The following is a 72,089-nucleotide window of genomic DNA, read 5'->3' on the forward strand; positions in this document are numbered from 1 at the left end:
AGTCTTCAAGCAATTCAATTAATTCGATGTCACACCAACTTATGGTTGAAGATGCTGAATACTGCAAAAGCTAAAGGGCCCTGATAGCTTTCAAACAGTTGTATGAAAGATTATTCGCACCAATATAAAGTACAGCTACAACACTACTATAATGATAAGTGTGTCCCATCAACAAGACACACTGCAATGCCTTTGAAACTGGCAATCTCAACCACCTTGAAGTACAAGGCATCAGATGCATGGGAACATCACCACCGACCAGTCCCCTCCCACTTAGACAAAATCTGCAACTTCCTTCCTAACAACACTGTGGATACACCTATCCATAATAGAGTGTAGTATTCTCGAAGGCAGCTCACAATCACCTTCTTAAAGACATTTTAGGATGGGCAATAAATGTTCACCTGTCCTGTGAAAGAATATGAAACGGACATTTACTTGTGGAGTTAAAATATCAAATCAATTCCCAATGGTTATAAACTTGACAAAAAAGGCACAAATGCAGATTACCAAAAACTTATGCAGTTAGAGCTTAAGAAAAATGTCAGCAAGATCCTTCAAAAAGGACAGGTAGTGAGTGAACACCGAGCCAGAAAAACATGCTCACAAACTTAACAAATAAGTAAGGGAAAGAAGGAGAAGGAGCAACATGCCATCCAAGACTTAAACTCCAGAAGCAGCCTGGAAACAAAGAATAATTGACTTGCATAACGGAAAGGTGGACTTGGATGTTAATGGTAAAAAGTGAACCCTTATCTGCAGATAAGGTCATTGAGGAGCTGTAGAGAAGTGAGGAAGGGATCAAAACTGATTCATTGGGACATCCAGGTGTTATCTGGAGAAGGCACAGAGGCTAAAGATATTAGAAAAGAAGAAACTCAAGGCCTGACAGGGTACAGGGACAGTAGTGTGATGGGCGCAGAGTATGGGAATTAATTGGACACATGGATGAACAAAATCTAAAAGGGCACCTTAAATAAAGACAGAATTAAATTAGGAAAGGGATTCATCAAGATGGTTTGTCAAACAAGGTCGATATTGACAGGTTGAGCAATTAAATGTTATAATGGTGTTAGTCACAGTTAATCACTTCACAAAGTTTAGTTTTTTTTTTATCCTTAGGAAAGCATCTCTGTTTTATGTTAACGTGGCAGTTAATCAACATAAAGTTGCTCAGCCATATAGATCTCATCTCAAGCATGTACTGCTTTGGTCATCCACTCAGACTCTTCCTTTAGTCCCCTTGAACAATCGACATCCTCCACTCTTATTAATCTTAACATTGAACCGGAGTAGCATATGCGACAAAGAACCAGCTTGCCATTGGAGCAGTTCCTCATTGACTGTCAGTTTTACATATTTTTATCCAATAGTCTCCCTATGAATGAATTTTGCCAGGCATTTTGGGGATTTCAGGAGCAAATTTCCCTGCGCCCACGTATTTAATATTGCATTCCTGAGATCCAAGTGCATCTAAGCTGGCGCTTTGTTTGCATTATCGAGGGAGAGTAGTGTATTTGAGTGGTTATATTTTGAGCAGTTATATTTTGAGCGGTTAGATATGGCCCTGGGTGCCCATTCCCATGACAACATGTCCTCCATCTGAATCGCAGAATCCTGGCCAACTATCATCTTTCAATCATCATCACACTGCTATTTGCTCTCAGTGGGATCTTGTAGTAGCCAATTTACATATTTCCTAAATGACAAAGTGAGTCCATTTAAAATACTCGACTTTTGTGTTTTGCGGAACGCTCTGGAACAGCCCAAGGTTCTACAAAACACTACACAAATGCAGTCATTGCCCGAGATGTCCCATTAAAGTTAGATGAGGTTGAGAGGGACACATCTTCACTACTGCCACTGGAAGGTGTTCATCAGAACAGCATCCAGATCAGTTAGAATGAACTCTGTGCCAAAGCAAGACAGCCAACATCAAGAATACAGGCACTTTGAAAACATCATCTTGAAATATATTACAATGACTCTGATGTCAACTATTGGACCGTTGTTTTTGTGTCACTGCATGTGTCAAAATCTACAACCATTCTAATCTTCTCATGTCAGAAGCAAAGGTTCATGAAAATTTTCCCATTTTGTTTCACAAATTCAACAGAAAAGATTTCTGCTTAAACTTCACTTTTTACACCCACATCATGTACATAAATATCAAATTATTCACCATAGCAGGAAGACCAAAATTGAACGCAGTACTCTGAAAACAGCCTAACCAATGTGCTGTACAGCAGCAACGTAACACCCCAACTCCTGTACTAAATGCACCAAACAATGATGGCAAGCATGCCAAACATCACATTCTCCACCCATTCGACCCTCAACTCCACTTTCAAGGAATTACGTACCAACACCCCAAGGTCTCTGTTTGAAAACACTCCCAGGACCCTACAATTAACTTTATAAGTTCTGCCCTGATGTTTTCCCACCTCATATTTATGGACATTAAACTTCACTAGCCGCTTCTCAGCGCATTAACATAGATCAAGGTCCCATTGTACTCATAACCTGCTTGTCCACTCCACCAGCAATTTTGGTGTCATCTGTAAAAGGATGGACAGTGGTTAGCACTGTTGCAGGGACCCGGGTTTGATCCCGGCTTTGGAGAACAATCAGTGTCGAGTTTGCACCTTCTCCTCATGTCTGCATAGGTTTCCACCGGGCACTCCAGTTTCGCCCCACTGTCCAAAGTTGTGCAGGTTCGGTGGATTGGCCATGGTAAATTATCCATAGTGTCCAAGGGTGTATAGGCAGGTGGATTAGCCAGGCAAATGCAGGGTTAAGTGAATAGGCAAGGGGCCTGAGAACTGGGTGGGGTGCTCTTCAGAGGGTTGGTGCTGACCTGATAGGCCAAGTGGCCTCTTTCTGCACTGTAATGGTTCAAGATCATACCTCCTATATTCATATCCAAATAATTTATGTAAATAACGAAAAGCAGTGGACCCAAAACTGATCCTTGTGGCATACCACTATGCCAAAGTTCCAATTTCTCTCCTGCAAGTTCAGTAGCAGCTGTTGCTTTCTTCTGTGACATATTGTAAAAGGTGGTAAAACTGCCACTTGACAACCAACCGAGTTTCTATTTGAATTTCTTTCCCATCACAATCAAAGACCACATGGACATTTCTCCAAACTGAGGTGACAGTGTCATACAGCACAAAGACAGGCCCTTTGGCACAAGCTGGTCCATGCCAACCAAAATGTTTGTCCACTCTAACCCCATTTCCCTGCACTTGGCCCATATCCTTTTAATCCTGTCCAATCCATGTATTTGTCCAAATGCCTTTTAAATGTTGATAAAGTACCTGCATAAACTACTTCCACTGGCAGTTCATTCCATATGCGTAACATTCTCTGTAAAAATAAAGTTGTCCCTCAGGTTCTCTTTTATTCTTTCCCCTCTAGCCTTAAACTGATGCCCTCTAGTCTGTGATTCTCCAACTCTGGGGAAAATACTGAGTGCATTCACCCTCTCAATGCCTCTCATGATCTTATACACCCTTATAAAAGGTTCCCCGAAGTCTCCTATATTCTAAAGAAAAAAAAAGTTCATCTTGTCCAACCTCTCCCTGTAACTCAGACCAGTGGGTTCAGGAAACATCCTCAGAAATGTCTTCTACACTCTTTCCAGTTTAATAACATCCTTTCTCTAACAAGGTGACCAAAACTGAACACATGCAGTCTCATCAACATCCTGTATAATTGCAACATAACTTCCCAAATTCTATACTCAATGCCCTGACTGAAGGCCAGTGTGCCAAAAGCCTTCTTCACTGCCCTATCTACCTGTGACTCCACTTTTAGAGAACTGTGAATCTGAACTCCAAGATCCCTCTGTCCACTACACTCCTTGATAATCAGGAAACTACCATCTCGCTTTTTAAGAGTGAATTATTTGAATTTAAATTTAAGAGGACAACTTGAAACAATCATCTTGTAAAGTTCAAGGCAAGAGATTTAGAATACAGGGTAGGAGAAATTTCAGAACAGGATCTAAACCAGATGGGCTGAGGAGTGGCAGATGGAATTTAATTTAGATAAATGCAAGGTGCTGCATTTTGGAAAAGCAAATCAGAGCAGGAATTATACACTTTAAGGTCCTAGGGACTGTTACTCAACAAAGAGACCTTGGAGTGCAAGTTCATAGTTCCTTGAAAGTGGAGTCGCACGTAGATAGAATGGTGAAGGTGGCTTGGTATGCTTTCCTTTATTGGTCAGAGCACTGAGTATATGAGTTGGGAGGTCACGTTACGGTTGCACAGGACATTGGTTAGGTCACTTTTGGAATACTGCGTGCAATTCTGGTCTCCATCCTATCGGAAGGATGTTGTGAAACTTGAAAGGGTTCAGAAAAGATTTACAAGTGTGTTTCCAGAATTTGACATGAGGGAGAGGCTAAATAGGCTGGGGTTGTTTTCCCTAGAGTGTCAGAGGCTGAGGAGTGACCTTATAGAGCTTTATAAAATCATGAGGGGTATGTATAGGATAAACAGAGAAGGTCTTTTCTCTGGGGTGGGGGAGTCCAGAACTAAGGGGCATAGGTTAGGGTGAGAGGGGAAAGATTTAAAAAGGGACATAAGGGACAACATTTTCACGTATATGGAATGAGCTGCCAGAGGAAGTGTGCAGGCTGCTACAATTGCAACATTTAAAAGGCATATGGATGGTATATGAATAGGAAAGGTTTAGAATATATAGAATATAGAACAATACAGCGCAGAACAGGCCCTTCAGCCCTCTATGTTGTGCCGACCTGTGAACTATTCTCAGCTCGTCCCCTTACATTATCCCAAAATCATCCATGTGCTTATCTAAGGAGTGTTTAAATCTCCCTAATGTGGCTGAGTTGATGTTTTAAAAAATTCTCAAGGTCAGGTTCGTAGGAGAGTAGTCTGACACAGAACAAACGACCAAGAGGCGAGTCTGCTAGAATATGAGCATTTTATTCCCCGCAGCGTCGCCACAACCAGGTCTCATACTTACAACGGGTCTGGCTTATACTCACTCTACATGTTACCGGAACTGGGAGCCGTCAGTTCTCGTAGAGCGGTTGCCAACAACCCACGCTCGGCGGTTAAACGTAACCCCGGAGCAGACTCACCGAACTGGAGACTTTTCCAGCTGATATACTCTTTTCCAGATATAAACATTCATGTGAACAGCAGAGCAAGGCTAAAAAACACATTCCATTCTGGTTACATACAGATAAGAAGATTCACACGGGGAGGTGTGTAATAAGATTCACACGGGACTAAGCAACACCTCCATTCCGGTTAGATTCACACATGTATTGGGACATAATTTTTAACCGTTTCACCACATTCCACTGCTTGGCCCAATACATGTGTTACATTATGATTCACACATGTATTGGGACATAATTTTACACCACAGTTGACTACATTAGCAGGTAGGGCATTCCACGCCCTTACCACTCTCTGCGTAAAGAACCTGCCTCTGACATCTGTCTTAAATCTGTCACCTCTCAATTTGTAGTTATGCCCCCTCGTACACACTGACGTCATCATCCTAGGAAAAAGACTTGCACTGTCCACCCTATCTAATCCTCTCATTATCTTGTATGTCTGTTTAGAGGAATATGGGCCAAGTGCTGGCAAATGGGACTAGATTAGGTTAGGATAAATGGTTAGCATGGACGAGTTGGACCGAAGGATCTGTTTCTGTGTAATGCATCTCTAGACAATGGAATTACTTTGAGGGTTAATGATGAAATAGCAAACTCAGTTTGGACAGCTGTGCAAAAGGAACATGGGAACAAGGCAAGTAAATGTGAATAGAACTATTTGACTGCTTAGCAGACACTGGTTGGGCTGAACAGCCTAATTTTAATTGGTGGCCATGCTTGCGCCTGCCAAGGCGCCGAGATCCAAAATCGCCCATGTATTGCTGTTCAACAGCATGAGATAGCCCATTCTTTAAACAGAGAAAGGTGGACTTTTAAAGAATCAAAATTTTGCAAACAATGTAAGTTTGTACTGCAACAAAATATTAGTCCTGGTTGAAGGAACTGAAGCATTCCTTTGGAAAACAGGTATAGGCACAATCAGCTGATGTCAAGATTAGAGTGGTGCGAGAAAAGCACAGGTCAGGCAGCATCCAAGGAGCAGGAAAATTGACATTTCGGGTAAACCCTTCATCAGGAATGAGGCTTCATTCCTGATGAAGAGCTCCTGTCCGAAATGTCGATTTTCCTGCCCCTCGGATGCTGCCTGACCTGCTGTGCTTTTCCAGCACCATTCTAATCTTGACTCTGATCTCAGCATCTGCGGTCCTTACTTTTGCCTACAATCAGCTGATGTCCTGCTTCTGTATTCTAACAATTTTGTTAGATGTATTTATTGTTCGATGGTATATTGCATGTATAAATTAAAGCAGAACTATTCACAGTTGTTTTAAAAACTTTCTTAATAAATCATCACAATGACATACTGTAGGCCAGAGTACAAATTCAGTCGCACACAATACTTAGATGGCAGTTCAATATAAAAATCAATTTTTGCTATCAAAAAAATAGACCAAATCAAATCAAAATCACTCGTGTCACTACATAAATAATGAACCAAAAGGAATTAAATTGGAATAAAAACATATATGGAACAGGTCCACAGAGTTTGATACAATCCTTTAATAAATTAAAATAATTTGTTGCCGATAAAAAGATTCGGGTTTAAGCAAGTCAAGACATTTTACCATGAAAAATGAGCAATGTGCCATCCCACAGTTCACCCCTTCCAAACTTCGGATCATCCAAAATAAATGACCAAGCCCTTGTTCATTCACTGACTGGCTCCCAGTTAGAAATTCCTTAATTTTACAATTCTCATTCATTATTTGAGTTCATTCCACGATCTTACCGTCTCCCATCACTGCCATCTCCTCCAATCCCACCACCCTGCAATACCTGTCCTCTTCTAATTCTGGTCACTAAAGCAATCCCAATTTTAACTGTTCTGCCATTTGGAAGCTATAACTTTAGCTGCCTAGTTTCCAGAAATTCTTCTTGAACCTTTTTCCTCCTTAAGGCATTGCCGAAAATCTACCTATTGGACCAAGCTTTTTGCCATTTGCCTGAAAAATCAAATGTAGCTCAGTGTCAAATTTTGCTTTCCACACCCCCTTTGGGCACTGTGATACATTAAAATCGTTGTACAAATATAAATTTTGTTGGTGGTATATGTGAAGGTAAACATTCTGAACTTTGAGTGTCCCATCCTTTCTTTAAACATAATGCTCTGCAAAAATTAATTTCCAGTAGCTTTTTCCACAAAAATGAGCAGAGACCCTATTCCACAGTAATTAGCAGAAAGCTTATAAATAAAACTTGAAACTGATTAAATGTAAAACTTTTTTTGAACTGATACTTTACAGCAAAACAGAATGGCATATGCTAGCCATTATAAAATGTCTGACCTATTTAAAACATTCAACTCAATTCCCGTTAACATTTATAAAATTTTTCAAGGGTGATATTTTCAAAGGTTTGGTCTGAAATTAGTTATTTAGATAGTCTAGTTTGACAGAAGGTTTTGTCAGCATAACCTAACATGTCACTGCAAAGGATCCAAATAATATTTCAAATAAGTTCAATCATCTCAAAATTTGCTAACATTTCAAATATATTCAAAAGGTATTTAGTTTGTGCTTGTCACAAATAGTTTGCAAATAAATCACAATTTCAATAGCCATGACTCTTTAAATGGATGTGAAGCAATTTAGGACATCCTGAGATTATGAAAAACACAATATAAATTTCCTTGCTACATATTTCCAGAATGGATTACTCCAGCTAAGCTCTGAAGCACTATGTGAGTCGTGAATGCATGACATCTCACCAAAGAAACCCTTGAAGGTTTACATCAGTTTACGAATTTATATTTGATTAACATCTATCAGACTCCATGAATGTTAAAACTTTGAACTTCAGAAAAAAAAACACCATTTCAAATTCTAATTTATACAGCTAGGGTGCAGTCTCCATTGCTAAAATAATTACCTATAAAAAACATTACAATTAAAATATGATGACTTCATTAAACTTAAGCATCAACATTCAAAAAATGTCAAAAGCTCCAAATGCAATATACATTTATATTGCACTATCACACAGGAAATGTAACATGAGAATTAAAGAGGCACAAGGAAAGAAACTACAGCAAAAACGAGAAAATAGCTGTCATGGCTAAATACAATAAAGAGAACCACACATGAAAAGAACTACTGCAATCCCTTTATGTCAATGTTGCTCAGGGAAAGAAAATCTGACTATAACCTCTCTGATCTCTCACCACATGGTATAGAACTAACTGCATTGAAAAGTGATGATATATAGGCAAACTGTTAATTTTGATATTTCTTTTAACAGAAAATGTTAAGAAGCCTAAAGTTTAAAGAAGTCTTACAAAACAATAAATTCTCAACTACAAATAATTTACAAACAAGAATTCCTCCCACAAACTAAAAAATGTATACACGTAACTCTGAAAATATCAGCCTGATACCAGGCAAACAAAAAGATACTGAAACCAAAACTATATACGTTCTACATCTCAAGTTTCATCTGTGATCAAAAACTATACGTACATTGCCAAACATTTAGTCACGTTGAAACAAAACAACTCCCATATCTCAACGTCTAGCCTTGAAAGTTTGCCACTGCAAGCTTACCTCTATTCAGTCTATATCAAAGGTCGCTGCGAATTAAGTAATGAATAATTTTAAGCAATGTTAGGTTCGTTATCTTTAGATATCGTACGGTTTCGCATCGAAGTAACTACATTTCCAGAATTTACGAATCCGCTCTCCCAGGACTCGTGCATTGAAATACAACCCCAAGAACATGGGGACTTAAGGAAGATGTGAACTCCAGTCTCCACACGAACCAACATTCAAAACAAATATACAATATAGTGAGTCTCCCGCTCAGTCCGCGGCCCACTGTATATAGCTGTGACAGGAGTGAGTTATCCTCAACTACAAACGTTGCCCGCCAAAACAAACACCCACAGCCTTCGGCGACAGGAACACAACAACCGAGGGAGCGAATTCGGATTCATCTCCCCATTCTCCGAAAACACCATCCGCCAAAAAGCAACACCCATTCGACTCACTCGTCTCCGTCCGGGCAGATTCCGGTTGTCTCGTCGTATTTGGTGCAGTAGACGTCCGGGCTGTAGTTGAAGGTGCCGTCCCGCCGCCTGATGGGCCTCCGCCGCCGCTGATTGAGGAAATGCCAGTGGAAGCAGGTGAAGGGCCTATGCTGGGCGCACTTGTGCTGCAGGAAAAGTGGGCATTGCTCGGTCCGGAACTCCTTCAAATACCTGAGGGGGAAAAAATCCCCGAGATTAGCAGCTGTCGGTTGGGCCGGACAGGGGATCTGGGCCTGATGGGCCCGGGGCCTGGGCTCCGCTCCGTGCGGGGGAGGGTCGCTGCTCCGGGGCTAAATTAAATGGTGGGGGCGGGGGGGGGGGTGGTGGTAAGGGTGGTTGGTGCACTTTTTTGCCGTTATCTTTTTAGCATCGGGCAAGTATTGGCTTGCGCTGCATGCAGTGGCGGTGAAACTGCTGCGGGCGGGATCGGTACTTACGTGTAATGAGACGGTTTCTCCGTCTGAGGAGAAGCGCTCGTCGCAGCTTTCGAAACCGACGGCATTTTTAGTCAAAACAATGGACTGCGCATGCGCAGCACGGTGCGCACTGGGTAATTGGCGGGACGGTTCAAATGTTTGTTCAGGGACATGTGGTTGTACTGTAAATATTTTCGAATGGACCTGTGTCGAAGTGTTCTTTTGGAATACAGCTTTGAAGCAAGTGGCATTTGAACCCCGACCTTCTCGTCCAGAGATAGTTACACTATAACTGGAGCACAAGAGCCCTGACGTTTTGGATCATCTAACAACCAACAAAAGACCCTTTTTCGGGGGGAGAATTTAATACTTTCACTTAGTTTTTTTTTAACGTGAAGAATCCATGGATTCGCCAGGATCCATGAATAGCATTTATTTAATTTTAAGGTTAACTACTCTATGAATAGGAAGGGTTTAGAGGGATATGGGCCGGGTGCTGGCAGGTGGGACGAGACTGGGTTGGGATAGATATTTGGACGGGTTGGACGGAAGGGTCTGTTTCAATGCTGTACATCTCTCTGACTCCTCGTCCCTTTTTTGTAAATCTACTCCGTATAATCACAGATTCAAACTGAAGGCAAATTTAGAATTGATGCTCACATGAAGTATTCCTTACATTAAAATAGAGACTAACATCTAAAGTACATGTGCTGCAAGAAGTCCTGAGGGTATGAATCACGCTGCAGAAATGCAAGTCTTGTAACAATGATTCCGTTTTTGGAATGCACTTCCGTGCCGCTCAGAGGTGGCAAATTTCAGTGTCGAGTGACAGTGTCCGTTATTTCTAAATGAATTAACAAATTGAACAAATAGCTTACCGCAACAAAAATCAGCTTTATATGCCCTCGGACCTATCGAAATCTCAGTCCCGACTTTCAAAAAGAAGTTACTCCAGCAAAATTGCGTCTGTGTTGTGTGGTCAGCTTCAGGAAAATGTAAGTGACATTATTAATCCACTGTTCTGTTTCGACCGCAGCCTTTGTTGACATATAATAAACCTAATTTAACCAGTGAATTGCGGCTGCGTTCAAAGTGGCACATCCCACTCCTTCGATGAGTCAGTAGGTTGTCATCCAATGGCTAACTGCAAATAAAATCCTACGATGCAATAATATTGCAAACCTCTTCAGACAATACTTAGAAATGAGGTGGTGTTTGTTATTCGATAAACCATTTCACTACTATTGAAGTACTAAAAATGTCAAAAGGGTAAATAAGCAGGGAAAACGGTTTTGTTGATTTCGCTGAGGGAAGAATATTTCGAATTCCAGGAGAATTCTATGATCTTCGAACAATACAATGGGCTGACGCTTTAAATGTCTAGATTAGAATTGGTGCTGGAAAAGCAGGAATGTCGCCGAGGCACCGTATCCTGAACAGCAATTACGGCTGTGAAAAAAATTGTTGCTGTCCAACCCAGATTCCGAATTTAGTCACTCCAAACCCCGAACTTGGACTGAATGTGTTTATGTACAAGCGAACAAATCAGCGAACCTACGCGTTTCAAAATCGTACATTAAACCCCACACCTGTCTGTTATCAAGAAAACCAAGTATAAACTGTCGGACATTCGTAGACTACTGCAAAACTCCGGCGTCCACAGGGTTTAATTTACAATTTTAACCGAATTGTATCTTTGGCAAATCAGTCTGCTCTTATCTCTGGGTCCTCAACAGTATGCACCTCAACTGTAGATTCTTTACCTTGAAAAATTACCAATAAATACTTCCATAAGGACCAAGCACATACTGGCACTCCCCCAGTGCAACTCAAAACTGTAGTCAACATTTCTGGAAATGCTTCAGCCACTTTGCATGGCTGTATACGCAACAGTGTTTCTTACCGATTCCACGAGAAATCTGATGGCGGAGTCACCTATTTAACGGATGTTTGTGAGGGCCGAAGCAGGTACCCTGAAGTTTTTATGTATTCCACAATTCCAAACAAACCCTGATATCTCAATTCGAACACTGAAAGTCCTGGATGAAACAATCCTTACTCGTGAACCAGAGACACGGCCCAAAATTTTGTGACATATATTTCCCGCTGATGCCGACCCTTTTCGGGGCTTTTCTTACCTTTGAATCCCGAGATCACCGCGATGCTGATCTTAGGTCACCGTTTATAAATATTTTAATTCCTCCAACAGGATTTGATTTTAGCTTGAGTTCCCGAACAAACAGCAACTCCACTTTCGGGAAATATTCTAAATGTCAATATATAATAGAATATTTTCATAGATTACAACCCATTTTAACATGTGGAGCTAAAATTACTTTTGAAAGTTCACATCTCTGTCTGGATGAGTCAACAAGTAGCAAAATAATAATAACATTATGATACAATAATGTTTCAAATCACTTCACGCGTCTTTACCGTTTGTTTTAGCGATTTGGTGGCCTTCCCATTCCAATTCACAACTCCAAAGCCTGGTTTAGAAAAATGAATATGAACACTTTGGTGACAGTGACCACAACTGCCTCACATTTACCATAACCTTGGTTAGGCAAAGGAGCAGTTACCGAGGGAAGATATTTAATTGTGGGAAAGGGAATTATGACGCTATTAGACGGGAGTTGGAAAGTACAGATTTGGAGCAATTGTTTCACAGAAAGGGCACAACAGACATATGGAGACTTTTAAGGAGCAATTGTTGGAGTGGTGCACAAATTCGTTCCTCTGAGACAGGTAAGAAGAAGTAAGATTAAAGAGCCTTGGATGACAAGAACAGAGGAGCTTCTAGTCAAAAGGAAGAAGGCAGCTTACATCAAGTGGAGGAAGCAAGGATCTAGCACAGCTTTGGAGGATTACAGGCTTACTAGAAAGGAGCTCAGTAGTGGATTGAGGAGAGCCAGCAGGGGGCACGTGAAAGGTTTGGCAAGAAGGATTAGGGAGAACCCAAAGGCATTTTACTCATACATGAGGGATAAGAGCACGATCAGAGAGATGGTAGAGCCAATCAAGGATAGCGTAGGGCACTTGTGCATGGAGTTTGAGCAGTTAGGGGAAGCCCTAAACAGGTTTTTTGCTTCGGTTTTCGTTAAGGAAAGGGACCTTGTGAATGAGAACTTCGAGGAGCTGGGAAACAGCCTTGAACAAATCAAAATTGATTTATCCTTGGTTGCTCCAGGAAATGAGAAATGAGGTTGCTAAGCCACTGGCAAAGATCTTTGCTTCCTCACTCTCCACGGAGTCGAACCAGAGAATTGGAGGGAGGCAAATGTTGTTCCTCTTTTCAAAAGGGGGAATAGGGAAATCCCTGGCAATTACAGAGCAGTCAGTCTTACATCTGTGGTCAGCAAGGTTTTGGAAAGAATTCTGAGGGATAGGATTATGACTATTTGGAAAAGCATAGAGTGATTAAAGGCAGTCAGCATGGCTTTGTGATGGGCATATCGTGCCTCACAAATCTTATTGAGTTCTTTGAGGAGGTTATGAGACAAATCGACAAAGTTCGAGCAGTGGATACGGTATATATGGACTTCAACAAGGCATTTGATAAGGATTCCCATGGTAGGCTCATTCATAAAGTCAGGAGGTATGGGATACAGGGAGATTTTCCTGTCTGAACTCAGAATTGATTGGCTGACAGAAGGCAGAGAGTGGTTGTAGATGGAAAGTATTCCGCCTGGAGGTCAGTGTTGAGTGGGGTTCCGCAGTGCTCTGTTCTTTAGCCTCTGCTCTTTGTAGTTTTTGGATGAGGAGATTAAGAGGTGGGTTAGTAAAGTTTCCGCTGACACAAAGGTTGGAGGTGCTGTTGATAGTATTGAAGGCTATTGCAGGCTGCAGCGCGACATAGACATGATGCAGAGCTGGGCTGAGAAATGGCAGATGGAGTTCAACCTGGATAAATGCAAAGTCATGCATTTTGGAAGGTCGAACACGAATGCTGAATATAGGATTAAAGACAGGATTCTTGGCAGTGTGGAGGAACAGAGGGATCTTGATGTTCAAGTGCATAGATCCCTCAAAGTTGCCACCCATGTGGATAGGGTTGTTAAGAAAGCAAAAGATGTTTTGGCCTTCATTAACAGGGGGATCAAGTGTAAGAGCTGCAAGTCCCTGGTGAGACCACACTTGGAATATTGTGTCCAGTTCTGGTCGCTCTATTATAGGAAAGATATGGAGGCTTTGGAGAGGGTGAAAAGAAGGTTTACCAGGATGTTGCCTGGATTTGGAGGGCTTGTCTTATGAAGAGCGGTTGACTAAGCTCGGACTTTTCTCTCCGGAGAAAAGGACAAAGAGATGTGACCTGATTGAGATATACAAGGTAATGAGAGGCTTGGATAGAGTCAATAGCCAGAGATTTTTCCCCAGGGCAGGATTGACTGGCATGAGGGGTCACCATTTTAAGATACTAGGAGGAAGATGTAGAGGGGACATCAGAGGTCCGTTCCTTCTGCAGAGAGTTGTGAATGCTTGAAATACATTGCCAGCAGTGGTGGTGGAAGCAGAGTCATTAGGGACATTTAAGCGACTGCTGGACATGCACATGGACAGCAGTGACTTGAGGGGTGCGTAGGTTAGGTTACTTTATTTAAGATTAGGAATAATCCTAGGCACAATATTATGGGCCAAAAGACCTATTCTGTGCTGTACTTTTCTATGTTCTATCCCACTAACCAAAGGATTCCTCCTGATTCTTCTGAAACATATCAAATAGACCATCTATTAAGTCTCTAATTTTTCTTACTTCTGATGAAAGTTTACAGACCTGAAATGTTAAGTCCATTTAGTTCCACACAGATTCTCCCATAACCTGCTCAGCATTTCTAGCCTTTCCTTTGTTTTTATTAACATTAAACAGACAAAATTTCAAATATGTAGTAAATGTATTAAATGAATGTGAACAAATATTTTCATTTAAATGTCCTTTTAGCAAATTTCTTAAAAAGGTAAAGAAACAGATTACAAATCTTAAGCATTAACCTCTGTGGATATCTTCTGAAGAGACAGGACTTCTCTTTTACCAGACCTGCCAAGCTGTTTCTGCTGAGTTTGTCAAATAGACTCGAGGTATTTTTAACTGGTCAGAAATTCTTTTGCTGCTCCCTATTGCTCAGAAAGGAATTGCTGGATACCCTTAATGTTGGTGTTCATGATTTGACTTTTCAAATTAAAAAAAAAGGAGTTGCCACCCAGTTACAAACTAAACAAGTTATCAGCTTTGTATATAGAGTCATAGAGATGTACAGCACAGAAACAAACCCTTTGATCCAACTTGTCCATGCCGACCAGATATCCCAACTCAATCAAGTCCCACTTGTCAGCACCCGGCCCATATCCCTCCAAAGCCTTCCTATTCATATACCCATCCGGATGCCTTTTAAATATTGCAATTGTACTAGCCTCCACCACTTCTTCTGGCAGCTCATTCCATACACGTACCACCCTCTGCATGAAAAAGCTGCCCCTTAGGTCTCTTTTATATCTTTCCCCTCTCACCCTAAACCTATACCCTCTAGTTTTGGACTCCCCCACCCCAGGGAAAAGACATATTTATCCTATCCGTGCCCCTCATGATTTTATAAACTCAATAAGGTCACCCCTCAGCCTCCGACGCTCCAGGAAAAACAGCACCAGCCTATTCAAACTGTATCTATAGCTCAAATCTTCCCACCCTGGCAACATCCTTATAAATTTTTTGAAGTTTCAAACATCCTTCTGATAGGAAGGAGACCAGAATTGTTGTTCAAATATTGTGTTCAACTTCGTCAGGAATTCACTTCTGTGGAGATCACAGCAACAAATGTAGATCTGATAACACCCGGTTCATTTTGGATAATCTTCAGACCTCTGTTCAATCACTCAGCTTCAAAGGGACATCACAAAATTAGAAATTTAAAAAGTGCATATTTTTGCCACAATCTTGCTAAGTTACACGTTTTGATCAAAATTTGGAGTTAAAGTTGAAAAGGAGCATGGGATTGGTCTAATGCTGGTTGGCCCTACCTCTGGATCTTGAAGAGAAGTAAAGTGCTATTGCCCTGACTCTCCTCTCTCTTGATTATTCACTTTTATTTTTCAGTCTTCTGCTCCATACAATGGAGGAAACACCTTTTGCACATTGGAATTATGCTCTTGCTCTGAAGGGCTCAGTGGTTGATGAGGCTAACTTAAGCAAGTATATGCAGAAAAGAAAAAAAAGCTTGAATCTGTGCCAAATAAAATGTTTGAAAAACCTTATTTGTAAACACATTTATGATGTGTCCAGTATTAAATATTAGACCTCCCAGCTCCTGGATCAAAGTTTTGTCCTCGAATTTTCCACAGAAAAATGACAATATTAAAATCTTTGTTGATTTAAAGATGTACCCTGCCTATCGAAAACATCAAAGTGAAATAGAAGATACAATTTTCTTGTAAAGTTGCACTCAATTTTGTGAAATCCTGATTATTGGCATAGTTTGCAAATTCTTCTCAATCATTTGAAGTTGAGGTGACTGTGGAAAAACAAAACAATTCACTTTCTAAACCATTTTTATCCAATCCCTTGATTAAATGATTTAACAGCTACTGAAGTAACTTGTTAGTCGCAAGATGCTGGATGATTTTAGAAGGAGTCAGTATGGAGTCAGTTGGCCAAATTGGCCTCCTGTGTTGCTATTAGTATCTATAATAAGTATCGATATCAAAGTGAACTTTCCTTGGTGAACTGTTCACTGGGGTTAAATTCTCATGGTTTATCCTGTAATCTCTAGCTGGAACCTGTCATTCTTATTAATGATACATTTGGTTACTGGTGCCTATGGAACCTGTATACATCAGTGCCATGACTCAGTTGAGGTATAGTAGCTTCATCTGCATGCTTATATTCTGGTTAAGATCCTGACATCAGTAGTCGATTTGTCATTAAAAATAGTTTTAATCCGGGTTTGTTGCCCTTCCTTATGTAAAGTAACTAAAATATTGTGAACAATTTACAAGACTTTATTGTTAGAAGGATATAGTATTACTGGAAAGGATGCATTGCAGATGCATTGGGATGCCATCAGAATTCAAGTTTACAATTATAAAAGAGAAGAAATTAGTTTATTTTTTTCTACTGAAGCTAATGAGGTTAAAAGGGTCAGAACTAATTAGTGATGTTTTGTTTTCATGCATCAGTAACTAGGTAACTAGAAGAACAAGTTTAGAGTGCACTTTCAGGGAAATCACAATACTGTACGTGTACAACAGATTTTCTGAATACATGGAGGGACATAGAAGAGGAAGATGGAGATAAATTGATGATAATTGCAAAACCACTATGGCAGTAATAAAAAGATATTGTTTCAACACCGAGGCAGAGAGTCAATTCAAATCAACCTCCCTCTCCCTTTACTTGCAAAACATAAAACAAAAACACTCAATGATCCTCAAAGTTGCCCCAATGGTTTCTACCCGGACTTTGTGAATAACTGACACTTGATGCAAAGTTTATTGCTTAAACAAAAGAATTAACAATTTATTAGTAATACAGTAGCTTTAGCAAAAAACAAAGTTAGATAACAAGGTAATCTAATAAATGTCTGACTTAAATGCAATCTTTGATTGTAGGCCCCACTTACGCATATATAAAGAGACACAATTAAGAGATAAATTAAAGAAAAATAAAGGAAATGTAACTAGCCAGTTCACTTAAGCAGTTTTCACAATCTGTAATATCACAGGCACATGGGATTTCATCTTATTTGGTGAACAAAGACATTGGTCAATCCAAATAATTTCCAGTAGACTCTGAAGAATATTGCTTAATACATAACTGAGATTCTATTCTCTGAACTTTCCATAAGTTGATAGTGAGAGGATAATCGGGGAGCAACTAAACTTCCATCCTGTAACTTTGGCAGTCATAATCCTTCTGACAAAATGCACAACTAGTTCGAACTTCAGTTTCTCTTTGTTTGACTGGTTGACACTGGTCTCCCTCTGAGATAAAAATGTGTTGCTGGAACAGCGCAGCAGGTCAGGCAGCATCCAGGGAACAGGAGAATCGACGTTTCGGGCATAAGCCCTTCTTCAGGAATGGCCGAAACGTCAATTCTCCTGTTCCCTGGATGCTGCCTGACCTGCTGCGCTTTTCCAGCAACACATTTTCAGCTCTGATTTCCAGCATCTGCAGACCTCACTTTCTCCTTAACCCTCTGTGCTCCACTAAAAAGAGTCCCAGCCATATCAGTCTATTTTTATATCTCAAACTCTCCATTCCTGGCATCATCCTGGTAAATCATTTCTGAACCCTCTCCAGTTTAATAATACCCTTCCTTTAACGGGGTGGCAGAAAACGGTTAATGTTTCAAGTCCAGTGACCCTTCATCACGAGTGGAGATAGCTGGAGAGGGGTGGAATATATGGGCGAAGTGAGATGTGAGAAAACAGGTGAGGCCAGTGGCAGATGTGAGTGGAGAGAGCGAGGTAAATGAAGAGCTGATGATAAGCTGAGGGACAGAGATAGGGTGCTAACAAGAAGTCTAAATGTTTGAAAATGGATTGGCTGTGCTAGGATCAGCCCATACAGGACACGACCTAGGGCTGTGATTGCGGTTGTAGTGTTCGGGGTTGTTTTGATGTACAAATGACCAACAAAGGACAAAGTGTTCATATTCTAAAATTGTTAAATTCAGCCTAATGATGTTGTGCCTAGCTGGAGGTTCTTCCAGCTTATGTTCAGGAAGAAGGGCTTATGCCCGAAACGTCGATTCTCCTGTTCCCTGGATGCTGCCTGACCTGCTGCGCTGTTCCAGCAACACATTTTCAGCTCTGATCTCCAGCATCTGCAGACCTCACTTTCTCCTCTTCCTCTGAGACCCCTGTTAACATTAAAATATTTGTCATCTATTTGAGCATAATTCATCTTTGAAACTGGTATGTCGACAGTATTCATCAAGCATTAACTTGCAATTAACTTCCAGACCTGACCTCATTAAAAAAGTCTGTTTCTTGGTTCTCTTCTTATTTAAAAAAAAGTTGCTGCTCGCACTCCAAAGGTCACTTTCAGCTCTCAACACACAATCGACAGCACCGAACCAAAACTGATAAGCATGAGAACTAAAATAATAAAGATTTCAATAGCATGTCAATTACCCTAATATTAATTGGGTTGATATCACTATAAAAGTTTCAGAATTCTAAATTAATGCATTAAATGGAACTTTGGTTTGTTAGTCTATAACAAGTTCAACATGAAAATGGGCAGCTGTCATTGGGTTGTAGAGATGAAGCTGGACACATAAAGGGATAGCAGCATTAGAGCATTTGATAGTCATGATCATAACTCAGTTCTATTTAACATAGTTGGGGAATAGGACAAAGGTGAATCAAGACTTTACTTTTTCATTCGAGGAAAGAGTCAATTTTACTAAGTTGAGGGTTGATTTAGAAAACATAGACTGGAAACAACCACTTGCAGATAGACTGGTGTCAGAGCAGTGAAAACTGTTTAAAGAGGTTTCAGAACAAATACATTCCTACAAGTGCAGGTTGGAATCACATATCTAGATGATCCTGGACATCAAAGAGCATACAGAGTACAGAGGATAAGGCAAAAAATGGAAGCCAAAAGGAATATAGAAATTGTCAAGGTGACAATTGACAGGGGTGGTACAGTAGCTGGGTAGTTAGCACTGATGCCTCACAGTGCCAGGGACCCAGAGATTCCAGCCTTGGGCGACTGTCTGTTGGAGTTTGCACATTCTCCTCATATCTGCGCAAGTTTCCTCCAGGCCTGGTTTCCTCCCACCGTCCAAAGATGTGGGGGTTAGTTGAATTAGCTATGCTAAATTGCCCATAGTGTTCTGGGATGTGTAGATTAGGTGCATTAGTCAGTGTAAATATAGGGTCAGGGGAAAGAGGCTGGTTGGGTTACTCTTTTTGGAGGGTTGGTGTGGACTTGTTGGGCTGAAGGGCCTGTTTCCACATTCTAGGGATTCTATGATTCTATGACATTAAAGAGAGAATTCAGAGGACAAAGAATTTGGCAAGTAAAATTAGGCAAAACCCAAAAATGATTCATAAATGGATAAAAGGCAAGAAAATAATTTTAAAAGAAATATAGCCTATTGGGATCAAAAAAGGAACCAGTATATGAAGGCATGGTGTGGGCATGATTCTTAAGGAATTGTCTTCACATAAAATGGAGACAATTGTATTTAAAAAGAAAGAGTATAAAATATTTGATGACATAACCATTGAGATGGAGGAAATATTAAGATTTTGACATTATGAATAAATGACCAGACATGCATGAAATGTGTCACAAGTCACCGGGAGAAAATAGCATAAGCTCTGACCATAATTTTCCAATCATCTCTGGCTACAGGCATGGTGCCATAATGCTGCTAACATTTTATCACTGCTAAAGCAGGACCAATGAAGAGAGTAAGTAATTATAGGCCGATCAGCCTAACCTTGATGGACGACAAAATTGATGAGATGTAATCCATGCAGATTAAGGCTTTTAACGAAGTCTGCTGTGCAAAAAGTAAAGGTCCCGGGAATCCAACAGAAAGTGGAAAGGTGAATTTCAAATTGACTTAATGGCAAGAACCAAAGTGCAAAGGCCGAAGACTGCTTTTAGCCACTGGGTTCAGAACTAGATTGTTAGGTTTCTATTGTATCAATGATTTTGACTTACATACCCCCTACATTTATCGAAGTTTGGAGCTGATTCACATAGTTGACAGTGAGAAATACATCTGTGGACTGTAGTATGTGAGCAAAAAATTGGTTAGTTGAGCAAAATAGTAGCAAATGAACTCCATCCAGTGAAATGAGAGGTAATGCATTTGTGAAGGGCAAACAAGGCAAGGGAGCATAGGTACACAATAAATGAGAAAAAGGAACAGAGGGATTTGGATCCTGACTGTAACAGGCCAGATAACACAGCATACATGATCCTGACCATTAGTAATTGAGGCATAGAAGGGCAAACAGGTTATGTTATCACTAGCTGTGACTTAACTTGTGTTTTTATCAGTGATTGTACATTATAGAAATATGAAGACTTTACCACAATTAAAATTTTAATTTCAGGAAGATTAGTTTTAACCTGGTTTGGAGTATTCTCACTATTAGCAACTTAACTGGAGTTATCTCTATGATTGCGTGAAGGGTAATAATATAATCAAACAGGAACCAGGACAGTTTGGTGTGAATGAAGCTATAGGCTGTTTCTTTAAATCTGCCTTCAAAGTTTGGACTGCTTTTTCCAGCAGATCATTGGATGAAGAATGGTATGGAGCTGTCCTTTCATGCCATTTGACTTCATGAAATATTTTAATTCCTTACTAGTAAATGATGGCCGGTTGTCTGTGACCAACACTTTGGGGAGCTAGTGTATTGCAAAAGATATTCACAACTTTTCAATCATCATTCCCATGTTTGACGAATGAACTCTATACATGTCCAATCACTTTGTGTGAGAGTCTGCATGACTAAAAACATACAGCCCATGAAAGGACCTGCATTGTCGATGTGTAACCATGTCCAGGGTTTACCTGGCTATTCCCACAAATGTGGGAGGAGCTGCTGGTGGTGGTAATTTTTGTCCTTGTTGGCACTCTGGGTACTGCCCCATCAATGTGACTATGTTGGCATCCAATCCTGGCCACCAGACATAATTTCTCAACAACATTTAATTTTTGAAACACCTAAATGGCCCTGGTGGAGTTCAGCCAGTTGCTAGCAGCAACCTTTGCTCGGGACAATCGCTCTTACTTCCCCATACTAATGTGCTGTCATCTATGGTGATCTAGTCTCACTGGGTCCAGAAAGGTTGTGATAACCTTTTGCTTCCTCATCACACCAGCTGTTTTAGTTTTGCCAGGATGGGATATTTTTGAGTCCACAGTCTGATATTGTCAGCAGTGACCGGAAGGGTGTCCAGAAAGTTTAACACCAGAATGGACATTTCTCATGATGGCAGCACCGGTGCTATATCCACAAGTGGTAGGCAGTTCAATGCATCCGCATTTGCCACTTGGCAAATTGGACAGTGTTCTAACTTGTAATTGTGAACACTCAAAATGAGAGCCCACTATTGAATTCAACCTGAAGCTATGGCGGCACGATCTTGTCCTTTTTGAGTAGCCCTAGCAGGAGTTTGTGGTCTGCTATTATTACAAATTTACATCCATAAAGATATTGGTGGAACTTTGTCACATCAAAGATGACTGCCAAACCTTTCTTCTTTATCTGGACATATCTTCGATAGGCATCAATGAAAATCTGGGAAGCATGTTCTATCAGGCTTTCCTCTCTGCTAGGCCATCTGTGAGCCAACAGTACCCTGAACCCGTAGGGGGAGACATTGCTTGTCAGCATCACATCTCGCTTGGAATTGTAGTGTGCCAACACCTCTGACAACTGCTTCTTCACTTCCCTAAAGGCTACATTTTGGCTGCAAGACCATTTCCAAAGCTAACCTTTTTCAACAGCAGATATACAGGTGCCAAGATGGAGGCCAGGTTACACATGAATTTTCTGTAATAATTCATATACCCAAGGAAAGACCTAAGCTGGGAACGGACATGGTAACCAAAGCACCTTTGATCACCCTCACTTTTCCTTCCAATGAGTGTAACCTTGTCTTGTCGATTCTGTAGCCAAAATAGGTCACTTGGAGTCCCTGGAGCACACATTGTTCCTTCTAAAGGTGTACATCTGCCTTGGAGAAACATCTAAACACTTTGTCCAAGTTTTCTAAATGCTCTTTATTGGTCTTCCTGATTATTAGCATGCCATCCAGATAAATGCGACCTGGTTAGACCTTGTAAAATATTCTCCATTGTCTGCTGGAAAATGGCACAGGCTGATAATACCCCAAAAGACAATCTCGTATATTGATACAAACCCTAATGGGTGTTAATTGTAGCATACATTTGGTAATTCTGATCTGATCACAATTGCAGATATGCATGGCTCATGCCAATTTTGTGTATAAGTCCTCTATGCAAGGGATTGCTGGGTATTTATCCAGCTGTGAAAAGTGGTCAACTATTTGTTTAAAATCCCCACAAAGACAAACTGCCACATTGGGCTCCATAATCGGTACGACCGGTGCTGCCCATTCTGCAAACTGTACTGCTTTAATGATTCCTTTGCTTTCCAACCTCCTGATTTCTGCCTCTACTTTTGCAGCTAAGGCAAATGTAACTGGGTGGGCCTTGTAGGACTTTGTAGACCATTTAACCAAATGTTTATTTTGATTGGTTCTGATTTGGATGTTGCTAAGCAAGTTAACTGTTCCAAGCCAGATATTGGTGGGCTTTCCAGGGTGTGCACTCTCCTGGATTCTGGCCTATGACTTCATTTACTCAGTTCAGGTCCAGTGGGACTCTTTTGCTGTCTCAAGTCTGGATATTGGCAGCAACTATAATGGCCTGCCAGCCTGAATCCTCAAGAAAATCTTAACCATTTAGCCGAGGCTTGGCTTTGTTTTGGGGTTTTGCTGTGGGTTGCCTCGAGAGTTCCTCTATTCAGGATATGTCCTGAGTGAGGCTATGCAGTTGCCTTCACTCAAGTGGTGTTCCCCCAAGCTCAGTTGGTCTGACGAGGCTGTACACTTCCATTGGCATACCTTGTCATTCGTATGCTCCACTTGTCACATTTTCTAATGACAAAACCAGTTGTAGTGCCTGTTTGAAGTCCAGTTGGGCTTCAGCTAGTAGGTGTGTTTGCTTGATTATTAATACCACATACCAAACGATCTCTCAGCATCTCACTGAGGGTTAAACCAAAATTACATGCCTCTGTCTTAACCTGATACAGATTCCCCTGGATCACGAACTGACCAATAAAACCAATAGTGTCTCAGAATTAGAGGAGGCTTGGGGTTGTAATATTCCTTAACTAAATCCGTCCCTTCTTGAAAGGTTTTAGTATCTGGTACCTCAGGGAAAGTTAGGCTTCTAATAAACAAAAAAGCCATGAGTCCACAAGCTGTCAGGAGAATTACTCATTGTTTTTCGTCTGCCCCATGTTATTTGTCCAGAAAGATTATCTCTACATTCTGGACCTATCTTTTGACAGCAGAATTGAATGAGTCAAGCCTTCCAAATAGCAGCATGATGCCAGAAATTCTTGCCCTAACTCAAAAACAACTGTTGCAACTGAATTTCTTCAGGAGTGATCCCACTCTCATTGACACAGAATTAATCCACGAAAGCTGGTATCCCATCTCTAAGTCGTCCTTTATTTATATGTGCACAGTAGATGACACTAAGTTAGCTCAGAGCTGGCTCCTAAAGTGAGCAGAACTCTGACACTTCTGTTTGTACCTGTCAGCCAGGACTCCCTGATTGGACCAGGTTGACAGCTCCAATCAGGGAACTCGTATTCTTCGTGATCCACCTGGCTGACCTTGTTCCAATCACTATTGCCCCATTCCCCTTTATTGAGCCTCCTGCTGTTGTATAATTCTATAATTTAATGATTCTATTGATCTCATATCAGTAGCCCCTCATTCTGCATCCTCATATATTCTGTTTGTATTGACTGAAACCTATTGTCTCTGAATGCAGCAGGTGTTTCCTTCCAGTCCCAGACTTTCCTTCAGGGCAGCTCCCTCTTTTGGTGCAAACGTGCAATTACATTGTGCTTTGTGACATTAACAACAGTGAAGACAATGTCTCAAACCATTTAATGCAAATTTGATTTTTAAATGCTGTCACAATTATTGAAGTGAAAGCACACATAAAGTATTCACCAATAAGTATATGATAAATGACTTGTTAATCTGCTTTGTTGATCTTCAATGAATGCGAAATGTTGGCTCAAGACATGAGGAGAATTTCTCAGCTCTTCAAGCATCATTCATTTGACCTGCCAGATGGGGCATCAGTTAAATGTCCAATTTATTTCTACAATTCCAATAAAGTGAAGTCAGACGCAGAGGGAATCGGAGAAACACTCAGGATTCAGGGAAAAGATAAAGGAGCTGTGACCTGAGAGAGAGAGCTTTAATGTGGCAGTGTACGAGCATCAGCCTGTATCAAACAACTTCTTTCAGTCACCAAATTGTATTTAATGTACCATTTTGAATATTGATCACTTTTAACAAGCTTGTTTCAACTTCTTTGTCACATTAACAAGATATTGAAATTTCTTTTTGAAGGCATGTATTAGACTCGACAGGAATCCCACTGTTAGGGAGCTAGAGCTAAAATTGCACTTTCCAACTTATTCTCCATTCTGTACCTCCTGGGCCTAATTTAGACCACAGTTCCGATTGACTGTAAAATACTTATTTTCCACACCCACACCTTGCCTCCTCATCCACTTCCCCTTCCTGCTCCTGTCAGTATTTTCCCCTGCTCCATTTCACTCCCCAAATTAATCTGTAATTTAGCTCAGTTGGCTAGGTAACTACAGTAGTTCAGAATAATGCTAACAATGTGGATTCAATCCCCACGCTGGCTGTGGTATTTCATGGAGGCCCTTCCTCCTCAATTTGTCCCACAGTTGTGGCGCCCCCCCAACCTACTTATGACCAGTTTTCTTTCTCTAATGGATAGAGATGCCAATGGTTCTTTGTTAACTATGGCTAATTATCTTACCCAAATCCATCAGTAAAAACACTCTGATAGTCCTGTTGTCACTGTTGCAATGTAGGAAACAAGGCATCCCCTGACACATAGCAAAGCTTTTACAACCAACAATGAGATTATGATCAGATAATCTGTTTAGTGATGCTGGATCATGGAATTATCGTCGAGAGTGTCAATTGCTTCTCTGTTTTTCAAAGTAGTGATATGGGATCTTTTGCATCAACCTGAAGGCAAAAGTGGACTTTCTATATAATGTTTCGTCTAAATGATGGCATCTCGGCCAGTGCAACTCTCCTTAATGGCTGAACACAATTTTTAATAAAGGAAACAAAAATACAGGAGGCAAGTCATAACCAGGAGCTAACAGGGAAAAGAATAGTTTTAATCTGGTAGCAGAGAAATAGTTTGGGAAATTTATTAAAGGTGCAAGATTTTCCTGATCCCTCACAATTAACCAAACTAAGCTAACATATTCTGATGCAATTCATAGACAAACAAGTTATGATTGCATGTGCTGATAGTTCCTTTCTTGGCCCAGCAAGCAATTTCTTTTCAAAAAAACCCAAAGAACTGAGGATGCTAAAAATCAGAAACGGCTCTGGGTCACTAAACCTGACAAGCTAACTATGTTTTCTGTCCATAGATGCTGCCAGACTTACTGAGTTTTTCCAGCAATTTATTATTTTGTTTTTAAGTATTTTCTTTTCTTAGCTCTCGATTACGTTTTCCAGATCTTATTATATTGTCAAAGTCATTACATAAATGAAGTTGTCAGAATTAATCTCAGTAACGAATTATAGCAAATGCACTAAGGTGGCGTGAATAAAAATGTTATGTGTCAAACAGCAGAATATCAAGTGAGATCCAAGCAGAAAAAAATCCAATGTGCTGTTTTGCTCCAACACCCCTTTTGGAAGCTAATTAAAAAGCTGCATAGGCTGAACATTAAGATCAAATCACTTGCTATGTAGTTTCAAGAAAAAAAACATTTAAAATGAGGGAATACAATGTCATAAGCGTAGACAGTAACTTTCAAAGAAAATAAATTATTTCCATACCAGAAGAAGCCTGCAAAACATGTAATTTGTGTCTTTATTGCAACCATAGTACTTTAAATTATTACCCCATGCTATTCCCGTCATGCCACACCCATCCCATTCCTTTCATCCCTTTGCATTTCATTCCTATCCTTCTTCAATGTCATCCTCATCCCTCATTTTGTGACACTTATGCCATTTCCAATTTGTCCCTTTTTGAGCTGTATCATTTCTCCGACCCCAATTCCTCCAGCAAGGTAATTTTGGTCTCCCATTTTTATTTTGCATGGCACCTTTAAAATTTGGAAGTGATTGATTTGACTTGAATTCAATACCAATAACTGGCATTCACTGGCATATAATTTGAATAGAAATTTATCTGATTGTAAATTTTTCTTGGATCTTGCTTCAGTTTGATTTTTTGAATCAATCTATTGAGACATGTAATAATACTTCTATTTGTCATGTTGGACTGAAACCCAGACCTTCTGGCCAAAAGATACAGACCAAGGTACACAAGGTACAGACCAGGAGCAGAAGTAGACTATTCATCTCATTATGTCTGCTCTGCTATTCAATGAGACTGTGCTTATCTGCTAATACTCAATGCCACTTTCCTGCCTTTGCGCATAATCTTTGATTCAAAGTCTGTTTGTCTGAGCTGTGAATATACTTAACTGAAGGTAACTGGAGAAAGGTGGAATTTATGTTGATGTGGGAGATGGGGGAAGGAGTGTGATGGGAGAAAATAGAGTACATGGAAATGGGTGCCCAAAGAGAGAGGGAAAACAAAACAGCATGGGGCCAACAAAGATATCACTGGTGAGTGAGGTTCAACATAAGCTGGAAGAACCTCCAGCTAGGCACAACACCATTAGGCTGAATTTAACAATTTTAGAATATGAACACTTTGTCCTTTGTTGGTCATTTGTACATCAAAACAACCCCGAACACTACAACCGCAATCACAGCCCTAGGTCGTGTCCTGTATGGGCTGATCCTAGCACAGCCAATCCATTTTCAAACATTTAGACTTCTTGTTAGCACCCTATCTCTGTCCCTCAGCTTATCATCAGCTCTTCGTTTACCTCGCTCTCTCCACTCACATCTGCCACTGGCCTCACCTGTTTTCTCACATCTCACTTCACCCATATATTCCACCCCTCTCCAGCTATCTTCACTTGTGATGAAGGGTCACTGGACTTGAAACATTAACCGTTTTCTGCCACCCCATTAAAGGAAGGGTATTATTAAACTGGGGAGAAAGTGAGGTCTGCAGATGCTGGAGATCAGAGCTGGAAATGTGTTGCTGGAAAAGTGCAGCAGGTCAGGCAGCATCCAGGGAACAGGAGAATCGACGTTTCGGGCATAAGCCCTTCTTCAGGAATGGGGAAAGTTTGTCCAGCAGGCTAAGATAAAAGGTAGGGAGGAGGGACTTGGGAGAGGGGCGTCGGAAATGTGATAGGTGGAAAGAGGTCAAGGTGAGGGTGATAGGTCAGACTGGGGTGGGGGCGGAGAGGTCGGGAAGAAGATCTCAGGTTAGGAAGGCGGTGCTGAATTTGATGGATTTGACTGAGACAGGGTGGGGGGAGGGGAAATGAGGAAACTGGTGAAATCCGAGTTCATCCCTTGTGGTTGGAGGGTTCCTAGCCGGAAGATGAGGCGTTCTTCCTCCAACCGTCGTTTTGTTGTGGTCTGACTATGGAGGAGTCCAAAGACCTGCATATCCTTGGTGGAGTGGGAGGGGGAATTGAAATGTTGAGCTACAGGGTGGATGGGTTGGTTGGTCCGGGTGTCCCAGAGGTGTTCTCTGAAACGCTCCGCAAGTAGCCGGCCTGTCTCCCCAATATAGAGGAGGCCACATCGGGTGCAGAGGATGCAATAGATGATATGTGTGGAGGTGCAGGTGAATCTGTGGCAGATATGGAAGTTTCCTTTGGGGCCTTGGAGGGAGGTGAGGGGGGAGGTGTGGGCGCAAATCTTGCACCTCCTGCGGTTGCAGGGGAAGGTGCCGGGAGTGGTGGTTGGGTTGGTGGGGGGTGTGGATCTGACGAGGGAGTCACGGAGGGAGTGGTCTTTACGGAATGCTGATAGGGGAGGGGAGGGAAATATATCCTTGGTGGTGGGGTCCGTTTGGAGGTAGCGGAAATGACGGCGGATGATGCGCTGTAAATGGAGATTGGTGGGGTGGTAGGTGAGGACCAGTGGGGTTCTGTCCTGGTGGCGGTTGGAGGGGCGGGGTTCAAGGGCGGAGGAGCGGGAAGTGGAAGAGATGCGGTGGAGGGCATCGTGGACCACGTCGGGGGGGAAATTGCGGTCCTTGAAGAAGGAGGCCATCTGTGTTGTGCGTTTTTGGAACTGGTCCTCCTGGGAGCAGATGCGGCGGAGTCGAAGGAATTGGGAGAATGGGATGGCGTTTTTACAGGGGGCAGGATGGGAGGAGGTGTAGTCCAGGTAGCTGTGGGAGTCGGTCGGTTTGTAGTAGATGTCCGTGTTGATTCGGTCGCCTGAGATGGAAATAGAAAGGTCGAGGAAGGGGAGGGAGGAATCTGAGACTGTCCAGGTGAATTTGAGGTCGGGGTGGAAGGTGTTGGTGAAGTGGATGAACTGTTCAACTTCCTCGTGGGAGCACGAGGCGGCGCCGATACAGTCATCGATGTAGCGGAGGAAAAGGTGGGGGGTGGGGCCAGTGTAGTTGCGGAAGATGGATTGTTCCACATATCCTACGAAGAGGCAGGCATAGTTGGGGCCCATGCGGGTGCCCATGGCTACTCCTTTCGTTTGGAGGAAGTGGGAGGATTGGAAGGAGAAGTTGTTCAGGGTGAGGACCAGTTCAGTCAGTCAAAGGAGGGTGTCAGTGGAAGGGTACTGGTCGGTACGGCGGGAAAGAAAGAAGCGGAGGGCTTTGAGTCCTTCGTGATGGGGGATGGAGGTGTACAGGGACTGGATGTCCATGGTGAAAATAAGGCGTTGGGGACCGGGGAAGCGAAAATCATGGAGCAGGTGGAGGGCATGGAGGCCACCCATGCCCTCCACCTGCTCCATGATTTTCGCTTCCCCGGTCCCCAACGCCTTATTTTCACCATGGACATCCAGTCCCTGTACACCTCCATCCCCCATCACGAAGGACTCAAAGCCCTCCGCTTCTTTCTTTCCCGCCGTACCGACCAGTACCCTTCCACTGACACCCTCCTTCGACTGACTGAACTGGTCCTCACCCTGAACAACTTCTCCTTCCAATCCTCCCACTTCCTCCAAACGAAAGGAGTAGCCATGGGCACCCGCATGGCCCCAGCTATGCCTGCCTCTTCGTAGGATATGTGGAACAATCCATCTTCCGCAACTACACTGGCCCCACCCCCCACCTTTTCCTCCGCTACATCGATGACTGTATCGGCGCCGCCTCGTGCTCCCACGAGGAAGTTGAACAGTTCATCCACTTCACCAACACCTTCCACCCCGACCTCAAATTCACCTGGACAGTCTCAGATTCCTCCCTCCCCTTCCTCGACCTTTCTATTTCCATCTCAGGCGACCGAATCAACACGGACATCTACTACAAACCGACCGACTCCCACAGCTACCTGGACTACACCTCCTCCCATCCTGCCCCCTGTAAAAACGCCATCCCATTCTCCCAATTCCTTCGACTCCGCCGCATCTGCTCCCAGGAGGACCAGTTCCAAAAACGCACAATACAGATGGCCTCCTTCTTCAAGGACCGCAATTTCACCCCCGACGTGGTCCACGATGCCCTCCACCGCATCTCTTCTACTTCCCGCTCCTCCGCCCTTGAACCCCGCCCCTCCAACCGCCACCAGGACAGAACCCCACGGGTCCTCACCTACCACCCCACCAATCTCCATGTACAGCACATCATCCGCCGTCATTTCCGCTACCTCCAAACGGACCCCACCACCAAGGATATATTTCCCTCCCCTCCCCTATCAGCATTCCGTAAAGACCACTCCCTCCGTGACTCCCTCGTCAGATCCACACCCCCCACCAACCCAATCTCCACTCCCGGCACCTTCCCCTGCAACCGCAGGAGATGCAAGACTTGCGCCCACACCTCCCCCCTCACCTCCCTCCAAGGCCCCAAAGGAAACTTCCATATCCGCCACAGATTCACCTGCACCTCCACACATATCATCTATTGCATCCTCTGCACCCGATGTGGCCTCCTCTATATTGGGGAGACAGGCCGGCTACTTGCGGAGCGTTTCAGAGAACACCTCTGGGACACCCGGACCAACCAACCCAAGACCCTGTAGCTCAACATTTCAATTCCCCCTCCCACTCCACCAAGGATATGCAGGTCTTTGGACTCCTCCATCGTCAGACCACAACAAAACGACGGTTGGAGGAAGAACGCCTCATCTTCCGGCTAGGAACCCTCCAACCACAAGGGATGAACTCGGATTTCACCAGTTTCCTCATTTCCCCTCCCCCCACCCTGTCTCAGTCAAATCCATCAAATTCAGCACCGCCTTCCTAACCTGAGATCTTCTTTCCGACCTCTCCGCCCCCACCCCAGTCTGACCTATCACCCTCACCTTGACCTCTTTCCACCTATCACATTTCCGACGCCCCTCTCCCAAGTCCCTCCTCCCTACCTTTTATCTTAGCCTGCTGGACAAACTTTCCCCATTCCTGAAGAAGGGCTTATGCCCGAAACGTCGATTCTCCTGTTCCCTGGATGCTGCCTGACCTGCTGCGCTTTTCCAGCAACACATTTCCAGCTATTATTAAACTGGAGAGGGTTCAGAAATGATTTACCAGGATGATGCCAGGAATGGAGAGTTTGAGATATAAAAATAGACTGATATGGCTGGGACTCTTTTTAGTGGAGCACAGAGGGTTAAGGACTGGCTTTATAAAATCATGAAGGGCATAGATAAGGTTAATGGCAGGTGTCTTTTCTCACGAGTGAGGGAGTTCAAAACGATGGTGCATATTTTTAAGGTGAGAGGAGAAAGATTAAAAAGGACATGTGGGGCAACTTTTTTACACCAGGAGTGGTCTGTATGTGGCATGAACTGCCAGAAAAAGTGGTAGGTGCAGGTACAGTTACAACATTTAAAAGATATTTGGATAATTTCATGAGTAGGAAAGGTTTGGAGGGATATGTGCCGAGCACAGACAGGTGGGACTAGTTTAGTTTGGGAACATGAGCAGTGTGTTCTGGTTGGGCCAAAGGGTCTGTTTCCAGGCTGTATGATTATATGATTTGCTGTTGATATAATTCATATTTAATGATGCTGCCAGATTAATACTGCAGAATTTCAATAGCTTAATGACACCATATTTACTCTATCTAAATCTTGCTGCATGGAACAATGTTTCATCTGACGTGCGCTAAAATATTGTTAAGTTGTAATCTTGTGAGGTACGAAGACAGGGCTGCTCTGTTGACTGGCAGTGCTAAGGAAGGTCTGCATCTCCTAGTGTAATTCCTAGGAGAACTGCACTAGTGAAAGTGAGCAGTGCTGAGGGCAGTTCACTTCAGTGGTAGAGAAAAGAAGTGCCAAGGTGGTACTGCAGCTTCTGGAGAGGATAGAACCAAGGGAGCACTGTTGGAAGTATGACTTCAGATGAGATGATAAACTGGGGTGGCATGGTGGCTCAGTGGTTAGCACTGCTGCCTCACAGCACAAGGGACCCAAGTTCGATCCCTGCCTCAGGTGACTGTGTGGAGTTTGCACATCCTCCCTGTGTCTGTGCAGGTTTCCTCTGGGTATTCTGGTTTCCTTCCAAATAATGTGCAGGTCAGGTGAATTGGGCATGCTAAATTGCCCATAATGTTAGGTGCATTAGTCAGGGGTAAATATAGGGTAGGGAATGGGTCTGGCTGGGTTAGTCTTTGGAGGGTTGGTGTGGACTTGTTGGGCTGAAGGGCCAGTTTCCATTTAGTGAATCTAAACCAGTTATCTGCTCACTCACGTGAATGTGATAGATTCCCATGACACTATGTAAAGAAGGACAGAGTTTACATGATGTCCTGGATAACATTCCAGCCGATTCAAACATCATATAAAACAAAATAAACTTTCGTTTATAGTGTCATACAATGAGCCAGACTTCCACTATGTTCAGCAACAAAACAACAATAAGTGAACTTCAAAGTAATTAATTTGTTATAAAATGCTGGCTGGCATCAAAGGGATAAATGTTTGATTTCAATACAGTGCAAAGTCAGGGACAGTTAGTAAATGGCTTGAAGAGAGCCATTGAGGGACCACTGTTGGGGTCAGGCTAGATGGAGGTAGAGAGTGAAATTTGGAGAAGTAGTGGTGATCAGGCGAGGGAGGCAGCAGCTACTAGGAGAACTATTAACTAGGGCAGTTGCATAGACTACAGAAGCACTGACTGGGGTAATCACTTACTAGAAGAACACTGATCAGAGGAGAGAGCACTGATGTGGTAGAGACAGGAGGTGAGGGAGGAGGTAAATTGGAAACAAAGAACTGGTGACTTCAATATCACATCATTCTGAGTACTGGCTCCTTGAACTCTCATCATTCCCTCTCCCCAGCCAGTTCAGCTCTCAGTTCTGACCTTCCAAGTGGCCTCTGATTTAAAAAGGAATTTGCAAAAGGATCCTACAGCTTCTTACACTTTTCACATGATGGTAGGCCACTATGTTCTTCAGTCCACCATCCCATATCCTACAGAAGAATCTTGCCAGTTCTCCTGTGATTTTGTCAGGGTCCAGATGTCACTTCTGTATTGAGTATTACGTGTAAACTAGCTTTTGCACACAAACACAAATCAGAAATTGTTCACCACTTATTACCCAGAAAGGGCCTGCCCAGCTTTACATGATGTGATTAATGGAAGAATTGAGTTTTATCTTTTTATCTTTTGCTATTGATGTCAAATAACACAAGGTGGAGTGTGATAAAACCATACAAATTGCCCTAGGCATAGTGAAGCTAATTACCTAAGAGAATGATTGTAAATATGGCCACATCCAGTGCAGAGGTTGCCAAGTTCTACTTGGGTACACAGAAATTACAGGAGGGTTTAAGATTATGCACCGGTGCGCGTCAAATTTGGTCAATAAAATCATTCCAGTTCAATGCCAATTCAGCTAGTGATTCCAAGTTTGTTCAAATCAAGCAAGGAAAAAACATTGGAATAACTAGCTAGATTCACTGTAAAAGTCTTCACATAGAGCATGGTCACTTAACTTCAGTAAGAACTCAGGTCTGACAGATCTGTGGAGAGAAATCAGTTAACGTTTCAGGTCCAATAACCCTTCTTCAGGGGCTGTCAGACTTGCTGAATTTTGCCAGCAATATCTGTTTTTGTTTCTGCAGTTTCTTTTGGGTTTCACTTATCTGTTGTGTTAAGCCTGCCACCATCTTGAGAGAATTTTCTCACTTGGAATGAACACGTTAAGTAGATGAATGGAAAAATAAATCTGGAACATCCTCCATCAGTGCAAACTAAATCAGTCTGAGCCCCATGGTCTTATAGACAGCTATAATGGAATCTGGCATTTCAAAATAGTCTGAAATTTCCAACCCAAAAGCAGATTTCATGGTTCTGTTCCACATTTCTAAAAAAATTCTAGATTTATGTTGCATCTAGTCGCATTCTCATGACTTCTGAAAGTGCCTCTGACTAAATGAATTACTTTGAAGCAGAATTAACATGTCCTGAAACCATCAATCAACTTGAAAGATGAACTTTTTCCCCCACAACTGCTGCCTGATCTGCAGAATATTTCAAGGCTTTATTTTAGATTTCCAGCTGCCACAGTAATTTAGTTTTGAATAAGTGGCACTTTTTTTTACATAGCGTGGATGAGACAGTATAAACAGTCAAGAATCAGCACATTAAGGCACAATTATTAGAGAAATTAATATGTAAACCAAATAATGTCTTAAAGTTACAAGAAAAACAAAATTAATGTTACCAATTAAATTTGAATGCCATTACACATTTATTTGTAAGACACACTATATTCTGCAATAACCCCTAAAGGTGGATGCCTCATATGAACTGGTGGACCATTATGCTTACTTTTCAAGGCTATCCAGGCACGATTTGGAAGTGCCGGTTTTGGACTGGAGTGGACAAGGTCAGAAGTCACACAGTAGCTTTCGAAGCTTGTGATCATTCCTGAGTGAAGACTAAACTGCCGAAAGAGCAGCGCTGGGAAAGCTTGTGATTTCAAATAAACCTGTTGGACTATAACTTGGTGTCGTGAGACTTCTGACCTTAACTTGGCATGAAGCAGACCTCTGGTTTATCCATGAAACAATAAAAACTTCTGGAGAAATTCAATAAATCTGGCAGTATCAATGGAAAGGAATATAAAAGCAACATCTCAGGTATAAAATGACTCTTCGAGAACGTGGCGTCTGATTTATCCATCCCCTTCGAGAGTAGCTACCCGGGACCAAAAGTCAGAAGTACAGGAGTACCCCTGAAGGAGGTGAATATGGGCTGAAACCTTACAGGTGTTCTGGGACTCATGGCCTCCTTTTATTCTTCTAATTGGACAATTCAGAAGGATGATCATAATAATATAAAACAAACACAAGTGTCATCTTTTTGAAGAAGTGGTCTCTTTAAAAATCATATTGTAAAAATTATATGTGTAATTTAAATGTAATGGATCATTGTGCTAAGCATTTCCCGAACGTGAACATTTTTCTTTCATTAAAATTGTATTACCTATTAATATATTTAAGCTTTTTGCTCTGCTACACAATTTATAATGACTGAACTCTCAATAATTAAATCTATTTAAAATATTTTAAAGTAATTACGTTATCCATAAATAAGATTCAGATGAAAAATTTGAAACAAACCACGAGTGCTGTATTCGTCATAATTCATGCTGTTACGATATTCACATGCTTCACGGTCAGTTCCGGTTGATAGTAAATTTGTAAACCACTGAAAGCTAAAATATTTTCTGAAGCTTTATTTGAAGGTACACAAATGTCTTCACCACAATGCAAACCGGTTTGAGCTGAATGAAATCTCAGTGGGAGGAAAATGAGTGGGCGAGAGAGTTGGCTTGAGGACAAGTCCTGTGTGTACATGCAATTAAACACGAATACTGCCTCACCCTCCCCGCCATCGTCAAAAACAAAAGTACTTTATTTTACCAAGGACTAAGAAGGATTGCAATAGGATTTTCATTGCAAAAGGCATTTTAAAATATCTTAATTTTAAAATATCATTCTGGAAATGGAAACAGTCATTGGTTTTGGAAAAATGGACAGATGGTATTTGCACTAAACCGGTTAATTTACACGAAAATCAGCTCTTCACTGCTGCAATAATTCTGTTGTTTATGTGCTTGAACGTGAAGGAGGAACTAGGCAGAATCCAACAAGGAACAAGGAGGCGGAGCCAACGCTGCTAATTACCATACTACAATAGCTACAAAGAGCACCGACCAATGAGTTTCAAGGACAGGCTGTTGTGTGACGTTGTCCCAGGAATGACGTCAAGCAGGTTATAAATAATGCTGTTTGAAGAGCCGCCAGTCACAGTCGGATTTTTGTTGCGAGGAGTGTGTCTGGTGAGTGCTGTGAAGTTCCGTGTCATTGTTTTTATTTCGACTGAAATTCGTTTGGAATTTGTTGTCATTGCTCGCGTTTATCTTTGGTTTTGTCGCTGGGTTGTATGTTTTCTTGTCGGTGAATCATGGGGTGCTTGGTTCGGGGCAGTGTAGAAGGTCGGGGTCTGGTCTCGGCCTGTGTTTTGTTTGTACTACTTGGGGCGAGCCGGAGTTCGGGTTTGTCTTTGAGCGGCGCGGCGCTGCGAGTCCCGCAGTGGAAGGGGAAGAGGAATCGCTAGTTCTCGCATCAGGCACGGAAAGGGTCGTTCTCCCCGCCCCAGTTCCCGTTGGCTCGGCTGGAGCTGTAACCGGACGGAGCGTTGTTGAGTGAAATGATTGCCTGATCGCTGTGGGTGGGCCCCAGGGTTAGGTGATTTCCCAGCCACTAATTTGCTGAAGTACCACACGGCCGCCATTTCGTTGTGTGAATTCGGGCGTGCATAAGTACCGCCCCCGCTCCATACTGATTGGACTTGGTGCTCGTCACTCTACACAGAGCGGGAGGCGAGCGGGTTGAGTGACCGCTTCTGACTTTTACTCCTCATGTAGATCCTGTGAGCGGAGATGGCTCGTACCAAACAGACCGCCCGTAAATCCACTGGCGGTAAAGCGCCCAGGAAGCAGCTGGCCACCAAAGCGGCCCGGAAAAGTGCTCCGTCCACCGGCGGAGTGAAGAAACCCCATCGTTACCGGTGAGTGTGACTTATCTCCTTCAATGACTAGAAAGCCTTTGCTTGATTTCCCTGAATACACTTGTACAGGGTTTCCTATGCCTCACCGGCCACGTTCCTTTCAACTTTCGATACACTCCATTGCTTTAATGCCTCTAATCATAAAGTTAAGCATAGAGTTCGACCCATGTGGATCTTAATACCCCTTCTCAGTAATGGAGTAGAAAGATACTGCAACATCTGTGGCTTGTTCTTCGGGCTGCCTTGGTCTATTAACTGGTGAATTCGTTTCTCATTAACTTGTGTTTCCACAATTAGGCCGGGAACAGTCGCCCTCCGAGAAATCCGCCGATACCAGAAGTCTACGGAGTTGCTCATCCGTAAACTACCTTTCCAGCGCCTGGTGAGGGAAATTGCTCAGGACTTCAAAACTGACTTGCGGTTTCAGAGTGCTGCAATTGGAGCTTTGCAGGTAGGACGCGTAATGTTTTGAGACCTTGAGCTCTGACGCTAGCAGATGTTGCGACTGCCCGCTAATAGCATCAAAATTCTTTCCTTTCACCTTTGACAAATTGAATGCTGTTCCTTTAGCTGTGGCTCTGCTTGCCACAAGGATCTGAGCCAGGATGTGGCAGAAACTGACTTTTGATTTCTGCTTTATTCTGAATCTAAACATCTATCCTGAGTGGTTGAACCCAGTATTTCTAATTTTCCATGCTATTTTTCATCTAGAATCCCATGATGGGCTTCAGACCGTATTGAGTACCATATACCAGCAATAAAATTTCTGCTCTGGAACTTAGCTTGCAGTTTCTGTACACATTTTATCATTACAAGTCCACTTCTCTCCCTGCTACCTTCTACAAATGCACACTTCTCTTGATGTTAGGGGGATTTGAAACAGCCAACCAAATCACTACAGAAGTAATGCAAATATAAAGTGGGGATTGAGTGATTGATAATTCTCAATGACAGTGTATGACTGAACTTGGAACTTTTCTTTCTAAAGATTTAATTTTTTTTGTTGCAGGAAGCCAGTGAGGCTTACTTGGTTGGCCTGTTTGAGGACACCAACCTGTGTGCCATCCATGCCAAACGAGTGACCATTATGCCCAAAGATATCCAGCTGGCACGGCGGATCAGAGGAGAGCGTGCTTAACTCTGCTTCTTGACTTTTTCTCCCAACTATTTTGAAGTGACATTTAAATGATTTCTAAAGCATTATTGGACTGTAAACTTGGCTTCTTGTGGAGGCTGGGCCTTTATTTTGTATTTTTGTTAGTATTGAGTATTGTGACTTAGTATGGAACTAGTAAAATGTTTTGTAAACATTCCTTCAGACTCTTGGCTCAGGTTACAAAATAAAACATTTGTATCTTTTGTCCGTGCTACCTCCTGATTTTATTGTATACAGCCGGACTCTTAACCTTGCATGCATTTGGGGGGGGGCGCGCGGGGGAGGGGGGAGGAGAGAAGAGAGAAACTGTAGGTTCGTTCTTTGCAATTTGCTGATTTCCAATGGGGTTGTAAATAAAACTTTCCACTACCTCAGCTGTTTGAGTCTCTCTTCAAGTTTACAGTATTTTAGATGTTGCTGTTTCCATTTCAGAATTGGAAGATGAGTTCTGAGACTTGTTCTGTAAATTAGTAAGTCATACCTATTGGAATTGTGCTATCATATAATTCAAGTGTACTTGACCATTTTAGGGTTTTTATATCCCCCCCCCCCCCCCCCCCCAACACTCCAACTTGGATTTGAGAATTAAGTAAATTTTATAAATAAAGACAAACCTAGCTGTACAAAGAGTCTCTTAAATTTTGAATCTGATGCTGCTGAGATGGATCTTATGTCCTAAACTCCTGATTCCATGATTTTCAAAACTTATAACACAATCACATCTAATCTTCAACATTGTAATTGTACACTTTTACTAATCTGAATGCATAGTAATGCTGGTGCAGTTGCACAGACTGGAAGATATACACTTAATACATAGGGCATATGCTGATGTTTCAAATTAATAGGTAACAATCAAAATGTTTAAGGAATTGCACTAAGAAATTAAACAACCCATGTTAAATAGTGGGCTTAAATTTTAAAGCTACCCTTTCCGTTATCTAATTGCTTTCTCAATGATAACACCTGTTACAGTAAATATTTTCCTCAAGACTTTTCATCTTGTATTAGGACAATTCACAAATCGTAAGTGTTTTCCTTTTCAGCAATATTTGAATTCTCTATTACCAAAAGGCTAATTTAAAATGAGGCTTAGGTGATACATCCAGATGACTATATTGCAAGAATCATAGAATAACTATAGTGTAGAAACAGGCTTTGGCCCCACAAGTCCACGCTGACTCTGAAGAGTAACCCACCCTGACCCTATTATTAATTTAACCCATACTAATGCACCTGAATACTAGGCAATTTAGCATCGCCAATTTACCTAACCTGCACATTTTTTTGGATGGTGGGAGAAAACCCATACCGACACAGGATATGCAAGCTTCACACAGTCACGTGAGACTGGAATCAAACCAGCGTTGCTACTATACTGCGCAACATGAGGGTATAGATATAGATGAATGTGATGGATGGCAGTTATACGAAGGGGGGAAAAGTCTCAGATAGAGCCATATAGATGGGTTAACTCCAGGAAGGGTAAGAGAGGTAGGCAGCTAATGCAAGAGTCTTTTGTGGATATACCTATTTCAAACAGGTATGCTGTTTTGGAAAATGTAGGGGGTGATGGATTCTCAAGGAAACGTAGCATGAACAGCCAAGTTTCTGGTATTAAGACTGGCTCTAATGCAACGAGGGGTACGTTGGCTTCCAAGAGATCAATTGTATGAGGGGATTCTGTAGTCAGAGGTACAGACAGATGTTTCTGTGACCAGAGAAAAAGCAGAATGGTGTGTTGTTTTCAGGATCAAGGATGTCTCCGAGAGGGTGCAGAATGTTCTCACCGGGGAGAGGGACCAGCAGGAGGTCATTGTCCACATTGGAACCAACGACATTGGAAGGGAAAAGGTTGAGATTATGAAGGGAGATTACAGAGAATTAGGCAGAAATTAAAAAAGGAGGTCCGCAAGGGTAGTAATATCTGGATTACTCACAGTGCTACGAGCTAGTGAGGGCAGGAATAGGAGGATAGAGCAGATGAATGCATGGCTGAGGAGCTGGTGTATGGGAGAAGGATTCACATTTTTGGATAATTGGAATCTCTTTTGGGGTAGAAGTGACCTGTACAAGAAGGACGGATTGCACCTAAATTGGAAGGCAACTAATATACTGGCAGGGAAATTTAGTAGAACTACTTGGGAGGATTTAAACTAGTAAGGTGGGGTGGGGATCCAGGAAGATACTGAGGAAACAAGATCGATCTGAGACAGGTACAGCTGAGAACAGAAGTGAGTCAAACAGTCAGGGCAGGCAGGGACAAGGTAGGATTAATAAATTAAACTGCATTTATTTCAATGCAAGGGGCCTAACAGGGAAGGCAGATGAACTCAAAGCATGGTGAGGAACATGGGACTGGGATATCATAGCAATTACGGAAACATGGCTCAGGGATGGGCAGGACTGGCAGCTTAATGTTCCAGGATACAAATGCTACAGGAAGGATTGAAAGGGAGGCATGAGAGGAAGGGGAGTGGCATTTTTGATAAGGGATTGTATTATAGACCCCCCAATAGTCAGAGGGAAATTGAGAAACAAACTTGTAAGGAGATCGCAGCTATCTGTAAGAATAATAGGGTAGTTATGGTCGGGGATTTTAACTTTCCAAACATCGACTGGGACTGCCATAGTGTTAAAGGTTTAGATGGAGAGGAATTTCTTAAGTGTGTACAAGACAATTTTCTGATTCAGTATGTGGATGTACCTACTCGAGAAGGTGCAAAACTTGACCTACTCTTGGGAAATAAGGCAGGACAGGTGACTGAGGTGTCAGTGGGGGAGCACTTTGGGGCCAGCGACCATAATTCTATTCGTTTTAAAATAGTCATGGAAAAGGATAGACCAGATCTAAAAGTTGAAGTTCTAAATTGGAGAAAGGCCAACTTTGACGGTATTAGGCAAGAACTTTCGAAAGCTGATTGGAGACAGATGTTCGCAGGTAAAGGGATGGCTGGAAAATGGGAAGCCTTCAGAAATGAGATAACAAGAACCCAGAGAAAGGGAAGGCTGGTAGGTATAGGCAATGCTCGATGACTAAAGAAATTGAGGGTTTGGTTAAGAAAAAGGAAGCATATGTCAGGTATAGACAGGATAGATCGAGTGAATCCTTAGAAGAGTATAAAGAAAGTAGGAGTATACTTAAGAGGGAAATCAGGAGGGCAAAACGGGGACATGAGATAATTTTGGCAAATAGAATTAAGGAGAATCCAAAGGGTTTTTACAAATATATTAAGGACAAAAGGGTAACTAGGGAGAGAATAGGGCTCCTCAAAGATCAGCAAGGCGGCCTTTGTTTGGAGCCACAAAAAATGGGGGAGATACTGAATGAATATTTTGCATCAGTATTTACTGTGGAAAAGGATATGGAAGATATAGACTGTAGGGAAATAGACGTTGACATCTTGCAAAATGTCCAGATTACAGAGGAGGAAGTGCTGGATGTCTTGAAATAGTTAAAGGTGGATAAATCCCTGACCTGATCAGGTGTACCGGAGAACTCTGTGGGAAGCTAGAGAAGTGATTGCTGGGTCTCGTGCTGAGATATTTGTATCATTGATAGTCAAAGGTGAGGTGCCAGAAGACTGGAGGTTAGCAAACGTGGTGCCACTGTTTAAGAAAGGTGGTAAAGACAAGCCAGGGAACTATAGAACGGTGAGCCTGACCTCGGTGGTGGGCAAGTTGTTGGAGGGAATCCTGAGGGACAGGGTGTACATGTATTTGGAAAGGCAAGGACTGATTCGGGATAGTCAACATGGCTTTGTGCATGGGAAATCATGTCTCACAAACTTGATGGAGTTTTTTGAAGAAGTAACAAAGAGGACTGATGAGGGCAGAGCGGTAGATGTGATCTATATGGACTTCAGTAAGGCGTTCGACAAGGTTCCCCATGGGAGACTGATTAACAAGGTTAGATCAGATGGAATACAGGGAGAACTAGCCATTTGGATACAGAACTGGCTCAAAGGTAAAAGACAGAGGGTGGTGGTGGAGGGTTGTTTTTCAGACTGGAGGCCTGTGACCAGTGGAGTGCCACAAGGATCGGTGCTGGGCCGTCTACTTTTTGTCATTTACAGAAATGATTTGGATGCGAGCATAAGAGGTATAGTTAGTAAGTTTGCAGATGACACCAAAATTGGAGGTGTAGTGGACAGCGAAGAAGGTTACCTCAGATTACAAAAGGATCTGGACCAAATGGGCCAATGGGCTGAGAAGTGGCAGATGGAGTTTAATTCAGATAAATGCGAGATGCTGTGTTTTGGGAAAGCAAATCTTAGCAGGCTTATACACTTAATGGTAAGGTCCTAGGGAGTGTTGCTGAACAAAGAGACCTTGGAGTGCAGGTTCATAGCTCCTTGAAAGTGGAGTCGCAAGTAGATAGGATAGTGAAGAAGGCGTTTGGTATGCTTTCCTTTATTGGTCAGAGTATTGAGTACAGGAGGTGGGAGGTCATGTTGCGGCTGTACAGGACATTGGTTAGGTCACTGTTGGGAATATTGCGTGCAATTCTGGTCTCCTTCCTATCGGAAAGATGTTGTGAAACGGTTCAGAAAGGATTTGGAAGGATGTTGTTAAAGTTGAAGGATCTGAGCTATAGGGAGAGGCTCAACAGGCTGGGGCTGTTTTCCTTGGAGCGTCGGAGGCTGAGGGGTGACCTTATAGAGGTTTACGAAGTTATGAGGGACATGGATAGGGTAAATAAGCAAAGTCTTTTCCCTGGGGTCGGGGAGTCCAGAACTAGAGGGCATAGGTTTAGGGTGCGAGGGGAAAGATATAAAAAAGAGACCTAAGGGGCAACTGTTTCACACAGAGGGTGATACATGTATGGAATGAGCTGCCAGAGGATGTGGTGGAGGCTGGTACAATTGCAACATTTAAGAGGCATTTGAATGTGTATATGAATAGGAAGGGCTTGGAGGTATATGGACCGGGTGCTGGCAGGTGGGACTCGATTGGGTTGGCATATCTGGTCGGCATGGACGTGTTGGACCTCGAAGGGTCTGTTTCCGTGCTGTACATCTCTATGACTCTAAGTGGTGCTCATTACTACACTGTGTTGAATTCAATCACGTTAGATAAAGATATTTCAGAGTTGTTATTACACATGCCTGGAGGAGGTGCGATTTGAATTGGAATTTCTTGACCATAGTAGTAGGGACATTACCATTGTACCACAACATGAGATAAATGAGAAGTAGCAAAATGTATTCTTGGCAAAGCTGGGAAAAACAGATAAGTGGGAAAGGAATAGAGGGAAACAAACTGAAAGCAAGATAAACTCTGGAGTCTATCATGGAAACAGACCCTTTCACCTAACCTGTGCAAGCCACTCAGTTTTCACAATTAATCTAGTCTCAGTTGGCTGCTTTGGATCCATTTCCCTTCATGCCTATCCCATCCACATACCTGTCAAAATGTTTCTTAAATGACAAAATTGTATGTGCCTCTATCAATATCTCTCGCAGCCTGTTCCAGACACTCACCACCCACTGAAAAAAAGTTTACCTCTGGATCATTTTGTATTTCTCCCCTATGCTCTCTAGTCTTAGACTCCCTGTCATTGGGAAAAGCTGTTGGCTATCTATTTTAGCTATGCCTCTTATGATTTTATAAACCTCCATAAGGTTACCCCTCAGTCTCCTACATTCCAGGGGGAAAAAATGTCTTAGCCTATCCAGCCTCTCCTTATAATTCAAGTGTTTCTGATGAAGAGATCTTGCCCAAAAAGTCGATTTTCCTGCTCCTCGGATGCTGCCTGACCTGCTATGCTTTTCCAGCACCACTCTAATCTTGATTCAAATGTTTCCATCAAGGTAGCATCTCGTAAATGTGTTCTGCACTCTTTAGGTCAATAATATTCTTTCTTTAGTAGAGTGACTGAACTGCATCAGTACTCCAAATGTGGCCTTACCAATGTCAGGTACAGCTGCAACAAGAATTCCCAAAATCAGTGATCTGACCAATGAAAGCAAGCATGCCGAAAGCCACCTTCACCACCCTGTCTACCTGTGACTCCATGTTCAAGGAGCTATGAACCTCTACCCTTGGATCTCTTGGTTCTAGAACACTCCACAAGGGCCTACTTTTGACTATACATCCTGCCCTGGTCTGACCCACTAAAATGCAACATGTTGCATTTATCTAAATTAATCACCATCTGCCAAGCCCCAGGCTCACGGGCCCAGTTGATCAAGATCTTGCTGTATTCCCAGACAACCACCTTCACTATGCACTTTACTACCAATCTTGGTGTCATCTGCCAAAATACTAATCAAACCCCTAAATTCACATCCAAATCATTTATATGAATAACAGTAGACCTAGCACAGACCCTACGACGTACCACTGGTCACAAGCCTCCAGTTTGAAAACTAAGATTTGTGGTCTTTCGTTCTTGATCATTTTGCAAGTTGGGAACAAATTTTCCTTAACTTTCATATCCCTTTGATTTTCAATACCTCTATCAAATCTAATCTCCTCAGCCTTCTGTTTAAGATAAATGGCTTCAATATCTCAAATGTATCTTCATAACTACTTGCTCATCCCTGGGCGTTTTCTTCACTCTCTCTAAAGTCTCACATCTTAAAGTTGAGTATCCAAAACCATACATAACACGAGTATGCTAGGCTGAATACAAGTTTTAATATAAGCTCTTTTCTCTTGCCCTCTATGACCAAATTGTCTCATTCTTTTCAATCAGTCATACACAGACACCAAGGACCTTCTGTTCTTGCATCTTTTTAGATTGTAATCACTCTTTACAGAAGAATATCAATTATCCAAATATCGGATTATCCGAAGGAGATCTTGAGGTCCCGATAGAAACATTACATCAAAGACGTGTTTCCAAAACTGATCACGTCTTTTGTTTACAGTGATTAAAAGTGAACTCGGCTTACTGAAATGCTGCCGGGAACAGTCCTGGACTGATGGGAGTCCAGGCATCGTCTCCAAATGACCTACTGCCTGCCCTCTCTCCCTGTCCCCACACACTTTCCCTGGAGTTCTACACAGGCATGTAACCGAAACCCCCCCATCCCCAGATAATCTCTACAACATTCTCCTGTACAGGGCAAAGGTGGAACCCATCAAAAGATTGCAGTAAAAAGTATCATGTGTTGCTGTGTATGTGTGCACTATTTGGAGACTCCCCCAAAGGTGGCAGCACCAGCAGTTTCGTTGTTGTGTCCGATCTGACTGCCCTGGAGGGTTGGTGGGGGGGGGGGGGGGGGGGGGGGAGTAGGGAGCGGTTTTGGACACTTTGGGGGCAAAGGTTGGGGCGTGGGGGCGGATGAAGGGCTGTGTTAGATGGGGTTGGCAGATTGGTGCGGGCGGTATTGGATGGGGTTCAGGGTTTCGGGTGGGTGCAGTTTTGGGCAGGGGGACAGGAGTGGGTGCAGTTTTGGATGGGGGCTCGCACATGATGTGCTGCTGCCTCAACTCCTGAACAGGGAGCAGAGCGGACGTAGCAGAAAACTCTGAGCCCCAAAGGAAAGGCATTGAATCAATTAACCAAACAATCAATTATTCGAACGAAATAGTGCCCACCTATCCCGTTCGGACAATCGAGGTTCCTCTATATATCAATTTGTCGATCCTATCAAAATGAATTATTACAAACTTAAATTTTAACATCTTTTGTCATTTGCCTATCTATTGCTCAATTTGTCCAAGTCCTTTTGCATGTCTACATTTTCCTCATGGTTCAAGATTTTTTTAAGTCATTCACATATTTTGAAAGTGCTGTGTATACCAAGATCTAAGTCAATATATAATCAGGAAGGCAAAGGTCTCAACACTAATCACGGAACATCCACTCCAAATCCTCCTTCAGTCGAAAACTCATCAGTTAATCACCATTTTCCAGCATTCAACCAATTGTTTAACCATGTTACTATTTTTATCCCATGAACTATATAACCTTCTGGCAGGTCTATTTTATGGAACTGCAGTACTAACCTAATCAAACCCTGCTGTCATCTCTTCAAAAAATTATTTGAAATTCATAATTGTCTCAAATCAATTGCTAATTTCAGGAGAAACTTCCAAATCTATATCGCTGTTTTATAAGTGTTTTCTAATTTAACTCCTAAAAAATCTGATTAACAAGTGAAAATAATTTTTTATTTACCCTATCTCTTCACCTTAACCTTAGTCAAATTGCCACTTAACCATCTAAATTCTGGGAAATATATCCCCTGTTTGTGGTCTTATGGTTTAACCCTTGGAGGTAAAGCATCATTCTGATGAACGTATGCTCTACTCTCTCCCAAGTACAATTTACCTTTCTGAAGGTATGGCACCCAGAATGGCTCACAATACTCTAGGTATGGACAAATAGAACTAGTATGAGCAAAATAAGATTTTTATCCCCTTGTATTCTAATCTCTTGAAGGCCAACATTTCATTAAGCATTTTGATAATTTTCAGTACATGTTCAAGACATTCTAAACTACCATTTGCACTGCTAACAATTCCACTTTTATTCATGACATTTCAAATTTAGTTATGTGGCATTCTAGCTCACCTAATTTGTAAATAAATCTAATTGTGACCTAAACACAGATCCTTCCTAGACATCACCAGTCACATTCTGCCCACACTTCGCTCTCTTGCCACTCAGCTAAGTTCATAACAAGGCCAATAATTTTGTTTCAATTCAACTTTAGCTCTTGGTCTCATATGGGAGATTATGAAATGCTTTCTACAATTCTTTTTAAATAACATCCAGAAATATTGTTCCAAATAGTTTTTCAGGCGAGAAGGTATACAGTACAGTGGGGAATTACCTGGTGTCTGTATTAGACTATTGCTTTTCTTAAAATATGTTAAATAACCTGGACTTAGGTGTACAGGGCACATTTTAAACATTGGCAAATGACACAAATATTGGAATTATGAGAATGATGAAAAGGACAATGGTAGATGTCATGAGGACATAAACTGGTAGAATGAGCAGATCTTGTCAGCTTACCACTCGTTCCACCTCCTTAGCTTTGAAGTCATTTTAACCTAAATCACTTAGTGCCACTGCTTCATTTCTACCAATTCCCTATCTTCCCTGTCGACGTTATCACCTGATAGCACCTAGCAGCTATCTTGAAGGAGTTAGACCTCCAAAAGAATTTGAGTCTGCAATTCATTCAATACAGTTATTTTGTATAAGTAACATTTAAATTGTATAAAGTCTAACCTACCTGATAGTTGTAATAGTTTATTCAGTTCTTATTTATGATTGTTTACAGATCAGTCTTTTCTTCACTTGTTTCATGAGAGCCCAATCCCATTGCCTTCCCATTATTAAAGTGGTTGCCCATTTATCCTTTTCAAGTGGACTCTGTGCTAGCCTTATTCAGCTGGACCCTGTCTCAACTTGCAATGCCTTCCTGTTCCAAAACTGCTGACAGCATTCCATGAAATGGAACTTCTCCTCCTAAACTCTCTCCTTTAGAATCCATTGTCAATTGTCAAGAAAACCCATCTAATTCACTAATGTCCCTTAGAGAAGGAAACAGCTGTCCTTACCCTGCCTGGCCTACATGTGACTTCAGACCCAAAGCAATGTAGTCGATTCTTAACTGCCCTCTTGGCGATTAGGGATGGACAATAAACGTTGGCCCAGCCAGAGTTACACACATTTCGTGAATGAATAAAAAAAGTGTTCATATTCCCAAGTTGCCTATCCCATGTGACTATGCATGTGGAGGGTAATACTCAGAAATGAATCATTGGATGTGGGAATTGCTGGCTGGGCCAACATTTGTTACCCACTCCTAGTTGCCCTTGAACTGAGTGACTTACTAAGAGATTAAACCTACATGGCACTTATGTGTCGTTTCCACCACATTGCTGTGGGTCTGGAGTCACGCGGTAATTTCTGGAAATGATTGCTGACTTCCTTCACGAAAGGATATTAGTGAATCAGATGGGTTGTTATGAAAAACTTCAATGGTTTTGCGGTCATCAATAGACATCGAATATATCTTTGAAAAAACTGAATTCAAATTCCATCATCTGCTGTGATGGAATTCAAACCCAGGTTCCTATTCTCTTACCTCAGAATCTGAATTACTATACTGGTGACAATACCACTCAGAAATTCTTGATCCCATTTCCCCATTTTGTTGGTCCCAACATGAACCATAATAAATGGATCATCACCAACCCCTAGTCAATATTCTTCCATACTGATTTGACATGTCCCTCACAATGGGCTTTAAACTATTGAAACCTGTTCAGATATAGAGTGTATTTACATACTGTATTTACCACAGAATACTGCAAAACTGGAACAGAAGTATCGGGGAAACCATCACTTTAGAATGTTAGTAGGTTATGCAGACATAGAGGTCAACATAGTGTTTGTGTTCACAAAAGGACAAATAAAGCCTCTGGTAATTACTTCATTGATCAGGCTCAAATGATGTGCAATATCACAATCAAATTTCAGGATTATCCACATAATAATGAAATACACAGCTACCAGTCAGGTTTCAGAAAAGGGTGCTATTTTCCTTGAGGCATCTATGAGCTTTGTAAAACAGACTGTCTCAGGTGGAAATTATTATCAGACATTTATTAGAGATCGAACAACTAAACAGATTAATAAAAAAAAATTCTTCCAATAATTCTTTAAACTGTGCTAACATATATATATGAAATGGCACAGATTCAGGCCTGGGAAGCTGTGGTGTGACAAGATGAATTCTTAGCATTGTAATCCCACTTTTGAGGTAATGCTAGGTGTGTTGTTGTGGTACTTTTGGGAAGGTGAAAGGTTGAAATATTTGTATTTCATCCACTTGAACAAGACATAGCCAACGAATTATCAGTAGTGTACCTGATCTTCAACTCAGGCCATTACACCAGAGAAGATCATGATCTCAGATGAACAAGGTATTCTTTCTAACAAGATTCAACATTTAATATTCAGGTGAAGAACCCCTGTACTAATTGTCACACTCCTTTAGAAAAAACAGGGTCAAGATTGAAGACCAAATCGAGGCACACGCACTCTGGTGGGCATTGAACAAGAATCTAGTCTGGAATCTTAGCATCAGTATAGCTCAGGGGGCTTGCAGTGTGTAAAGACAAAGACTTCTTACTCATGGTGGGAATGAATTAAGAGCATAGTAGATGAAGTGTGAATGTGTTGACTTGATAACAATGGCAGAATTATATTCCTGTGACAACATAATTCTCTGTTGGTCTATACATCTCCATTCTTCATCATTCATTGTCCATGGCCTCACTCAGAGAATTGTCTAGGTTTAAACCTGAGGTTTAATTTATTCATTTTCTCCTCAGTAGCTTCTCCCCCCCACCGAAGATGAAATTTCTGTATGTGGAGATGAAATTTGCTAAGGAAAGACAGCTTTCCACATGGCCCAAAATACTTTCTCTCAACACCTAGCAGGATGAGATCAGGAAATTCAACTGGTAATTTTGTATAGCCCAGGGACAGAGGAAATCAGCAACTGCTGCAGCTAGAAAAGCTTCAAATCAGGCAAGTGAAGACAGAACAGGATCAAGCATAAGCTATTCCTGGTCTGGAAAGAGGAAGTTTAGGCTTTTCCACTAGACCCATACTGTTGGCCTAACTCTTAATCTGGGAAGGCCTCACCTTCAAACCCTGTTTTTGATTTAATCCCAGAATCTGCTGCAATTACTCAATCAAATTTGACCCGGTCCAAATACCAATTAAGTTTAAATACTCTGCAGTTATATCAACTGTTCTCCCGGGTGTCCTTGGAGAAGGAGCACGCGGTGTCGACCAACATCCTGGAGTTGTTCAGGGAGAGGTGGGTGCCGCAGGGAGTGGAGTGCATTATTTCTCCCTCCAACTCTATTTTGATTTAGTCCCTACACTCCCCTTCACTGTTTTGATCACACAGCACTGCCCTTTGATGTGAAGGGCAGTGTTTGTCACTGGCCACCCGGGTGTTTTCCTATCTTCCTGGTGGTGGAATTTGAATAAAGATTCGTGCACCTTGTGTCTCTCACTGTGTCTCACACCTGCACACACACACCATGGGTGCTGGGGAAAAACATAAGCACTACCGCAGTTAGGCGGTAGTGTGGGGGTTAATAAAAAAAAAATAAACAGGAGATTTGGGTGCTGAAAAAAAATATATCAACTGTTCTTTATCCTTTGTTCAAAACATTTTGAATATGGAGCACAGTACTTGTCTACTTATGTAGAAGGCTTTCATTGTTTAATGGTTATAAATTGATGGAAGCTCATTGATGTGACCAGTTGGTGTTTTTTTTTCTCCACATATGCCACCAAACCTGGTGAGTAGTTTCAGAATTTTCTGCTTTTATTTGAGATTCCCAGTATCAGCAGTATTTTGCTTTTGTGCCATGTTTCTTTGCTTGTTGTGTTCTTTCGGTTCAGGTGTGAGCTGTTTTAATTCGGGGAAATGGTCAAGCAATGTATGTTCCAGTATTTTATCAACTTCAGTCTCACCCCGTAGGAAGCACCAGAGTAAAAATGCAATTCCAGCAAGGCTCAGAGGAAGAACCTTCCACCAAGAGTTCTGGTAATCACTGCCCATTGACTTGCCCACTGTCCAAATACGGTGGCTTGCCTTACTGGTGCTAAATTTTATGGTTCCATCATTGCCTTTGTTATCATTTGGTGAAGACTCGTGGTCACCTGAAGTTGTAGAGAAGCACGTTTTTACTTCGTTGTTGCTCCTAAGAAAAAAATCTCAGTTAGTCAGAAGCAGCCCAGAAGCTGTAGCTTAGACGACACTAGAATACAGATCATATTCATTGCTGCCTCTTCTCTTAAAAGGTGCATCTAAAACTCAATCACTAATCAATAAATCAGATTCAAAGCACCATGCTGACTGTCTAAATCAGGCTGGATTAAAGTAAAATCATGAGAAATAAGGAAAGAAATAGGTTTTTGACCCAGGGTGGTATGTTGCCTCCCTGGTACCAGGGTCAGGGATATTACTGAATGTCTGAACAGCATTCTGAAGTGGGAGGGCAAACAGACAGTGATCATGATAGTGATGTATATTGGTACCAATGAAATAGGGAGAATAAGAAATAAGGTCCTGCTTAATTGAGGGAGCTAGGAAATAGAAAAAGAACAGGACCGAAATTAATTTCTTGATTATTTTCAGTGCCATGTGCTGATGAATGTAGAAATAGAAAGTTAGTCCAGATGAATGTGTGGCTGGAGAAGTGGTGCAGGAGATAAAGCTTTAGATTTCTGGGACATTGGCAACATTTTTGGGGCATGGTGAGTCCTGTATCAGGTGGACAGGTTGCCACTGAATTGGAATGAGACCAACATCCTTAGGCAGAGATTTGATAATGTTGTTGGGGAGATTGTAAACTGACTTGGCAAAGGGAGAAGATTGACTGAGAAACTTCAGCACAGGGTCAAAATTAGACACAACAAGGGAGCTATAAGGCATAGAAATTATAGGCTAGTTAAGGCACGGGTGAGTTTGGCAAGGTTGGGTGGTATTTATCTTAATGCAAAGAGTCTGATGGACAAATTAAAATATAGGGGCTGGTATGATATACTTGTTATCACTGGGATATGATTGAGAAAGGGCCAAGATTGGCAGCTCAATATTTTAGGAGGTAGAGTCTTCAGACAAGTTGGGAAGGAGGTAAAAGCAGAAGTGTGTTACAATATTGATCAGGGAAACAATTGCAGGAGGGATGACATCTTAGAGGGCTCTTTAAATGAAGCCAGATGGGTATAACTTAAAATTGAAAAAAGAGAGCAATCACATCAGCCTCCCCCAACAATTCGAGACAACAGAAGAGCAGATATGTAAATGTAAGGGGTTCTAGTAAGGGGTTTCAACTTCAGCAACATTAAACTGGAGTCACCTACAGAGAACAGAATTCTCAGGAGAACTTTTTAAGCCAGAATGTAGAAGGGTCTGCAAGAGAGGGCAACCTCTAGATTTAATTTTAGGTATTGATGCTGGGCAAGCGGTTGAAGTATCAGTGGGGTACCATTAGATTCAACATTGTTATGGAGAAGGATAAGTATGGGCTTGAAATCAAAGTTCTAAACTGGGAGAAGAACAACTTTAAAAAGATCAGGTATGATTTGGCCAGGGTGGACTGGAAACAAATACTTTTAGGTAAATCCATGTCAGAGCTATGGGAAATCATGTTCCAATAAAGACAAAGATTGGGACAAACAAATCCTGGATATCAAGGGATTTACAGGGTTTAATACAGAGAGAGAGAGAAAAAAAAGAGGATTATGGCAGATACTGAGGGCTCAAAACATCCTAAAGGAGTACAGAATATGCAAAGGGAAACTTAAAAGGAAATTAGGAGAGCAAAAAAGGACTTTAAAGAATGATGGAAAATAAAAGTGGAGGGAAGGTCTTATGAGGAAAGACTGAGTGACTTGAGGCTGTTTTTGTTCGAGAGAAGAAGGTGGAGAGGTGACTTAATTGAGACATATAAGATAATCAGAGGGTTAAATAGGGTGGACAGTGAGAGCCTTTTTCCTCGGATGGTGATGGCTAGCATGACGGGATATAGCTTTAAATTGAGGGATGATAGATATAGGACAGATGTCAAAGATAGTTTCTTTAGTCAGAGAGTAGTAGCGGCGTGGAACACCCTGCCTGCAACGGTAGGAGACCCGCCAACATTAGGGGCATTTAAATGGTCATTGGATAAACATATGGATGACAATGCAATAGATTAGGTTAGATGGACTTCAGATTGGTTTCAAAGGTTGGCGCAACATCGTGGACCGAAGGGCCTATACTGTACTATGTTTTAGACAAAAGGGAAAATTCTAAGTTATAAGTGCAGTAAAGGTAAAAGGATAATTAGATAAATTGAGTCCACAGAGGACCACAGAAGTAACTTGTATGTGGAGCTAGAGGACGTATGTAGGGTTCTGACTGAATAAGTTGAGTCGGTGTTCACTCGTGAGAGTGATGATGTGGGTATAGAAATCAGGGAGAAGGATTGTGATATATTTAAAGAAATTAGCACAGACAGAGAAGAGATTCAGAGTGGTCTGGCAAGCTCAAAAACATAAATCTTCCAGACCAGATGAGTGAGGCAAGGGAGGAATAGCAAATGCACTGGGAATTAATTTTCAATTCTCCCCTGGTCACAGGAGAGGTGCCAGAGGACTGAAGAATAACCAATATGGTACAAGAAGTGAGCAAGGGATAAACCAAGAAACTGCAGGTGAGCGAGTCTAACCTCAATGTTGGGGGTACTAATAGAAACAATTTTGAGGGACAGAATTAATCTGCACTTGGAGAGCCAAGGATTATCAAGAATAGTCAGTATGGTTTTGTTAAGGGGAATTCATGTCCAACCATTTGATTGAATTTTTTGAAGAGATAACCATATTTCCACATGAGAGAAGTCCATTTGACGTGGTCTATGTGGATTTCAGCAAGGCCTTTGATAAGTTCCCATATGACTCATAGCAAAACTAAGAGCCCATGGGAACCAAGGAAATTTGATAAATTATATCCAGAATTAGCAGAGTGGCAGGAAGCAGAGGGTGATAGTCTGGGATGTTTCTGTGACAAGCCCATGTCCAACTGGGTTCCCTGAGGATCAATGTGGGGGCTCTTGCTATTTGTCGTAGAAATAAATTATTTGGATTTGAATGTACGAGTATTGATCAGTAAATTCACAGTTGATACAAAAAGTAGTGGGTAGTAAATAGATGGGCTGATCAGTGCCAAGTGGAATTCAATTTAGATAAGTGTGAGGTGACACAATTGGACAGGACAATCAAGGCAAGGAATATATAACTAATAGTAAGACCCTGGGAAGCATCACGGATCAGAGGGTATTTGGTATGCATGGTTCTTCAGGTCCAAGGACTGATAAAGAAGTTAAGTAAGCATATGGGATACTTGCTTTTATTAGGCAAAGCAGAGAGTTTAAGAGCAAGGTGGTTATGCTGGAACTGTATGAAAATTTGGGTTAGCTACACCTAGAGTATTGTGTGCAATTCTGGAATCTACAATATTAAAAGGATGTACTGGAGAGGATACAGAGATTTACCAGGATGCTGCGTGGGCTGAAAAGTTTTAATTAAGAAGTGAAATTGGATCGGCTGGGTTTGTTTTCCTTGGACTGGCATGGTGGCTCAGTGGTTAGCACTGCTGCCTCACAGCGTCAAGGACCTGGGTTCGATTCCAGCCTTGGGCGACTGTCTGTGTGGAGTTTGCACATTCTTCCCATGTCTGTGTGGGTTTCCTCCCAGAGTACAAAGGTTGTGCAGGTCAGGTGAATTGGCCATGCTGACTTGCCCATAGTGTTAGGTGCATTAGTCAGAGGGACGTGGGTCTGGGTGGGTTACTCTTCAGAGGGTGGTGTGGACTTGTTGGGCCAATGGGTCTGTTTCCACACTGTAGGGAATCTAATCTAAATGGGCAGGGGAGGGTTCATTATTCAAAATTATGAGGGACGTAGACAGGGTAATAGGAAGAAACATTATCCTTTGGTGGAGGGATCAATGAACAAGAGGGACATAGATTTAAGCTGAGTGATAAGAGGTTTAGAGGGAATGTAAGGAATTCTTTTACACCCACAGGGTGGTGGAAATGTGGAACTCATTGTCTATAAAGGGTGGTAGAGGCAGAAACCTCCATAACATTTAAATCTTATTTAGATGTACATATGCAATGCCAAGGCATAGAAGGCAATGGGCAAAATGCTGAACAATTGAATTAGAATACAGTAGTTAGGCAGTTGTTTTTGATTGGTGCTGACTTGACAGGCTGTAAACCTCTGTGATTGTGATCTCTTGAGCCTGTTCCACCAGCATTCAATGAGATCAAGGCTGGATTTCTCATTCAGCACATGATCATCACCCAATCCAAATATCCCTGGAAAATCACAATGCACAAACATTTCTCTCAATGTTGTGTACATGTAAATTGACACAGGCTTGAGGCAGAGAAATCCAATGATTTATTATTCTGTGACTGAATAAAAACTCATCTCAGTTTGAAATCTTTCTCCTGACACTATACTTTGAGACTTCCCAACCAGGAAAACAGCCTTTGCATATCTACCCTGTCACATCTTTCAAGAATGTTACAATTAGATAACTGTTCATTCTTCTAAATTCAAGGAATCTATGCAATTTATTCTCTCCCTCCTTGTCTCCCAGGAAGTATTTCTTCAAAGGCTATTATATTCTTCCTTAGAAGACACTACCAAAACTTTTTAAGATTCTTTCAGGTTTGGTCTCAAAATCCTTTGTAATCGCAGAAAAGCTTTGTTGCTCTCATATCTCTATCCCCTTGAATGACTGACGTTTACCAGTCTGTCAACACTCATTACTGAAGATTGATCAAGTTATTTGAATATGGCCCAGGAAAGTGGCTGATACAAATTGACAGTAATGGTATCTTCAGAAATCTGCCTACCTTCAGATGGATTGGACACCATTTAAAGCTTTTAACATAGTTCTCCTCTCTTAACCATATTTTCTGATATCATATGATAAGAAAGCTGTGGGACTCCATCTTTATTCAATTCAAAATTACCCTTGTAAACAGAGTCCATTGTTGATCACTTTCTAAAGACAGATTTTGAGTAATCCAAGATGGAGGATGGGAAAATATTGTGGCTGTAAGAGCTGCTTATTTTTCAGGTATTTTGGGTGTTGGAGGTGATTTTCTTGAATTCCAGGAGCAGTAATTACTGTTTTATAAGCTGTTGCATTGTTTTGGAACTTTGTGGAAAAAAGGTCAAAACAACAGCACTTTAAAAAGGAGGAAGAGAACAAAGGCAGGGACCACTTGGTCAGTGAGAGAAAGAAACCTACACTGCTGTCTGACACACCTGTTTGAGTTCAGGTATTTCTGGATATCAGAGTGCATCTAAGATAAATTAACAAACAGCAAAATTCACAGCTAACCTTGGAGGAACCTGAGTGGGAGAGCTCACAGTACAGGAGCAGATAAGTGCATGGTTTTTCAGTGTAATCTTGCTGTCTTTTTTTGATAGTAAGTAGGGTGGATTCTTTTTGGGAATATGTTTTATTGAGATCTGTCTCTTGATTAAAATTTAAAACTATAAAACATAGGTACTAAGTTAGCCTGGAGCAGTATTTTTTAGAGCAATAAGACTGTGCTATATTCTGTAAATTGTTAAGGTGCAAAGATTACCTTTAGTAGAGTAATATGCTCTTCCTGTCGGATGTGGGAGATTAGGAGAATTTTATGTTACCAATGACTATGTCTGCAGTAAGTGGTTGTGAATCCTATCAGATCGCATGGACCAGTTGGAGCGGCAGTTAGAGGCAATGAGGAATTTATAGGAGCTAGGGGGTGTGATGAATGGCAGTTGAAGTGGGAGTTGACATGGACATGCTGACATGGGGCACACAGACACAAGATGGCCGCTGAGCCATGAATTGTTCACTTAGCACACAAGATAGCCGCTGAGCCATTACATGGAAAGATACAGCAAAGCATACACAGATACTGCCCAAGGCTAACAGGATACCAGCACAACAGACACAGAGCATAGATGATTAAGGCAGATGGGGGAGAGAACATACATCAGTAACGTCTACTGCCCGCTGAAGTGTCTTGAGTCCAGCCACCACCTTCAATAGAAATACTAACTTCCTGAGGCTGCTTGTATACAAGTATTAATACTTGAGATCTGCAGTAATGGAAAACGATGTTCCTTCTCAGGAAGAATGATCACGACCACTGAAACTGACAATGATTTTGGTAATTTTTTTCTGTAAACAAACTATGCTGTACAAAAAAAGACTTGATACTTGGAACTATTGTACCACAAAATGTATAAAATATTGTGACATTCTCAAAGAATGAGAGGAGGCTCGCAGCTGAGAACCCTGCTGACGAACATCTCTCTCTCTCGCCTTGGAGCCCTGGTTTCTTTCTACAATAAACTTTGTTGTTGGATCCCGATCCTGACTCAGAGACTGGTGATTTTCTCCACAATACAGTTATAGGAAGGGATAAAAACCACAGATACAGTCAGGTAGATGGGTTACTGCCAGGAAAGGTAGGATAGGGAGGCAGGTAGTGCAGGATATCCTGTGGCTATCCCCATCTCAAACAAATACACTGTTTAGAAAATGTAGTGGGTGATGGACTCTCAGGGAAATGTAACACGAACAGCGAAGTTTTTGATACCAAAACTGGCTCTAATGTAACGAGGTGTATGGTGGGTTCCAAGCAATTGATTGTGATAAGGGATTCTCTCGTCAAAGGCACAGACAGACGTTGCACGGCCGAAAGCGAGGAGTCAGAATGGTGTGTCGCCTCCCTGGTGTCAGGAACAACGATACTTCAGAGGGAGTGCAGAATATTTTCAAAGGGGAGTGGGACCAGCAGGAGGTCGTTATACACATTGGAACTAATCACATTGGAAGGAAAAGAAAGGAGATTCTGAAGGGAGAAATATAGGAAGTTAGGCAGGAATATAAAAAAGAAGTCCTCGAGGGTAGCAATATCTGGATTATTCCCACTGTCACGAGCTAGTGAGGGTAGAAATAGTAAGATAGAGCAGATGAATGTGGCTGAGGAGCTGGTGCAGGGAAGAAGGATTCACATTTTTAGATCACTGGAATCCCTTTTGGGGTAGAAGTGACCTGTCTAAGGATAGATTGCACCTGAATTGGAAGACGACTAATATACTGGCAGGACGATATGCTGGAGCTGCTTGGGAGATGTGTGTGTGTATGTGTGTACACACACACACACCCAGGGAGAAGGTGAGGAAAGAGAGCAGTCTGAGACTGGCACAATTAGGAAAGGGAGCGAGTTGAATAGTCAGGGCAGGCAGGAACAAAGCAGAGAATGAGGTAAATTAAATTGCATTTATTTCAATGCAAGAGGCCAAACAGAGAAGGCAGATGAACTCAGGGCATGGTTAGGAACATGGGGACTATTAGTTTTAAAATAGTGATAGAAAAGGATAGACAGGATCTAAAAGTGAAAATTCTAAATTGGAGGAAGTCTAATTTTGACAGTATTAGGCAAGCACTTTGAAAAGCTGATTGGGGGCGGATGATTGCAGGTAAAGGGAAGACTGAAAAATGGGAAGCCTTCAGAAATGAGACAAGAGTCCAGAAACAGTATGGTCCTGTTCGGGAGAAAGGCAAGGCTGATAGATGTAGGGAATGCTGAATGAGTAGAGAAATTGAGGTTTTGGTCAAGAAAAAGGAGGAAGCATATGCCAGGTATTGACAGCAGAGATGGAGTGAATCCTTAGAAGAGTATAAAGGCAGTAGGAGTATACTTAAGAGGGAAATCAGGAGGACAAAAAAGGGACATGAGATAGCTTTGGCAAATAGAATTAAGGACAATCCAAAGGATTTTTACAAATACATTCAGGCCTAAAGGGTAACTAGGGAGTGAATAAGGCCCCTCAAAGATCGGCAAGGCAGCCTTTGTGTGGAACCGCAAACAAGATGACGGAGATACGAAATGAGTATTTTGCATTACTTTTTACTGCGGAGAAGGACATGGTAGATGCAGAATGTAGGGGAAAAAGATAGTGACATTTTGAAAGATGTCCATATTACAGGGGTAGTGGTGCTGGATGTCTTGAATCTCAAAGGTGGATAAATCCCCAGGACCTAATTAGATGTAACCTAGATCACTGTGGGAAGCCTGGGGAGTGATTGCTGAGATATTTGTATCATCGATAGACACAGGTGAGGTGCTGGAATATTGGCGGTTGGTTAACGGAGTGCCTCTATTTAAGGAAGGTGTTCAGGAAAAGTCAGGGAACTATAAACCAGTGAGCCTGACATTGATGGTGGGCAAGTTGGAGGGAATCCTGAGGGACAGGAGTTACATATATTTGGAAAGGCAAGGACTGACTAGTCAACGTGGCTATCTGCATGGGAAATTGTGTCTCATGAACCTGATTGAGTTTTTTTGAAGAGCGGTGAACGTGATCTATATGGACTTGAGTAAGGCGTTCAACAAGGTTCCTCATGGTACATTGGATAGCAAGATTAGAATACAGCAAGAATTAGCCATTTGGATACAGAACTGGCTTGAAGGTAGAAGACAGAGGGTGGTGGTGGAGGGTTGCTTTTCAAACTGGAGTCCTGTGACCAGTGGTGTGCCTTAAGAATCGCTGCTGGGTCCAGTGCTCTTCGTCATTTATATAAACGATTTGGACGTGAACATAGGAGGTATAGTTAGTAAGTTTGCAGATGACACCAAAATTGGAGGTGTAGTGGAAAGCAAAGGTTACCCGAGAGTATAACAGTATCTTGGTCAGATGGGCAATGGGCTGAGGAATGGCAGGTGGAGTTTAATTTGGATAAATGTGGGGTACCGCATTTTGGAAAGACAAATCCGGGCAGGACTCATACACTTAACGGAAGGTCCTGGGAAGTGTTGCTGAACGAAGTGACCTTGGAATGCAGGTTCACAGTTCCTTCAAAATGGAGTCTCAGGTAGATAGGATAGTGAAGGCAGCATTTCCTTTATTGGTCAGAGCATCGAATATAGGAATTGGGAGGTCATGTTGCGGCTGTACAGGATGTTGGTCAGGCCACTTTTGGAATAGTGTGTGCAATTCTGGTCTCCCTCCTACAGGAAGGATATTGTGAAACTTGAAAGGGTTCAGAAAAGATTTACAAGCGTATTGCCAGAGTTGGAGGGCTTAACTATAGGGAGAGGCTGAAGAGAGTGGGACTGTTTTCCCTGGAGCATTGGAGGCTGACGGGTGACCTTACAGAGATTTATAAAGTCATGAGGGACAGTGATAGGGTAAACAGACATGGTCTTTTCCCTGGGTTATGAGTCCAGAACTAGAGGGCATAGGTTTAGGGTGAGACGAAAGATTTAAAATGGACCTAAGGGGCAACTTTTTCACACAAAGATAGTGCATGTATGTAATGAGCTGCCAGAGGAAGTGGTGGAGGCTGGTACAATTACACCATTTAGAAGGCATCTGAATGGGTACATGGATAAGAAGGCTTTAGAGCATTACGGGCCAAGTAATGGCAAATAGGAGTAGATAAATTTAGGATATCTGGTCGCCCTGGATGAGTCTGCTTCCATGCTGTATATCTATGAATCTATGATTTACCAAATGTCAAAAAATACTCTCTGCAGCTTGCATTTGTAATTTTTAATTATGACCAATGAGAAGCTCCGTTAACTTGAACATTTCAAAAGCTATTCCAATTAATACACAGTTGGAACACCTCCAGGGAAGCTTTCAGGTATGTTAAATAATCTACAGACTAAATTGTCCAAATTTTGGACGAGCATAGATCCACATTTGGGTTTTAAAGCACGTTGATCCCATCTTCCCAATTGCCGTCAGAAATTGATTTTAAAATTACTAACTCCGTACAAGGAAAAAAAACTCATACCATCTCATCCAATCCCATTCACAACCTCGTTTCACCGTCTCTTATTTGAACTCATTTTCCCCAAGCATTTCAACGCTTTGAAACGTTTAACTCCGTCTTTCTGCCTACTTATGGCTAGAACTTTGAAAATCCCTGCAATATTCGCAGTTACTGTCAGAAAACTGACCCGGACTTGCAACGATGTAGTTTTATGTCAATGGGATCTTCCCGTGTATTCTATATCATATAAAAGCAGCAGTGCTTGAATTGTCCAGCTTGCAGATTTTCCGTCGCTGAACGCACGATAAAAATAGATTTAAAAAGGTTAACGGGTTTGAGGAGGACAGAGGAACGAAAATTTACCCAAATTGCACCTCAAGGTCTAAGATAACTTCATGATGTTTTGTTACCATAAAATTCAGTAATCATTCAATTTTAACAATGATTTAAACAAAATCAAAATCAATCAACCTAGCCAGTATTAAATTCCTAACTACGAAATGGCCCTAATTTGAGATTTGTACTACAAGAACAAATTCACCAGGGAGGAGGGTGGAGTGGATAGGTGGAAAAGAAGATGGATAGGTAGGACAAGTCATGGGGACAGTGCTGAGCTGGAAGTTTGGAACTAGGGAGAGGTGGGGGAAGGGGAAATGAGGAAACTGTTGAAGTCCACATTGATGCCCTGGGGGTGAAGTGTTCTGAGGCGGAAGATGAGGCGTTCTTCCTCCAGGTGTCTGGTGCTGAGGGAGCAGCAGTGAAGGAGGCCCAGGACCTCCATGTCCTTGGCAGAGTGGGAGGGGGAGTTGAAATGTTGGGCCACAGGGTGGCGTGGTTGATTGGTGTGGGTGTCCCGGAGACATTCCCTAAAGTGCTCTGCTAGGAGGCGTCCAGTCTCCCCAATGTAGAGGAGACCACAACGGATACAATAAATGATATTAGTGGATGTGCAGGTAAAACTTTGATGGATGTGGAAGGCTCCTTTAGGACCTTGGATGGAGGTGAGGGAGGAAGTGTGGGCGCAGGTTTTGCAATTCCTGCGGTGGCAGGGGAAGGTGCCAGGATGGGAGGGTGGGTTGTAGGGTGGCGTGGACCTGACCAGGTAGTCACGGAGGGAACGGTCTTTGCGGAAGGCGGAAAGGGGTGGGGAGGGAAATTTTTTAAGTGTTCCGAGGTGGAAGAACAATGTGGACTTCAACAGTTTCTTCATTTCCCCTTCCCCCACCTCACCCTAGTTCCAAACTTCCAGCTCAGCACTATCCCCATGACTTCCCCTACCTGCCTATCTTCTTTTCCACCTATCCACTCCACCCTCCTCCCTGACCTATCACCTTCATTCCCCTGCCCCACTCACATATTGTACTCTATGCTACTTTCTCCCCACCCCATCCCTCCTCTAGCTTATCTCTCCACCCTTCAGGCTCTCTGCCTTTATTCCTGATGAAGGGCTTTTGCCCGAAACGTCGATTTTACTGCTCCTCGGATGCTGCCTGAACTGCTGTGCTCTTCCAGCACCACTAATCCAGAATCTGGTTTCCAGCATCTGTCATCATTGTTTTTACCTAACAAATTCACCAGTCAAGCAGAACCTGTGACCTTTCATCAAAACTTTCGTTTTCCTGACACGTTACCTGTTTCCCTTCACAGATGCCTTTTGAAATGCTCAGTTTTGCCAACTTCTCTGATCTTATTTCGTATTTACAGTCTCAGTATTTCATTTTTAGACTTTCTACTGAATGAGGAACATTCCCAAGATCCTGGGTTTCATTTTAATGGCGCTTGGGAGCCACGAAAAGCCCATAGCGTGGACACCAATGCTGCGCCTTCCCAACCGACCTTGCAAGACTCAGCGCCGAATGTTCCGAAAAGCCGATAATCAACGCACCTCTTTCCCATTAAGCCAGTGAAAGTTGGTCCAAACAAGTGCCGGGTTGAGGGTGAAGGAATCCCAAGAGCCCGCACAAGGCCGACACCAGCCACCACCATCCTCATCCCCAAGATAACACACCTGGTTCACAAGATTTACCCTTCCCCAGCAAACAGTTCATTGGCCGTCACTCCCCGCAAAACCCAGTCCGACTGCCTCGCACTTCCCCCGGCAACCAGTCCGCCTGCCTAAAGGGTCCGCCTGATACTACAGCAAAAACGAGGCTACACAACACAGAATAACTACAAACACTGCCAAGTTAATTACTTTGATTTATAAACGGCTCCACGAAGACGAATCTCCATTTGAAATGGTCTGCGACCTAAACTAATCTTTTCTTTCAGTCCCTTGTCAACAGCATGATTACGACGTTTTCCTAGATGGTATCAGTTGCAAAGAGGGGTCACTGGCGTTGAACACACTGTCTCCACAAACGCTACCAGAACTGCTGCGTTTCTTCAGTAAATATCTGTTTTGTCTCAGATTTCGAGCATCCGCAGTTCTTTTTAATCAAGTAGTGACAGATTAAACAAACACCGTGATGAGGTACATCTCTATGACATGAAATAAAGAATAATATTTTTTTAAAGAACCAAAGTTTTGTGTATGGTATAAATCTGAACCTTACAAAACGGTATAATCATGCTACACATCTGGCAGCACTGAGACAAGAACAACTTTTAAACTTGCGACAGTTGGAACCGTTAACGTCCGGATGAGCGGGCGACTCTGTTCGCCTCGCGCTGTAACGCATGCGCCTGGCCGGTATCGGGAATGGCGCTAAGTTGGTGGTGGAGGGCGCCATCGTGATGGGATCCGTGCCGGCGAAGATGCCTCACTCCAGCTCGGTATGAAATCGGTGTTGACCAGGACGATGAGCAGCGCGGTGGGGCGGCTGCTACAGGCTCGCCAAGTTTTGTGTGTAGCTGAGAAAAACGACGCGGCCAAAAGCATCGCGGAGATCATGTCGGGCGGTCGCTTCCGAAGGGTGAGGGGGATAAACATTAACATGTTCCGTGAAATACGTCGCTTGTCACATGTCACATTCACCGTCCATGAACAGCCTTCGTAACTATCATTATAAATCAAAGAAATGTGGATGCTGGAGATCTGAAACACAAAAAAGAAATTGCTGGAGGAACTCAGCTGGTGTGGCAGTATCGGTGGAGAGAGAAACAAGAGTCAACGTTTCGAGTCCAGTGACTCAACTTCAGGCCTGCTGGTTTCTCCAGCCAATTTCTGTTTTTGTTCCAAAGCATCTATTCTGGCCCATTACGAAGTCCTGGTTTCGGATATAGCACCTCCTTTGATCTAAGTTTGTGTTGTGTTTTGTCCTTTGAAGTTAGACTGTGGAAACTCTGGAGGGTATAGTACTGTACGGTATCAAACCTATATCGAAGAAATCCTGATTTGTATTTATCGCCTGCCAGCTTTTCAAAATCCTTTTCTTTGAAATCGAGTGACTCTTCACTTTACCACTTTTCTACATAATTGTGATTTGGAAATGCTGGTGTTGAACTGGGGTGTACAAAGTTAAAAATCAGCCAACACCAGGTTATAGTCCAACAGGTTTAATTGGAAGCACTAGCTTTTGGAATGCTGCTCCTTCATCAGGTGGTTGTGGAGTACACAGTTGTAAGACAGAATTTATAGTAAAAGTTTACAGTGTGATGTAACTGAAATTATATGTTGAAAAATACTTTAGTTGTTTGTTAGAATTACCATGTTAGTTTCACTTCTTTCATATGTAAATCGCAAAACGTTTTTTAAAAATTACATTCTCAGTTACATCACGCTAAACTTTTGCTATAAATTCTGTGTCTTACAAGTGTGTACTCCACAACCACCTGATGAAGGAGCAGCACTCCTAAAGCTAGTGCTTCCAATTAAACCTGTTGGACTATAACCTGGTGTTGTGATTTTTAATTCTGAATAATTAATATTAAATAATTGTCCCTGCCATTTTGCTATATTTCACCAATTCCATCACCTCATCTGCTCTCCTATGCTGTTCATTCTTCTCGTGCTCACCAAAATGTCAATTCTGATTAAGTTGGTCATAGTTAAAAATCACACAACACCAGCTTATAGTCCAACAGGTTTATTTGGGAGCTTTCAGAGTGCAGCTCCCACATCAGGTAGCTGTGGATCAGAATCATTAGACACAGAATTTAGAGCAAAAGATTACAGTGGCATCCAACTGAAACAATATATCAAACAAACCTAGATTGCTGTTAAGTCTTCCATATTTTAGAATGGGTTGCAGGTTTCAGTTCATTAATATGTAAATCCCAGAACTACTTCTAAATCACATTCTCAAGATAGCTTATAGTTTTTTTAAAAAATGATATCTCAGGTCAAACAATTAAAAGTGCAAGATTAGAGTCTGTCTGTATCCCAATCTTGAGTCAGACTGGTTCTATTTTCAAAGTAAGATTTTACAAAATGTAGCATGGATTGACTGCCTGCAGATTGTATGCTTTTTGAGCAAAATTGAATGTCTCTGTCAATACAATTATGCAAATGTGTGTGCGCGTGCATGAGAGTGTGTGTGTGTGCGTATGTGCGTGAGTATAACAAAGTATAAGCCTGTGAGAGGGTGTATGAGAGAGGGTCTGTGTGAGTGTGTGTATGTGTGAGTATATTGTGTAATAGGGGTTACCTGTAGTGTGACATGAACCCAAGGTCCCGGTTGAGGCCATCCTCCTGGGTACCGCACTTGGCTACAAGCCTCTGCTTGGCCATTCTGCATTGTTGCATATACCGAAGTCCGTCTTGGAGGATGGTAACCAAGGCCGAATGTCCCTGACAGCTGAAGTGTTCCCTGTCTGGTAATTGTTGTGTGCTGAATTTGCAGACACATTCTGTTTTGCTTAAAAAGCATATAATTTGCAGGCAGTCAATCCATGTAGCATTTTATGAATTCCTACTTTGGAAATAGAACCAGTCTGATTCAAGATTGGGTTACAGACAGACTCTCACACTGTTAATGCATTGTCTGCGCTTAAGTTATACCTTAAGCTATCTTGAAAATGTGACTTAAAAGAAGTTTGGGCTTTACATATTAATGAACCGAAACCTGCAACCCATTCTAAAATATGGAAGACTTCACAAAAATCTAGGTTTGTTCAATATATAATTTCAGTCGCATGACACTGTAATCTTTTGCCATAAATTCTGTGTCTTATGACTCTGCCCCACAGCCAGCTGATGAAGGAGCAGTGCTCTGAAAGCTAGTGCTTCCAAATAAACCTGTTGGACTATAACTTGGTGTTGTGTGATTTTCAACTTTGTTCACCCCATTCCGCCTCCATATCATGACTAAGTTGGTAGTATCCTTGACTCTGAGTCTCATTTGTCGAGGTGATAAATCAAGGCTGACAATACTGAAGGAGTCTGCACTGTTGAGAGTTTCATGTTGTCTTTTATGTTTGGTATTAAATGGAGACTTTATCTGTTTAACTGATGGATGTATTTATAAAAGATTCCATAGCACTATTTCGAAGGGCAGTAGGTAAATTAAATTAATCCTGGTGACCTGGCCAATATTTATCATTACGAAAACAATGTATCTGCTGATTATTACTGTGGGAGGATGCTTTGCAAAATTTAGCTGCTACATTTCTGAGATTATTACTACTCTTAAAACATGCTTAAAGGCTGAAAAAGTGGTTTTGGTTGTTGTGAAAAGCACAGTATAAATGCTGGTCTTAATTTTGTGTCATGTCATTCGTCCCATGACATCCCAACACTCTTATCAATCCTCTTCCAAATCTTCCAGAAACTATTTGGCTCTCTCAACCTCCTACATGTGTTTTCCAGGAATGCTCTCACTTCACTGCTACTGCCATTGTTATACAGTATTTGGTATTTGCACATGCACCAAACACTCCCATTTTCTAAATGCCTCACATATTTCTGTACACCAGGGAACTATTCCCCAACAAATGTGCCCTTAAACTGAATAATCCAAACAGACGGATTATTATAGATTAGGTAGAATTAGAGCAAGAAGGATGAATTTAAATCTAAATTAGGCTTATTATATTTGTACATTAATGCACAAAATGTAGTAAATTTAATGAGTGGCAGACACAGCTAACAGTATGGGAATATGGTGATAACAAGATGAATTGTTGCATCTGGTTCTGGGAAATAGATCGATTAAGATCTCTGCAGGGGAACATATAGAGGATAATTACAATTAACCTCTGACTTATGATAAATCTATGGAAAATGTTATAAAGCTTAAAGCGTGTATTGTGCATTTAAGAGCGAGAGAATGCTGTCCTGAACTGAGAGTTTACAAGCACCTGATGGCAGTACCAAAGTGTACTGGAAAATTGAAAATATGTAACATTTGGCTGTGAAATGGATTACCTGAGTTTTGGTTCCTGTTTTGACGACAATTTGAAAAACCCAATCGAGTTTGGTTTGATGTTGGCAAAACAATAAATTCAATGAGGCGATCCGATGTTGGGGATATAAGAATGTGGACATTTTGAAAACTAGCATTTTGGGAAGATTTGTAGCTCAGGTTGAGGTTCTGGATGCATGTTTGCTCACTGAGCTGGAAGATTAGTTTTCAGACGTTTCATCACCATCAGTGAGCCTCCAGATGAAGGTAACATCATCAATGAGCTTCATTTGGAGACTCACTGATGGTGTTACCTAGTGTGGTGATGTAATGTCTGAAAACTAGCCTTTCAGCTCAGTGAGCAACCGACATCCATTTTGAAAATTGGTCAGAGAGCAACTGCTGCGGAGAGAGAAACTGAAGAGCTAATTACCCATCTTGTATGTTGCTCTCAAAGAAATTAGAAAACACTTTCCATCAAAGATTCCCTTTCATGTGAAACATACTGACAATAACAAGAAGGAAGACGACCCAAGAAGATCTGCAACTGGAAAAGTGAAGACACAGAAGAACTCAGAGACTGTATGGTTTTGAAATTAAGTTGTTGTAATTTTATTAAGTATCTTATTGGAACAGCATATTGTGATAGAGTTGGAGGCAGATCATAAGTAGTTAAGAGAATGGGGTGCTTAGAGTTGTGAATACTTGTTTAATGTTCACTTTAGTTAAAAAAAAATTGATGTTATTTTCTTTGAACAGTGGCTTTTGGAAGTTCTCTGTCACTCATATTTTAACAGATTATGAGGCGAGGTGAGCTTTTCTGGGTGTTTGGTTTAGTTAACAGAGGGGTTCACCTCTGTGTTGTAACAAAAAGAACAACTAACAAGTAAAAAGAAACTTGACCAGAGGATGGCTAATTTGAGTCGTGTAAATTTGCATGAAAAATGGCAAGCAAAACTGTATGTGGACAATGGTCTGGTTTTAATGAGATAATGGTTAGAGTTGTGGGATCGTGTTCAAATAACAACTGAAATCAATGAGTGGTGAAAATAGATTTTATTCAGCAATCAGAGCACAATTTTGAGCAATAGAATCCCGAAATACAGTTTGTGCAAGAGCCCCTCATACATAGTTCTTACATATTTTAAAATTCTATTGGTATCGTGTTATATTTTTTTATCCAGCATACACAGGTTTGAAGGGCTTCTGTCTTGGGAAACAGGAGATTGGTTAAAACGTGCTAAATGCTAGCTGCTACTTCTGATGGGATGTTTATCCGCTCTACTTGCGTAAATTAAGAGGTGTTAGTCCTTTTGTCTTTTTAAAGTTAGTAATTGTTAGTAAAAATAATTGGTCTATATGCTCTAAATAAGTTAGAAATTGTACCCATACTTAATAAAAGAATAAAAAATATTAAACTGATTACTGCAGCTGGGTTGTGAGATTTATTTACAATTTGCCTGTATGAGTTACTTACTAATTGGGGAATCTATTCAGGTTCAGAGATGGTTGGTAAAGGCTGATTAATATTATATATTTTGGAGGTGCTGGTGTTGGACTGGGGTGTACAAAGTGAAAAATTACACAAAACCAGGTTACAGCCCAACAGGTTTATTCAGAAGTACTAGTTTTTGGAGCGCTGCTCCTTCATCAGGTAGTTGTGGAGAATAAGATTGAAGGACACAGAATTTATAGCAAACGTTTACAGTGATGTAACTGAAATTATATATTGAAAAAGACCTGGATTGTTTAAGTGTCTCATCTTTTAGAATGGGTGTGTTGGTTTCAATTCTTTCATATGTAAATCCCTGAACTTCCTTAACGTTACATTCTGAAGTGAACTTAAAAATAGATGCAATGTTGGCCCAGACAATGCATTGAAGGTGTGAGGTGCCCTTGGTAAAGCTGTCTGTGCTCCAATGTTCAGACTGATTCTAATCTAAAAAAGGGATTAACAGAATCTTACATGGATTCCTGCCGTTTTTGAGCAAAATAAAATGTAATTCTGCAAGTACAAATTCACCCCGCAAATTTATGTGTGCACGTGTGCATGTGGGTATGTTCCCTATGCGCCCACATCCCACGTACAACGTGCTAGAGAGTTATCATTGTCCAGTATTACCATAGCTGGGACTATGATGCACTCTTGTTCAGGAAGAGTATAAAGATAAATTCAGCAATTCACTTAGCCTGAATGGAGGGGATGCCTTTAGAAAAGGTAATCTGTGACAGCATTAAAAGTCACTTGACCAAATTTGTTAAGGTAGATTGTGTTTAATTAATTTAATTGAGCTTTATGAGGATATGGAGAGGTTAGGTGAGAGTAAAAACTAAACAAAAAAAACCAAAGAACTGCGGATACTGGAAATCAGAAACAAAAACCAAAATTGCTGGAAAAGCTCTGCTTCCGTGGAGAGAAAGCACCGTTAACCTTTTGAATCAATTGTCTTTTCATCAGAACTGATTATAGCTAGATAAAGGTTGACATATATGTTGAAAACGAGAGGTTGGGGGAGGGGAAGGAATAAACGATACGTGGAGACGGAGTTCAGAGAGAGAGAGAGAGAAGAACTGTTGGGCAGACTTAAAGAATGGGTAAAGGTCAGTCTGAGAGAATGGATAACTGCTAATGTGGACAATGAGTTGTTTGTGATAGTAGTCCATATGATGATAAAATGTACCAGTTTCCTCATCTCTCCGCTCCCCACCTTATACCAGATCCAACCCTCCAGCTCGATACCACCCTATTGAAATCTCTTGCTCCTCAGATGCTGCCTGACCTGCTCTGCTTTTCCAGTGCCACACTTTTCGACTCTGATCACCAGCATCTGCAGTCATCATTTTTTCCATGTGATAATAAGGCCTGGTGTACGGGGGTTGTGGTAAAAGATATGGGTGTACTGCAGGGGGTATACACATCACTGTTGTACTTTATTTATGGCATAAATTACTCAGGCTGTAAAATTATTGAACTCAACATTGAGCCCAGAAAGCTGCAGAATTTCCAAGCAGAAACTGAGGAGGAGTTCTTTTAGCCTGTGCTGAGTTTTGCTGGAGCACTGCAGCAAGCCCAAGACAGAGATGTTGGCTGAGGAACACACTGGTATGTTGAAATGGCAGGCAATTGGAAGGTCAGGGTCATTTTTGGGGACAGAACATGGGTGTTCTGCAAAACAGTTGCCTGGTCTGCCCTTTGTCTTCCCATTGTGACCTGTGAATAGACTAGACTAGATTGAGTGAAGTGCAAGTATATTCCTGCTTCACCCGGAAAGTGTGTTTGGGGCCTTGGATAGTGAAGAGTGAAGAAAGAAAATGAGCAGGTGTTACACCTTCTGTGATTGCATGGGAAGGTGCCATGGGGTTGTGGGGAGATGTTCAAGGAGAATTGGATGGAAGTCCTGGAGGGAACAGTCCCTGTGGAAGGCTGACAAGAGAGGATAAGGAATATTTGTTTGGTAATGGCATCTACCACCAAAGAGTCACTGGATCTGAAACGTTAATTTTGCTTCTCTCCACAGATGCTGCCAGACCTCCTGAATTTTTTGAGCAATTTCTGTTTTTGTTGTAGATGAGGATAATGCAGTACATCTGGTGTACTTGATCTTCCAAGAGGCATGTGATTATGAACTCCTTAATTGGCTTGACAACAGGTTAAAACCCATTGAGTGACACATAAAGGGAAAAAAATGACTGGGTGACAAGAAACAGAGTAACATTGTACAGTAGCTTTCAGGCAAGAGGAAAGGGTATCCCATGGGTTGGTACAAAGGCCACTAATATATATTAATGACTTAGACTTTGTTATATTGTTGTCCTGTTTCCCTAACCCCGCATCAGTCAAAGCAAACAGTCAGAGACTCAGTATGGCTTGACCTCCTTCATCTTCCCTCCGGGCTCTGGAGGGAAAGAGCATGATCGCCGATGTGCACAGAGACATGAGTTCTCGGTCTTCTCTGGAACAGCAGATTCATAAGGAATATATAGTCACTTACAGGGAGCAGCTTCCAAAAATGGCAATATCTATATTGATTGGGTGACCGTTAAAATCAGCAAGCATCAACAGTAAAGATTAAGCCATCTGATATTATACAATGAACGTTATTAAGCTTGTTAACTGGCTTCACATAATGAATGCTTTTTCACCTCATTAACCCACTCCCCTTGCCTCCAGTACCTCATTGTTTACTGCAAGTTCTTATCTGATCCAAGTCACGCCACTTGAGCCTTTGTCTCACACAACCCAAAACATAACTCTTTCCCTACCTGCTCGTACTTTACACACTTTCTCAATATCAGATACAATTTCCAAATTTTTAGAAAGCACAGAAGTTGGAAATATTATGATTAGGTGAGTGTTGAGCAATAAAATGATAAAAGAGTGCAATTACAAAGGGGTGCGAAATAGAGAGATCTGGGGGTCGATGTGCACTCAAAAGTTGAAAGTGTCAGGGAAGATTGAGAACGTGGTTAAACATGCATACCTGATCCTGAGCTTTACGAAGAGAGAATATGGTACAAAAACCATGACATTGTAACGAACCTTTATACATATGACATTATGACTCGGTCATTTTGTTCTAGAGCCTGCTCCTTTGCTCAATAAGATCATGGCTGATCTGGTGACTCCACATTCCCATCTGTCCTTTATAATCTTACCCTCACCATTGCCTTAAATTTTCAAGGAATTTGTTTCCACCACCTTTTGAACAAGAGAGTTCCAAGGATTTGAGCTTTAAAAATGTTGTTTGGCCTCCACTTCAGTAACTCCCATTACATATATTTTTTCCCTTAAAGCTGAAGCTGTTACATTTTTGCTGCCCCCAGAGGATGTTTCTCCAGCAAGTATTGAAGTCTCATTCACTGCTTGTTGATTTGGCTAGTTGATTTATTCCCCATATTCAAAGTGGTCTGTTCATTCAACTGTATGTATTTTAAGTTAGTTGAAATGGTTCAAGTGCTATTGACATAGGAGTTTGATGTGTCAATTCATTATCTTGGAGATTTTGCATAGTTGGGCGATCAGCTTTTGTGGTTGAATGAAGTGATGTAAACAGGGCATTATTCGCATGTTATAGTTTTGATTGACTAGTCTTGCACCATGGAAATACCATATTCCATTGGTCATTCACTTGTACAAAATTGTTGGGAAAACTTACCAAAGTCTATCATAAAACATTTATCATAGAGCAGCAAGGAAAGTATGGGCAATTCTCATCTGGCCCAGGAGATACTCCAGTGTGTGTGGGCAAGTCCAGCACTGTGCTTTGATACTTTGGTATAGTTTAACTTCAGTTTAAGTGAATTTACCAATACTGTTTCTCATAATCCTCTTGTTTATACTTCAACTAGAGAGAAGGACTTTCAAAATTCAACAAAATCTATGAGTATGACTATCATCTGATTGGTCAGGTATGTCTTCAGAATCATAAAATTTTCTTAAAAGAACTTTAACTGAATTTTCTTTTGTCTCATCCCTTCTTTTCTCACTGTGCTATCTGTTATGAGAGGTAGGATTTGAGAGATTGCTGTCATGCCTCACAATTTGACTGATCAGACACGAAGGAGTTACAGGGTGACTTGATGGGATTTGTATGTGGTGAATTGCTTCAACTATTTCTGCCACACCATTTCCAAATTGCTCCTCATGCTGAAGTTTGGTAGGCATTACGAATGTGTCACATGTAGTGAGTGTCTTACAGTCTGTACTGTTATACACCCGAAAGCCAAATGATGAAAGATCAAACTTGTGCCAACCTTAATACTTACTAATGTTTTCTGCAAGAGTTGCATATTATGTGCACGCC

General features: G+C 41.8%; 4 protein-coding genes across 6 annotated transcripts in view; 2 read left to right on the forward strand and 2 right to left on the reverse strand.

Annotated features, from left to right (window-relative positions):
• Positions 1-9,697, reverse strand: part of unkl (unk like zinc finger) — a 141,689-nt gene extending 131,992 nt beyond the window's left edge. For all 3 annotated transcript variants that reach the window (XM_043711635.2, XM_043711634.2, XM_043711632.2), the window contains exons 1-2: positions 9,620-9,697; positions 9,144-9,353 (exon numbers count right to left, since the gene is read on the reverse strand). In XM_043711635.2, coding sequence (XP_043567570.1) covers positions 9,144-9,353; positions 9,620-9,684 — 275 coding nt within the window. In that variant the 5' untranslated portion in view covers positions 9,685-9,697. The remainder of the gene's footprint in view (positions 1-9,143; positions 9,354-9,619) is intronic.
• A 25,948-nt stretch (positions 9,698-35,645) lies between these two features.
• h3f3a (H3 histone, family 3A) lies at positions 35,646-37,859 on the forward strand. The gene is made up of 4 exons (XM_043711636.2): positions 35,646-35,769; positions 36,358-36,500; positions 36,798-36,951; positions 37,510-37,859. Exons 2-4 carry the CDS (start codon positions 36,373-36,375, stop codon positions 37,636-37,638), a joined length of 411 nt encoding a protein of 136 aa, XP_043567571.1. The 5' UTR covers positions 35,646-35,769; positions 36,358-36,372; the 3' UTR covers positions 37,639-37,859.
• Positions 37,860-48,211: 10,352 nt separating this feature from the next.
• Positions 48,212-62,071, reverse strand: uqcc4 (ubiquinol-cytochrome c reductase complex assembly factor 4). The gene is made up of 2 exons (XM_043711630.2): positions 61,887-62,071; positions 48,212-50,355 (listed from the first exon to the last, which is right to left on the reverse strand). The coding sequence occupies exons 1-2, from the start codon at positions 61,991-61,993 to the stop codon at positions 49,977-49,979; spliced, it is 486 nt and encodes a 161-aa protein (XP_043567565.2). The 5' UTR covers positions 61,994-62,071; the 3' UTR covers positions 48,212-49,976.
• Positions 62,072-62,556: 485 nt separating this feature from the next.
• The window catches only part of top3a (DNA topoisomerase III alpha), a 43,351-nt gene continuing 33,818 nt past the window's right edge, over positions 62,557-72,089 (forward strand). The window contains exons 1-2 of the mRNA XM_043711628.2: positions 62,557-62,916; positions 71,635-71,694. Coding sequence (XP_043567563.2) covers positions 62,779-62,916; positions 71,635-71,694 — 198 coding nt within the window. The 5' untranslated portion in view covers positions 62,557-62,778. The remainder of the gene's footprint in view (positions 62,917-71,634; positions 71,695-72,089) is intronic.

The sequence above is a fragment of the Chiloscyllium plagiosum genome, unplaced genomic scaffold (assembly GCF_037043375.1).
Source record: "Chiloscyllium plagiosum isolate Xiang-an unplaced genomic scaffold, Cpla_swu_hap1 HiC_scaffold_20, whole genome shotgun sequence".
NCBI classification, from domain to species: domain Eukaryota; kingdom Metazoa; phylum Chordata; class Chondrichthyes; order Orectolobiformes; family Hemiscylliidae; genus Chiloscyllium; species Chiloscyllium plagiosum.

Bases quoted from the DNA above. Each gene is read 5' to 3' on its own strand.
- h3f3a (XM_043711636.2), top strand. From the start codon at position 36,373: ATGGCTCGTACCAAACAGACCGCCCGTAAATCCACTGGCGGTAAAGCG. The intron at 36,501-36,797 runs GTGAGTGTGACT...TTCCACAATTAG, and splicing joins AAGAAACCCCATCGTTACCG to GCCGGGAACAGTCGCCCTCC. The intron at 36,952-37,509 runs GTAGGACGCGTA...TTTTTGTTGCAG, and splicing joins CTGCAATTGGAGCTTTGCAG to GAAGCCAGTGAGGCTTACTT.
- uqcc4 (XM_043711630.2), bottom strand. From the start codon at position 61,993: ATGAGGATGGTGGTGGCTGGTGTCGGCCTTGTGCGGGCTCTTGGGATT. The intron at 50,356-61,886 runs GTGCGTTGATTA...TTTTTTTCTTAG, and splicing joins ACTGGCTTAATGGGAAAGAG to GAGCAACAACGAAGTAAAAA.